Source organism: Scardinius erythrophthalmus, assembly GCF_964197995.2.
Source record: "Scardinius erythrophthalmus genome assembly, chromosome: 14".
Taxonomy (NCBI): Eukaryota; Metazoa; Chordata; class Actinopteri; order Cypriniformes; family Leuciscidae; genus Scardinius; species Scardinius erythrophthalmus.
In genome coordinates, this window is record NC_138234.1 from 33,018,062 (window position 1) to 33,080,478 (window position 62,417).

At 39.2% G+C, this 62,417-nt stretch overlaps 2 protein-coding genes across 2 annotated transcripts; both read left to right on the forward strand.

The window, feature by feature from the left end:
• The first annotated feature begins 2,823 nt into the window (after positions 1 to 2,823).
• LOC308702002 (uncharacterized protein) lies at positions 2,824 to 9,298 on the forward strand. Its single transcript, XM_081384552.1, has 4 exons — positions 2,824 to 3,389; positions 6,510 to 6,569; positions 7,946 to 8,194; positions 9,128 to 9,298. Exons 1-4 carry the CDS (start codon positions 3,338 to 3,340, stop codon positions 9,274 to 9,276), a joined length of 510 nt encoding a protein of 169 aa, XP_081240678.1. The 5' UTR covers positions 2,824 to 3,337; the 3' UTR covers positions 9,277 to 9,298.
• A 26,790-nt stretch (positions 9,299 to 36,088) lies between these two features.
• LOC308702001 (uncharacterized protein) lies at positions 36,089 to 54,670 on the forward strand. The gene is made up of 5 exons (XM_081384551.1): positions 36,089 to 36,365; positions 41,748 to 42,062; positions 45,096 to 45,377; positions 50,383 to 50,499; positions 53,571 to 54,670. Exons 2-5 carry the CDS (start codon positions 41,930 to 41,932, stop codon positions 53,639 to 53,641), a joined length of 603 nt encoding a protein of 200 aa, XP_081240677.1. The 5' UTR covers positions 36,089 to 36,365; positions 41,748 to 41,929; the 3' UTR covers positions 53,642 to 54,670.
• The last annotated feature ends 7,747 nt before the right edge of the window (positions 54,671 to 62,417 follow it).

A 62,417-nucleotide genomic window follows, 5' to 3' on the forward strand; every position in this document is an offset into this window, starting at 1 on the left:
TCTCAATCTGAACTGTCAGATCAGATTTAATTCCAAAAAAAATAAAAAATATAATCCTAACCACGAATGGCCCAGCCTTCCCGTGTATGCTTTTCCTTCAGTCTCACTCCTCATTCAGGTCATAAAGCGGATCAACGGGCCTATTAGTGGCCCTTCTCTGGCGGATCCAACCTTGGTTACCCAAGTTTATTCAGCTACTCTATGGCAAAATAGAGCATATTTTATAGGCAGATGCCCCGCCCATTCTGGCGGGCTCTGCGCTCAGCATGGTGGGCTTCGCACCAATTGGTTTGCACAGTTACGCCACTCTGCCATAAGTTTGTGCAGTTACCAGCCAATAGCGTGCGAGTAAGTCTCAGCACTATGCTGACTGTGCAGTAGCACTGCGTTATAAAAGTTTTCAGTATTCGGAAAAAAGGAGTTTCCCCATAGCGTATAGCTACGCAATACTTGTTCCCTTATCTCAGGTAAATTTTTGGTAAATCTTTCATTTACAGTGTTCTTGTTACATATTACATGTATTTACTACGGTAATAACAGCAAGCAACTAACCTTAAAGGAACCCTATTGTAAGTACATGTTGTTAATTAATATTACCCAATACTTATTTTTATTATTACACTGTAACAAAGACATCTTAAAGGGCATCTATTATGCCCCTTTTTACAAGATGTAAAATAAGTCTCTGATGTCCCCAGAGTGTGTATGGGAAGTTTTAACTGAAAATACCCCACAGATATTTTTGAGTCGGACGATGCCCACAGTGCCAGAGAATATATGCTGCATGGAGATTGTACAAGTATAGTTTAGTTTAATTATGGTTATAAATGATTTGTCGTCTGGCTTTTATCCACTTTTAGTACATGCCTGTTGTAGCTGTAGAATGAATGCCAAAAATGTACTGATGAGTTTTATGAAGATTATTGTACTTCACACAAAAGATGAAAATCACTGTAAGAGCTGAATAAAACACAGTACAAGTGCGCATTAAAGTCTTAAAAGTCTCTTAAGAGTCCATAAACTGAACTCTCTCTCTCTCCCTTGTATTATCATCAACGTACACAGCGAATTACACAAAAACACTTGTTACAACTAAAAGTAAACAAATATATAGACCTTTTCAGTGGGTGCTTAATAATTAACTGGTAAACTTTATATTCGTAAAACAACTCTGATGAACTGTAATAAAGTGCACGCTGTTCATTACTGCCGTGACCAGTATCGATCCGGAGACTGTAAGTTGAATCACGAACAAAACAGTTGATACAGATCCATCCTCGAGTAACAACTTTTTAGCAAGCCTGCATTGTACGCACTTTTGTTCACAAAGCAGTCTGTTGTAAAATGATTTGCGCAAACATAAAAGCATTTTGGTAGATTGGGGGAGTAGTAAGTGTTATTGTTTAATGTCATATAATAAGCGTATAATAATACGAAAAAATAATAATACTGAAGGTTTTTGAATTAATATAGATTTTCTGGTAACAGACTTCACAGGGATTCACATGACTAATAGATCCTGTATTTACATTTGGTCTCTTTATGCAATATTTCTGACTGGATTTTTGTATTAGAGATAGAAAGCAATGCAATAATTTAAAGGAAGTGTTTTGAGATGCATAAATATGCAACCAGAGCAGAAGCAAAACAGCGGGGGAGTAAATTGCTCACTGGCCCAAAATATGGACTATGCTCTGTTGCTGAGTAGTTCCTTATTTACTGTGGGAATTGTGGACGAGGCTATCCACAGTCCCACAGTATATCCCAAGCAGTGGCGAATTTAGCAAATCGGGGGCCCAAGGCGAGGTAGGGCTAGGGCCCCTCCCCATCCAAACTTTAAAAGAGAACGAAACAAAATGTAACGACTGAATGGTGGATAGGCAGGTAAAGCTAATCAACGGGGAAGTAAAGGTTAGAGAGGAGAAAAAACGTCCCCTTTAAACCCTGCATATACACTTCTTTACTCCTAAACAGAAACATGTTACAATGTTTACATGGTACAATTTCTGGTAAGCTATGTTGTTGTTGTTTTTTTTTGCTTAACAAATTTCACCATTTCGATTCAATTCTTGTGATTTGATTCAATATTGACTCATTTGGATAAATATTAGGTAACGTTACACAAGATAGGCGTTACTTTTTCTCAAGGAAAAAAGCCCTATTAGCTGGTATAATTTAAGGTTAAAAAAAGTAATAGTAGGCTACACATATTTAGCCAAATACAATTAAATGGCTTTCCTGATGTTATGTGACGATTGTTCTCCAGCTGTTTTACCTCTTTCCGCGGTTGAAAAACACTTATTGATCGATATTATGAATGAGGAATATACATTTCGGTAAGTTATACTGTATCTTTCAACATTGTTAATTTGTGTTTATTTACTATTTGCTAGAGATGATCAGTTCACGTGCCGCTAGGAATCTGTCACTTCACATTAAAACGGCAAAACGGTATTTATTGTTTGAATTTATTTCGTAATAGAATTAACAGAATCGGACAGCTGAGATTTTTTTAAATATCATGATTCATAAGTAAACTGCTCAGTTTTGTATGTCGATCTCCATGTCCTCTTTGCTTCACGATTTTTCTGTGCGTTGGACGTTGTTGTTCCTGATCTGTATCCACAACAGTAGCCGTAAAAAAAGTTTGTCATCTTTGGCAGCGATCACTAATTGCGATTGACTAATCACAATCACTGCTGTAAAAGCTGATCATTCAGCAGATGAACTGTGAGAGCCTGCTGAATCTCATTTTTACTTAAGTTATTTGAAAAGGGATGTGGTTTGTGGGCAGCTACACAACTGCTGGTGCGTGACAGAGCTGTGTGATGAAGGTAAAGGGTTCTTCATGCACATGAAACCACCAGACCTCACCGACATGTTTTAAAACTAGACAGACTATTTTAAGTACACTTAAGGAAAATGTTTGTCAGTAAACGGTTTGCTTCAATTCTGCTTATTTTGTGTGGTAAGTCAGACTTCTGTTGTTCAGTTTGAGTCTTTGCAGTTTCTTGTAAAAGGAACTTCATGCCACTCTTGTTCTCCAGGTGTGTTTATTGTTGCTGAGACAGATGAAGTCAAGACAATATCAGTGATGAAGGGAGATTCTGTAACTTTACATACTGGTGTTAGTGACGTTAACAGAGATATACAGATACTGTGGCTATTTGGACCTGAGAATCCAGACACTCTCATTGCTGAAATCTATAAACTGAAAATCTTTATACATGGCAGTTATGAGGGACTTAAAGACAGATTGCAGATGGACCCGTAGACTGGATCTCTCGTTATTGGGAACATCACAACCAGTCACTCAGGACTCTATACGGCACAGATTATGACAGATTATACAGTGACCATTTATAAAAGATTCAGTGTTATTGTTTATGGTGAGTTACCATCTTTTTTCTTATATACTGAAATTTATATATTAGACATGACCAATATGTATCAGGAAAATATATTGGTAATCTGTTAAAAAATATATTTATAGAAATGTATTTTTAATCTATTTTTCCTGATGTCATGTTTTGGGTTTTGTTTCTTGTTCCTGGTTCTTGTCTTGTCATGTGATTCCCTGTTTGTCATGTGATTGTCACAGTGTCTGGTTGGTGTTCCCTGGGTGTCCACTAGAGGTCTCTTCCCCATACCATCACCACCTCATCATGAACTGCATTTCCCATAATCCTTTGTCTGAACTCATCACTGATCATTGCACACAGCTGTTTCCACTCACATTGTTTGTACCTGTCTATTTATACCCTGTCTGTTTCTGTGATTGTTGTGGATTCCTTGTTTAATGTCTATTTGCACTTCTCTGTGCCACTCCTGGTTGTTTCTTGTTTATCCAACTGTCTTGTATGGATTTTGACCATTTGCCTGGCTGGATTGTGAGTACCCATTAAACTGCACTTGGACCTTACCTTTTTGTGTGTGCATCCCGTGACAGCAGTACAGGGTTTTGTTTCCTTCCCCCAAACACTGAGAAGGAGAGGAGGGGACGAGTCTGAAATTTAATGGCCCTACGTCAGCAGGGCCAGACGGTGGGTTGCCTGTCTCAGGCATTTTTTTACTCTCTAGGCAGACATGGGTTATAACGATGCTACACTCAAGGATCTTTTTAACTGTTGCCTTGATGACTCTTTGCCTCGATGGGAGATGAAGGGGCTGGAGATCCTGGACTTTTGGGGTTTCACCAGATACCTTCATCATCGGAGCCAGTGGGATACTCCAGTCACGCCTTCGTCTCCTGACGGGATGGCTGACCCTGCGCCTGTGTCTCGTAACAAGATGGCCGCCATGCCCTTGCCGGAGATTGTAGCGCCTCCAGAGGCGGTGGGCTCGATGCCACCATCTTGCCATCATAGGAGGAGGAGGAGGAAGCAGGCGTCCACCGTCCCTCAAGACATGAAGGTCGTCACGTCTACCGATCCAGAGACTGTTCACGTCACATCTGCCGAGCCAGTGTCTCCGGACAAGATGGCCGCCGCCGAGCCAGTGACTGTTCACGTCACCTCTGCCGATCCAGGGTCTCCGGACAAGATGGCCGCCACCGAGCCAGTGTCTCCGGACAAGATGGCCTCTGCCAATCCAGAGACTATTCACGTCACGTCTGCCGAGCCAGTGTCTCCGGACAAGATGGCCGCCGCTGAGCCAGTGACTGTTCACGTCAAATCTGCCGAGCCAGTGTCTCCAGACAAGATGGCCGCCGCCGAGCCAGTGACTGTTCACGTCACATCTGCCGAGCCAGTGTCTCCGGACAAGATGGCCGCCGCCGAGCCAGTGACTGTTCACGTCACCTCTGCCGATCCAGTGTCTCCGGACAAGATGGCCGCCACCGAGCCAGTGTCTCCGGACAAGATGGCCTCTGCCAATCCAGAGACTATTCACGTCACGTCTGCCGAGCCAGTGTCTCCGGACAAGATGGCCGCCGCTGAGCCAGTGACTGTTCACGTCAAATCTGCCGAGCCAGTGTCTCCGGACAAGATGGCCGCCGCCGAGCCAGTGACTGTTCACGTCACATCTGCCGAGCCAGTGTCTCCGGACAAGATGGCCGCCGCCGAGCCAGTGACTGTTCACGTCACATCTGCCGAGCCAGTGTCTCCGGACAAGATGACCGCCGCCTAGCCAGTGTCTCTGGACAAGATGGCCTCTGCCGATCCAGTGACTGTTCACGTCACATCTGCCGAGCCAGTGTCTCCGGACAAGATGGCCGCCGCCGAGCCAGTGACTGTTCACGTCACATCTGCCGAGCCAGTGTCTCCGGACAAGATGGCCGCCGCCGAGCCAGTGACTGTTCACGTCACATCTGCCGAGCCAGTGTCTCCGGACAAGATGGTCGCTGCCTAGCCAGTGTCTCCGGACAAGATGGCCTCTGCCGATCCAGAGACTGTTCACGTCAAGTCTGCCGAGCCAGTGTCTCCGGACAAGATGGCCGCCGCCGAGCCAGTGTCTCCAGACAAGATGGCCACTGCCGAGCCTCCTGAGCCGGTGAATGTTCCTGTTCCTGAGCCAGGGTCTGTTCCTGAGCCGGTGCCTGTTCGTGTTTCTGAGCCGGTGTCTGTTCCTGTGCCATGGCCGCCCGAGGGGTCGTCTCCGCCGTGGCCGCCCGAGGGGTCGTCTCCGTCGTGCCCGCCCGATGGACTGTCTGTCTCATCCTGGTCGCCCGATGGACTGTCTGCTGCGCCCTGGCCGCCCGATGGACTGTCCGCTCCGCCAGGGCCACCTGTTAAGCCATCCATTCCGGTTCTTGTTCCCCTCCATAGACCTGGCCCCCCATTCCTCCCCCTGATCGTCCACCGTTCCACTTCCCTCCTGGACTCGTGGGGTTTTTTTTTTTGTTTGTTTTTTTTGTTTCTGAGGTAGCTGCTCCTTAGAGGGGGGGGGGGTAATGTCACAGTGTCTGGTTGGTGTTCCCTGGGTGTCCACTAGAGGTCTCTTCCCCATACCGTCACCACCTCATGAACTGCATTTCCCATAATTCTTTGTCTGAACTCATCACTGATCATTGCACACAGCTGTTTCCACTCACACTGTTTGTACCTGTCTATTTATACCCTGTCTGTTTCTGTGATTGTTGTGGATTCCTTGTTTAATGTCTATTTGAACTTCTCTGTTCCACTCCTGGTTGTTTCTTGTTTATCGAACTGTCTTGTATGGATTTTGACCTTTTGCCTGGCTGGATTGTGAGTACCCATTAAACTGCACTTGGACCTTACCTTTTTGTGTGTGCATCCCGTGACAGTGATCCTGCCATGTGTCTTGTCATTGGTTAATTGTCTGATTATTGTTCACAGGTGTCCCTTGTCTTGTCGTTAGTCTTGTGTATTTAAGCCCTCATGTTTGCCCTGTGTCTTTGTCTAGAATTGCATGTTTTTCAAGGTTCTTGTCTTTGTTTCCAGTTTCCAGCCTTTGTTTAATGTTTGTTTTGTTAAAGTTGCATTTGGGTTCATGTCAACTTGCCTCCTGGATTACATCATTACACCTGATATAATTCTGTTATTTTGAAGCACCGGTCCCATTGCCTGTCATCGAAAGCAGCTCACTGGTCAGTGAGTGTCAGATATCTGGTGAGTAATACAATTAAAAAGTCTGGATAGTTTTGCAATGTTTGCCATACAGTTTACTTTCATACCATTCATATTTTTGCCATTTATATGGTATGTGTTCTGTGCACAATATGCAAATTGTGACAATGGTGTAGCATACCACTGCTGGAAACATTTGTCGGTAATTAATCACTACTGTTAACATATATATATTTTTTTTAAATTAGGCAGTATTTTTAGCTTTTAATGTTTAATTGCTAAATAATTATTTTGTTATTTAGAGCTCTTTGTAATTTGCTGTTTGGACAGTACAGAGTCACAAACTCCTATAGGATTGTGTTAAAGTTAACGGGGTCATGAACTGCATTGTTTTTTAATGTTTCCTGGGGTGCACTTACGTATAATGTTAGTATGATTTTTACATCAAAAACTGTCACAATTTAGAAATAAAAGGCATTTTTCCAAGGTTGTCTTTATCCTCTGATTTGAACGCTCTGTTTGAAGGGGCGTGTCTGCTGTGAGACTTCAGTGTAAACGCCTATTGCTGTGATTGGCTGACATCTTTGCAAATAAAATAGCTAGTATTACATGTGGAACTCTCTCGAAAACTTTTAGCACGTTTTTACTATTACAGTTCTCAAGGTTAACTAATGTGAAAAGTATTATATTTAGATCGTGGCACAAAAGGTTGCAGTGATGAGCATTGTAGCAGATCACAGAAATGTTGAGCGCATGAATGCAGTGATCTCGTCATTGCAACTCGATTTCTGCACAATAACGAATGCTTTCATCATAACCAAACTAACCTACATCCTTCATAGATGGATGCTGCAGTGATTTAGGTTAAAAATGCATAAATACCCTGGTGAAAAAAAGTATACTTTATTGTATTTGAAATATATTCCCTTTTTCAATAGTACATTGCAAATATACTAACAAAAATGGTACTATCTTTAAATATATTAAAAGTATTGTAGAATCATGTATATTTTTCTATTAATGTGCATTTGTGCATTAATGTGCACCACAACTTCCAATAGTAAAATTCAACTGCAGTAGCCACCGTTCAACCTGAAGAGGGCAGCACTCAGACGTTTTTACACCATATATTGTAGAATTAAAACACTTTATACCCAAATGTCAAAACATTTACTCGAATCAAAGAACAGCACTAATAAAACTAAAAAAAGTTGTTTTAGGGTTTCGTTACCCTTTAATAATTAGGCCGTATCATGTAAAATGTGTCCAAACACCAAATAAATAGGCTATCTGGCCAATTCCTGTTTGAGCGGTCGGGTGTGTCAGCAGCATGTTGACAAAGTTATTTTGAGACTCAAAAGCAAGCTCACTTCTTCCACTAGTGTTGCAGTAATGTGCTACTGCTTGTTTTGGTCCAGACAGAGGCTTCTCCTGTGAGGACTGTGCAGTGAAGTGTTCAGCTGAAAATGGACCAGGAGTCTCTCTGTCGTGGTATAAAGGGAGAGAAAGACTGAATCAGACCAGCACCCCTGAGCTCAACATTAATATCTCTCTCCCACTGGAGATAAAAGAGAGAAACAGTGATGTGTATCATTGTGTGGTGGCTAACCCAATCAGCAACAAGACAATGCAATTCAGCTTCCAGCAACACTGTCCACAATATACAGGTCAAGTTCAATTCCAGCACATTTCTAATATTATGTGTTTGCCAACAAACTAATGAATTACCCTTAATTGCTCTGATATAAATACAATTAAATCAACACTAAATGTACTTCATTGTGGTTTCATTGTGTGCAGTATTTATCCAATAAACATCACAAAATAATGATGATTGTAGTTTCGAAAATAACATTAAAAAAAAAATCTATCTTAAGAGTTTTTAACTAGGTATTTGCAACCTGCTAGAGAACATTTGACTCGAAACCTTACAGAGATTGAGACAGGAAACTTACCCTTTCACAACTAGCTGCTCTCTTGATAATTATAACTCAAATACACTGATCAGCCACAACATTAAAACCACTGACAGGTGAAGTGAATAACATTAATTATATGGCACACTGGCACCTGTGAATGGGTGGGATATATTAGGCAGCAAGTGACCAGTCAGTTGTCGAATTTAATGTGTTGGAAGCAGGAAAAATGGTAAAAGATCTGAGTGACTTTGACAAGTGTTAAATAGTGATGGCTTGACGACTTGATCTCGGCAAGTCTTGTGGGCTGTTTCCGCTATGCAGTGGTTAGTTACCAAAAGTGGTGGAGGGAAGAACAACCAGTGAAGTGGCATCTAGGTCATGGGTGCCTAAAACTCACCTAACTAACAGGACTAAAGGATCTGCTGCGAATGTCTTTGTGCCAGAAACCACAGGACAGCTTCAGAGGTCTCGTGAATACATGCCTTGATGCATCAGAGCTGTTTTGGCAGCAAGACCTACACGATGTTAGACAGGTGGTTTTAATGATGTGGCTGATCAGTGTAAATTTTAGTGAGTTGCTTTTCTTTGAGGTCAGAATCCTTTCATGTCTCAAATAGAAAACTATTTGTACTATTTAGGTTTTTCAATCCTTTAATTCGGGTAACCTTTTTGTTTCCACAGATTCAAGTCCCTTTTGTGGTTGTACTGAAGCTGTGATCCGATTGGTCATCTCTGCTCTGGTGGGCGTGGCTGCTGTTGCTGTGCTGGTTTATGACATCAGATCCGAAAGAGCCGATGCCAGTCCCCAGATGAATGTCCGAGTGAAATGAAAATCTAAAATAAATAGCTCACAATAATAGTGTGATGTAGCATTTCTGTGTTTGTCTGCTATGTGGATGTAATTAAATTGTGAATGAGTTGTACATTTTGCAAGGATTTTGATCTAAGGATCAAAAGAGAATATGTGTGTGTGTGTTTGTGTGTGTTACTGGAGAGTATAAACAAGATCAAACCTAATACGGTGGCCTAAACTAATCACAATGAATCATGTGTGCAGTGATCATGGATACGTTTTGCCTTGCAAATTTGGATTTTTCCTAAAGTAGGCCTACACATCCTCTTTCAACTCAACAAAAATGAAACCATGGCAAGGGATGAAACAACAGTGTCTCATGAGCTGCAGTGTAGACACATTCAACATCTACATTGACTTTAAAGTCATTATGGAAAATCTATATTTTAACATGAACATAACAAAATATTCCAAGGCACTCACATGGTTAAGCATAAAAGACCTTCAATGAAATGGCGTGTTTCGGCTTGACACAGCATTCCCCAGCTTTTCTATATTTTAACATATGTACAGAGCAAAAAAACAAAACAAAAAAACACTGCTACAATGAAAATTTGAGAAGCTGAAAAAAATGTTTTAGACTGATTAATGCAAGTGAATCAACTGACTTTATTTAGTCAATATTTTATTACCACAAACTTTATATCCATCCATCCCTCAATTCTTCAAACCTATAGAGTCACAGGAGGCTGGAGTCCCACAGTCTCAGGACAAAGCTGTTATTTATATGTATACATTTATATTATTTTACATTAAATGCATGTCAATGTATATTGCTCACATGTAATTCTTTAAGGAATAAGGATATAATATAAATATACTGTCTCTAAAATTCTTTCACCCTAAAAATCAGTCCACCTTCTCGATTTGCTCAAACTAAACTCAAACTGACCCGGGTAGTCACTGAAACACCTGAACTGTCATGCGACGTGATATGCAAAGTTTTTGCCCTGAAAAGCAGGATTATGATACACACCCTCTTTTATGACTTGGTAAGGGAGGAAAATACACACTACTATGAGCTACTGTCTGTGCAGAACAATTTAATATATTCATGTTTTTAAAAGCTCAGTAATTAACACACACATGACCAGTACACACAGGTAATAAATACAGCATTTCACAGAAGCAATAATAGGCCAATAGTCCACTCCTCAGGATGTTTTTTGCTACCTTTTTTTCACTATTATTTTCTATTATCTTATACCTTGGTCCATCATAAGTTGATAACGACCACCCCCAACTCGGCCCTGTTTGGTCTCAGAGGCCAAAAAACTCCCTTTTTGGGAAAAGCTTTTGGCGGAATGATGTAATTGTGAATATTAAGGTACTGCAGCTACATAAATGGTCATATAACCCTAAAACTTTGCATGGTGTCTCCTGACACATAGGGGAAACTATCAGAAAAAGATTCTGGGGATTGCTGCCTTTTTGCTGTCAAATATCACTCTCAACATACCCAAAAAAAATGTCTGTCCGCCTGACAAATTGTCATCAAAAGTGATAATTTTCTATCATTTTATTATATATATCACTACCTCAAAAATGTACATGAAAAACTTCCCAACTTTATAAGCTTCAATTTAAGTCCAAGATGACCTTTCTATCTAGAGGATTACAGCAGGTAGGCTACAACAAAGGTTCTCCACTGTACCTCAAATTGGAGAAAACATAAATTCAAGCATTACCATTCCATATGGGTTCCATAAGTCCACAAGGAATAAAGATGACTCTAGTGTGCAGTCTGTTATTAAAAAGCCAACCTTCAATAGAGTAAACGTTAGTAACCTTCTGTACAGGTAAACATTCTTTACAGTCAAATGGCGAAACTAAAATACAGCTCAAACATAAAATAGAAAACATTTCTTTGGTTCTTAGATCTTTTTGCTGCTTATCCTTCGATGACTGGTCATGTTAGTGTATTGTATTAGTGTAGAATATAAACTCTCAATCATCATTTTCGTCATCTACATCTGTATTCGTATGGATTTCATCAGTCAAATCATCTTCATCCGCTTCATTCTCTCCCAAGACATCAACAAGGGCTTTGGGGATGACGTCGCCCTCAAACCATAGTGGTTCTACACTGTAAAAAATTTCAAACTTAATCAAAGTCAAGGGTCAAGAGGCCAACTAAAGCAAACACTGATCTCCGTGATGGTGACCTCAAACGAAAACATTTTCAATAAGACATCAACATCTAAACCTCTGTTAATTCTCAATAAAAACAATTCTGTAGACTTGTGACAGAAAATAAAGTCAGTTTGGTTAATAATATAGAAATATTTATATTCTACACTAACACAATACACTAACATGACCAGTTGTCAAAGAACAGCATGGGTAAGCAGCAAAAAGATCTAAGAACCAAGAATCTAAGTTTTCTATTTTACGTTTGAGCTGTATTTTAGTTTCATTATCTGTCAGTCACTCTCTACGCAAGTCGTGACCGACAGATAGGAAAATCTAGGCCAATCTACTTCAAGTGAAACTAAAACAAGCCAATACACATTGGCATGCAATCATTTGCATCAGCTGTTCAGCCTCGCAGAGCAAGTATATAATGAGTAGAAGGTGCGATTGCATTTCAGTTTTTTGCTTCGGAGCCAAGAACTTCGATATGTTCTACATATCTTCAAGGAGATTGTGAAACTGAGCGAGCTTCTTCTTCTTCGGACTTCTCCACACTGGTGTGGGTGACATAGCACAGCAGCGTGAGCGGTCGTTTTTCTCTCTCTTTCTTTTCTTTTTGTTTTTGTTTTGACTTGAGCAAACAAAGCTGTTCTCACAGCTGGTAAGGTGCACTTGAGAGTGCTCAAAGGCCGTTTTCACGGCTGGTAAGACCAGCGAGGAGAGAGAGCGCACAGACAGGTGCACATTCCTGTCTGTGTTTGCAGTGACCGCTCCCCTGCGTGCTTCAGGACTAACGAGATTAGTCCCTAAAAGAGCTTACACGGATAGAACGCGTCTTTATAAAGATGACATTCTATCTGTGTGTTTCTGTGAATGAGGTCATTACCTGGGATCGTGGGATGGCACCTTTTACTGCCAGAGCGGTCTACTCTTCGGGAGATGGTGACCGCACAGCTCCCTCCCTTAAAAGAGGGCCGGGTGGACAATCCTTTGTTCCCTTTTGTTTTTATTCAAAAACAAACACGGCGGGTATACAGCAGGATACGCGGTACCCAAATTTTCAATAAAGGAGCAGTTTCTTTCATCTCTGGGTCTGAAGAGGGCCCAGAGAGCAGTGGGGGGAGAGAATCCTCACCACTCTCATTCACCTCTTTTATCGCCAGCAGGCAGCAGGCAGCAGTGAGCAGTTTGAGAATGCAACCAAGCCGCCTCCTGCACCTCCTGCCTCGTGGAACCAGGTAAGTGTAGCACAGCACACTCAGACTCCGCTACGGGCTGCCTCCCAGAGAGAGCCTCCCGAGCCGAGTCCCTGTGTTCCACCTCGCTGCCCCACTCCGGGTATGCCTACGGTCCGGTCCTGCTTGTACGGTCTCGGCGAACGTGGTTAGCACTCCCCAGTCCGTCTCGCTGGCTCATTCGGACCATCAGGCTTGGCTATGCGATTCAGTACAGTGAGAGCAGCCGATGCCCATGTCTTGCGAGCAGAGATCGCAGTCCTACTGGAGAAGGACGCGATAGAGTCGGTCCCTCCAGCCGATATGAGGTCAGGGCACTATAGTCCCTACTTAATTGTACCCAAGAAAGGTGGTGGGTTCAAAATGCTCATGCAGAAATGCATTTTCGAATGCATCCGTCCCCAAGATTGGTTTGCAGCGATCGGCCTGAAGGACGCACACTTTCATGTCTTGATTCTTCCTCAACAGGGTCGAGCATATCAGTACAAAGTCCTGCCCGTGTCTTCACGAAAGTCACGGAGGGCCCCCTGTTCCCATGAGAGAATAGGGCGTGCTCATCCTCAACTATCTGGACGACTGACTTATATTAGCACACTCTCGAGATCAGTTCTGTGAACACAGGGACCTTGTGCTCAGGCACCTCAGCCAGTTGGGTGTTCAGGTCAACTGGGAGAAGAGCAAACTCGCCCCCGTGCAGAGGATCTATTTTCTCGGTATGGATTTGGATTCGGTCGCACAGACAGCACGCCTCACAGAGTAACGTGCTTAGTCTGTACTGAACACCTACAAAGGCGGTCCCACTGAAATTCTTACAGAGGCTCCTGGGGCATATGGCAGCAGCATCAGCGGTAACTCCGCTCAGGCAGCTCCATATGAGACCGCTTCAGCACTGGTTTCATGGCCGAGACCCGAGATGGGCGTGGCATCACGGCACTCACCGGGTGACAATCACACCGGTGTGCCGCCAGACCTTCAGCCCGTGGTCAGACCCCTTGTTCCTGCGGGAAAGAGTCCCCTTAAAACAGGTGTCCAGGCATGCTGTGGTGTTAAGAGATGGTGCCACGTACCACGGAAATGTAGTGTCATGGATGTGGATGGGCGCTCAACTGCATTGGCACATCAACTGCCTCGAGTTGCTAGCAGTACGTCTCGCTCTGAGCCGCTTAAAGAGGCCGCTACAGGGCGTAAAGAGACGTACTGGTCCGTGCAAAGGCTGTCTCCCTCCACGCTCAAATTACATGCTACTGCTATTTCAGCTTATCATGACCACATACATGGCAAATCAGTTGGAAAGTACGACTTGCTCGTCCCCCTCCATACCTTCTTGGGACCTTTCCCTGGTGCTTTGAGCTCTTCAGGATGCTCCCTTTGAGCCTTTGCAGTCAGCAGACTTAGAGCTTCTCTCTTTGAAGACTTTGCTGCTGATTGCACTGGTCTCTATCAAGAGGGTAAGGGGCCTGCAAGCATTTTCGGTCAACGAATTGTGCCTAGAGTTAGGGCCGGGTGACAACCATGTTGTACTGAGACCCCGGCCTGGCTATGTGCCCAAGGTTCCTACCACTCCCTTCAGAGATCAGGTGTTAGGCTGGGTTCCATATGTGTGACCCTACGGGGATCCCATATGTGTATACTTCCACGGCTGCTCCTAATCGAAGCCCCGTGTCTTTCCCTTGGGCTAAGTTACACAATATTCATATGCAGTACAACCTTTGGGCTTGTCCATATGTATTTTTTTACATAACTCCCTCGAAGAATGTGGATTCCGCAGCATTCCCCTTCCATAGAAAGGGCACGTTTTCGCAGTGTTATCCAATAATCTCACTGTATGGGTTATCATGGAACAACAGTGACAGATACGCTCTGTGTAAGCTCTTTCCTATCATCCTTCCAGGCAAGAAGGGGTATATGCTTACACCGGGCGCTGGCTGCACTGGGGTACAGCAGCTGTGGCGCTTTGGTAGGGATTCCTATCAGTCGGTCACAACGTACTTCGAGAGTGACCGACCGATAAGGGAACGTCTTGGTTACATATGGTAACCCTCGTACATCCCATCGTCACATCTGCTGCTCCCTGCCGGGGTGGCCAGCTTACCAGGCTTGGCTCCTCAGCAAAAAAGGAGCTCACCTCGCACCTGCTGCTCATTATATACCCTGCACTGCGAGGCTTAACAGCTGATGCAAATGATTGCATGCCAGCGTGTCTAGCGAGATTCCTATTTAGACGTTTCGCCATTTGGCAGTAAAGAATTTTTACCTGTACAGGAGGTTACTAACGTTTACTCTATTGAAGATTGGCTTTTTAATAACAGACTGCACACTAGAGTCATCTTTATTCCTTGTGTTGTGAGGACTTTGTGGACTTTAATAAATCTCACATTTGGTTAACCCTCTGGGGACCAAAAACGCGCCGGCGCGTTTTGCTCGTTTTTTTTTTTAGCAATGAAAAATAAACACAAAATGCTCTGTTAACAGGGCCGGCGCTCCGCACACGCACATCTGGGTCAAATCTGGGTCGTGAAAAATCATCACAATAGGGTACTAGTATAAATAACAAATAAAATATGTCTAAAACATGTTAATATTGGGTTTAAGTGGTCGTTCAATGAGGCCTATTATATGTTGATCCGACGAAATTATGTGTGTATTTAAGTGGTCCAGGGGTAGAATGTTTGCCAAGCGACTCAGAGGTTTTGAGTTCTAATCCACAATCATATAGTTTTTTTTTTTCTCTCATCAAATCCGATTTTGTTTTTCAGTGGTTGTATATCAGACAGGGACACTTTTTGTGCTTTTTGTTTTCTAATTGTACCGGAGCGAATAGAGAGTCTCTCCACAACGGATTGAAACGCGCGTCTGAGTGAGGCTGTGCGCGAGCCAGAAACAAACAGATCCGCGCCACTGATCGCTCGGCAACGAGCACTTTGATAATTTGATTTAAAAAAACAACACATTTCAGCGCTAGATCGACTCTTATTTTAAAAACGAATGAAATGAATGCTCTGCTGGTTAACTGGAGACGTTTTGTTTGTTTGTATTGGTACATTCGTGCCGCGAGATGTTTCAAAAGTGGTGGGGACATGTCCTACCCGCAAATTACGCCTATGCGTGTATGCATGTCCAGGGGCGTCGCTAGTAGTGCAAAAGATCCGGGGCTTTAGCCCTGCATGTTGAGTCTTTTTTTTTTTTAAAACTTTGAAACTGCAATTAGGAGAAAAAAAACCCCACAATCTCAGTGTTTGTATATTTTCATATTCACAGAGTTGTCAAATTAATTATGTACAGAATTATTATATTGTGCCTGACCTTTGCACTTTTAACTTTGTGTTTACATTGTTCAGTTCCAAATCTGTGTTTTTAGTAATTGTGGTGGTATTTGGTATTTATAATTTTAACCTTTATATTATTTATTTCTTTTCATGTTTGGTGCCATTGTTAATGTAAAATTATTTATTTGCAGCAGTTATTTTGGAAGTAAAGAGAACCTAACTAAGAAATTCTGAATGGTTGTTATTCCTTTGGTGGGGTGGGGGGGGGGGGGGCACCACCAAGCGTTTGTGCTTAGGGCACCCAAATGGCTAGCGCCGGCCCTGTCTGTTAATTTTGATCTTTAATTTTCGTGTTATACATCAATCGATCCTGTTCAGTTTCTATTTTTTTTTCAGGATACTCACAATAGAAAAAAAGTGTTTTGCTTTTTGACAAATAAAGAAACTTTAACATGATGCGATGTCTGCCTTCTGTCTGTCAGAAAACTCCCATTTGAAACGCGTTCGAAAATGATCTATAACTCCGCGAAAATTCAGTCAAACAGGCAAACAGACCCACGGGCATAAAGCTTGAGATCGCAGCTGTTAAATGAAGTCACTTATATAAAAAACAAATATTATCAGCTTCTGTAATCTGTATAAAAAGAGAGCGACTCCAGTCGACCTCATTACGAGATGATTCACACTAATGTGACCACTCCCCCGAGAGCGCGTGCTATTCAAACGCAAATTCTGAGAACTATTTCAGAGCTGTGAAACGCCCACATCAGCTGTAAACAAAGCGCGTCGCGATGGTCGCGACTCCTCGCGAGTGAGACATTATAGCCTACCTTTATGGAGAAAAGTTTCCTCAGAACAGTGCTGATATGAGGAGCAATATATCCTGATATGAGGAGCAGATCCCGCTGAGAAGTGAGGTAGGCTGTTTTCTTTTCTCACGTGTGGAATAACGTTATGGAATAACGTTAGTGTAGGCCTATGCAAACCGCAAAAAGATGAATCGCATTTCTATAATATGACTCGCCTTTCTGTGTGATGAATGAAGGGTACATATTTGTAAAGACTGTTTAGCCTAAATATGAATCGCGCGTCTGTTTGTGAAAGAATAAACTGCTTTGCTATAGCCTACTGAGATGAGTAAAAATCGACTGGAATATGTTGAAATAAAATGTATTTGTATAAGCAACATATTAACCTGCAAAAAAATACTATTTTTGTCAAAAATAAATTCATAGACTAAGATGTTAGATGTTCCAATGTTGGCTATATTCAAACTAATGAATACATATGCTAAAATGTAGGCCTATAATCTTTTTTTTTTTTTTTTCAAAGAAATTGTACACTTGAAATATTGTTGAAATTGTAATTATTGTTGTAATTGTAACATTTTTAATAAAATAGCAAAACATATTTACAAGAGAGGTGTAAGCGAAATCTTAAATGGTCAATATAAGTCTTCTAAATACATCTTTTGTCTTTGCATTGTGGCTCAGTCAGTGTCACACCTGAATGAATGGCTAATTATGCAGAGTGGGTGTGGGACACTGTAATCTAAGGTGTAAACTACTCCTCCCCCTCGCATATTGGCTTTCCAAGCAAAACCTGTTTTACACCATTTAAATCAATGTATTTTTTTTTGTGAACGATAAAGCAAGACTATTTTCACATAATTTTGAAGCTAGAACTCAAAGGAACAACATCAATTACTCAAAAGTCTTGTGGACACATATTTAATATGTGTTTTGTGTTCTTAAATCAGCAACTTTCATTTTATTTTTTTCCAATATTAAACCACGCATAAACATTATTCTCTTAAAAATACAAACATCTACATACACGTTGCTCGCATATTATGGTAGCCCTGTTTGTGCTATATAGAGTGAATTTACACCTTAGCCATTAACATGTTTACAAATAACTGAAAAAAGCACAAATATCAAGGCATGTCAGAACATCTCAAGGACCCCAAAAACAGCTTGGTCCCCAGAGGGTTAATTGATTTTGTGTGAATGTACCCTCTGTTGCACCCTGACCCCAGTCCACCTAGGGGCATAACATTACTCACTTTTCATGCAATTCACTTCATATAGTATAGCAGTACGTAAGTCAAGTCTCAACTCTTGTTTAAGACATTGTTCATATGCAAAAAATATGCTTAATGGTAATGGTAATGCTAGAAAGTTCTGTTTTCTCCGATTTGAGGTACAGTGGAGATCTTTGGATATACCAGCTGTAATCCTCTAGATAGAAAGGTCATCTTGGACTTAAATTGAAGCTTATAAACTTGGGAAGTTTTTCATGTACATTTGAGGCAGTGGTATATATAATAAAATGCTTGAAAATGATTTCTTTTGGGGTATGTTGAGGGTGATATTTGACAGCAAAAAGGCAGCCATCCCCAGAATCTTTTTGTGCTAGTTTCCCCTATGTGTCAGGATACACCATGCAAAATGTTGGGGTTATGTGGCCATTTATGTAGCTGCAGTACCTTAATATTCACAATTACATCATTCCGCCAAAGGTTTTTGGCCCCTGAGACCAAACGGGGCCGAGTTGGGGGTGGTCGTAATCAACTTATGATGGACCAAAGTATAAGATAATAGAAAATAATAGTGAAAAAAGGTAGCAAAAAACCTTCCTGAGGAGTGGACCTGGCTCCAGGCCTATAAATATAAGCTATGTTTCCATCACCACGTTTTTATCCGAATTATGTGATATCGAATGAAAAATGCCTTATGGAAACAGCAAAATTCGATTGAATTTCTTGAATATCGACTAAAATGAAATACGGTCGGTCTGATCGGATTTCATCTTGATCGATATACGGTTTATGCGATAAACGCTGATGGAAACGTTATTTGCCGAATAAATAATGGATTGCGATTAAGTTTTAGGTCATTTTATGGGTACAACCCACCACAAAAGAAAAAGTTTTAGTTAATTTCCGCCCAGTTTGCACCCATTATATACTGTCTGGTTTGCACACATGGCCGGTGTGGCGGTGTCAACAACGTGGACAAACGAGGAGACGAGATAGGCTACTTTTTGAATTGAATTTAACAGAAAAATAAAACGGCTATTATAGCAAAAATCTAAGAAATGCCATAACAGTCAAATAATGTCGCAATCAGCTGTCACATAAGCACATAGAGTCCTGCAATGGGTTGGGTTCCCGCATAAAAGTGGCTAAAACGGATGGATTGTGATATTCCTAAAATTCACAGGCGGGGATGCGGGTGGATAATGAACTCCTTGCGGGCGGGTAGCGGATGAAAAATATGTGCAATATTTATTTGTCTAAATTGCCATTACACACTCGCAAATATTGTGTTTTGGGCATCCTTAAAAATATTCTTTGCCGTTACCCGACCGATCCTGTCAATTTAGGACCGACCCAATAAATTTTTTTCCCCCTTTTAGTCCGACCGAATGGCCGGTTGTAAACTTGCGTTAAGATCGACCGATTTTTTTTTTTTTACTCTTCAAACAACTAATACAAATGCAATAAAATAATATTAATTATATTTTAGTAGGCCTATTGTATATAAAAATTGCGCATAGCCTATTATAGGCCTACAAACGTAGGCTACGCTCTTTCCTTTAAATAAAAACCCGTCAATCTAGCAAAATAATATTCAATGATTGTAGGGCAGGCTAATAAACCCATGTGTTGTAGCCCTGTCATTAAAAAACGATTTTTTTTTTTTTTGATTTTTTTTTTTATGTTGATTAGCCTATATGAAAAGTGAAAAAAAAGCATGAATAAGATAAGATGATCCCGAATATCGGGAGACAAATGGAGTGGGCAGACATGATTTTGACCACTTTATTAAGTTTGTTTTTGTAGAAAGACTTTCTTTAAAGTGAATTTCGTTTCGTATTAATTGTATCTTAATTTTAATCAATGTTTAATCAACCATTTTTCCTGGATTTAATAAATAAGAGCTAAATCTCAGGCAAAATAATCAGGACACGGAGAGGCGCCCGCGCGTGAACTGGAGGTCTACTTGAATGGCCCAAAACAAAGCGCACTTTAGCGCTCATTAGCCCATTCATGAGGCTATGGTGATGTTGAGAGAGGTGCGAGATAAAAATAAAGCACTTTAAATTGAATGATTTTAGCTTGTGTGCGATTTATTGCGGGCACGGGTCAGATCTGCTGAACTTTGCGCGTACGGGCGGGGCGGTCTCAAAAAATGGACCCGTGCAGGACTCTGCACCATTACAACTTGTGCAATAGGCCTATTGATTTTGTCTAGCAAAACTTTGTTCGCAAATGTTTGCTTGAATGTTGTGCGATTCAGTGCGAAAATGAATGGAAACACCTTAAAATGTCTCAAATCAATTCGATATACCAATTTGATCGCAAAACAGCATGTGACGTCATTACGCACAGGTTTTTATTCGCTTTAAAGCCGTTTTATGGAAACACACTTTCAGCAGCTTAATTCGCATAATTTTTTTTACCGAACTTCAGATAATTCGATTGACAAGTTGATGGAAACATAGCTATAGCTTTGTAGATACAGAGAAATGGTTTTAAATATCTGCATGTTGGGAGTTAGTTTGCATTTTATTTACACATATTTAAATTTTATTCACACACAAACACACATACTGTAGCCTACACAAATCTAGTGCATTTGCAATATTTACTTTGCATTGTAATGAATATAGTAGATGGTATTGGTGCCACTGTCAAGCGGGCATTATTTTATAAAGCACAAGTTGGTTGATTTTAGAGGAAAACACTGCTCCAGTTTACATGGATTATCTTGTTTTTTTATGGAGAATCCCTGTGTAGGAGAATTAGGATTGAGCAGGAGATGAACCAGGATAAATTGGATACTACGTAATGCCTCAGCTGACTCGTGTTTGTTAATGATAGGGTAAGTGTAACCATTAAGCTCATGTACCCTTTAAGCCAACTTTCAACTCTGAAGTTAAATTTAAAAAAGAGAAAATAATATTTTATGTTGCTCATTATTTTGAACAATCCAGTGATTCGTAAATTCCCTGGCATTTTTTATTGCATACAAATCACATTTGGCAATGTTGAGTTAGCCCCAGATATGTGCTTGCTGTCTAAGGGCACCTCACACAAAGTCACCCCAAAATTTTGGTGTTTCAGGACCCTTTTTGAATTTTCAGCCATTTCTTTAGTAACTACATTGATATTATGTCAAATAAGAGATACATGTATTGTTTTTTTGAGTATGAACAAATAGTACTTTATCATTTTATATAATTTTCCTTTAAATGGAAAGATGAGTTTTATTAGTTTGCGTTCAAAGCTAATCTCTAGGTCAAACCATTAGCCTTACAGAAAGATAGACTGTTAAAGAATTAAGCATGTGAACTGCAAACAATGAATGTTTTGTGATTCATTTTACATTAATTTACAAATAAATACATCATAAATTGTTTTGTAGTTTCATAAATGAACTTTTTTTAAGATGGGCTTAAATAGTACAGTGCAACAAAACGCATGCAAACTATAGCCAACACAAGCTAACCTTGAATGAAAAAAACTTAACATTTCTCAATGTGGGCACAATGAAAATTACTATGATACTTAGTCCACAGTATATTTAAGCTCCATGCATGTATTTGTAAACATATCTTACATTTTTAAAGGAAAACATTGTCTTTTTCCACCAGTACTCACTGTGGAACCATTTAAGCCCACCTTATGCGTTTCAATGAGGATTCCCTCTAATTGCAAACTTTGATACATTTTCTGAAAGTGTTCAATGATAACATGTCTTTGGGTGCTTTTACCTTACTAACCTTTTACCCTTACCTTACTTACTACCTTAATTTACAACTATATTTAGATAGGCCTACAAATTACACACATTCATTCAAATGAGATAGAGCCCGTTTTGTCCTAAAGTCCTGTATGTATAACCAGGCATAATTCGGGAGCCAAGATGAGTTAAGACTTGAGATTCCGGGCATGGCGAGGTCCCAGAAAGACCCTACATTCCCCACAGTCATGAGCCCCTGGGACCATCCGGCTCAAAATACCACCACTTCCTGTCCAGCTTTGACCGGGAAAAACTCGGGACTCAAGCCGAGTTGGGTCTTCGGACTCCAGGCATGGAGGGGTCACTCAGTAGACCCCTTATGCCAGGAGTATAGAGCCCTAACTCTGCTTTCTTCCCGAGATATGGTCACTTGTTCGGGCATAACACTGACCTAAGGCTGCATACTCCCGGTGAGGGGGGCCCACTAGAAAAAAAAACAAAACCCCAGAGTCTGGAGCCCCAACTCAGCTTCCTTCCCGAGAAACACCCGGTTTAACTTCCACCTTTGACCAGGCATAACTCAGGAGCCAAGCCGACTTAAGGCTCCAGACTCCCGGTTGGGGGGCCCACTAGGAGGCCCCCCAAGCCCAGAGTATGGACCCCCAACTCGGCTTGGCTCCCGAAATACACCCGGTCAAACTTCCAGCTTATTATATTATTGTTGCTACATTGGTAACAATCAAATCCCTCTCAACTAAAAATTTAAAATATATTCAAAGTTTAACCATTTACATTTAATAGGGTTATATAACTATATAACTGCTTACCCAATGCACCTCTTTAATGCAGTATAAAGGCCTATATATTTTTTAGTTTCATCAACCAGAGTTTAGTGAGTAGCCTAATTCTTTGTCCGGTTCTGCTCTTCGATGTGTTGTATAGGCTATATTATATTCGGTTTAACTTACAACAACATTCGGACAGCATTCTAGATGCTAACCCAGTGCTGCCCAAAGACTGTAAAAATAAAAATAAAAATATTTGTAGCGAACGAACAACCCTCCAAACATACTTTTATAATAACTTCTTCTTCTTCTTTGATGTTTGACGGCGGTTGGCTTCCATCTTTAATGGTGCATTACCAACACCCACTGCACTGGAGTCTGACTAGACTGCACTGGAGCTAAACAGAGATAAATGATATCTATAAAAGAAAAAAAAAAAAAAAAAAAAAACGGGCTGTAAACTATATCCTATCTGCTAGACCTGTGTCCTTTATGAAACTAAATAAATGTGTACTAATGTCATTTCATATTTTCCCAGTAGTTCCTAAAGTGAGTTCCCTTTAACCCCCTATCTTCTTATGTCCCCTGGTGACAAAAACAAGTATTGCAGCCAGACTAATTATCAGTATACTTCAAGTGTGTTAATGATTAGTGTATTTCAGTTATGCTTAAGATCAATTTTAAGCTATTTGCACTATATTTTAATATATTAAATTGTGCTAAAATGGAACTACTTCAAGTACATTTAGTGCAATTAAGTGTATTTCTTTACAGTTCATAAAAAATATACTTTCATGTCTTAAACTACAGTTATAATATATTTGAAGCTTAATTTTAATGTATTTCACAAAACATTTAAATAGCATTTCAGCTCATTAAAATGTATTAGCATTACACTAATAGTTTATTATAAAGCTGTTTTATTCAGTATTCAAAATGGTATATTAAAAGTGCAAAAATAATTAAATATAAATAAGACATACACAGACTTTAATATAGTATCTTGTTGTGTCAATTGCAAAATAAATACATAGAGTAAAAGTACAGCAACATATATAATCTCTTGAACAAAATACATTATAACAAAGATCAGTGAAATGCTATGGCAGAGCTATATTTATTAAAAAAATTGTAGAACATTTCAGTTAATTGTTTTTAATTATTAATAAAGTGCAAATAAATACACTTTTAAAAAATAAACTGAATTTTCACTTCAAGTATATTTTTCCTAAATATATTTTTAGAAAATATACTAATGTACAATACAACAAAGTGTGTTAAAAGTTGTATTGTGAAAATAAGTAGGATGCTAATATACTTTTAATATATTCAAAGATAGTACATTTTTTGTTAGTATATTTGCAATGTACTATTGAAAAAGAGAATACATTTCAAATACAATAAAGTATCATTTTTTTCCACTAAGGCCTTCTTTTATCTTTATCCTTTCCCTTTCATATTTCTGACATTCAAACACCATGTTCAACTGATTCAATAAGCCTTTCTATTGCAAAATCCATACATTCCTGATATATTCTTACCTATAATGTATTTAACCCATCCTTTTATAACGCTAAGGCTGATGGGATGTGTAATGCACCCACTGCGTCCCGTTACACTCATTTGACTTTCTTTCCTGAAAAACTGGTTAGGCTGCATTTCTCCATACATAGAAAGTCAATGGGGTACAAATGTTTCAGTTTCCAAAAAGGACATAAAAGGTGACAAAAAGAGTGGTTTAAACCTGATGATGAACAGGCTGACATTAAGGCTACTTCATTTTTCACTCAAAAAAAAAAGACAAGAAATCAAGAAGCCCAAATATTTCGACATATCAAGATCATAAATCCTCCGGCGGCACTGCGGTGATGGACCGGGAACTAGAAGTGAAGAGATGGGGTGGTGGAGGGATGCTGATAAACTATCAAATAGGGGCAAGTCTAACTGAATGCGCTCCTCTCGTGTTAATTAGGTTAATTATCTGAACGTGTTCCCCCCGAACTTTGTTAATAAAACATAATTTAAAATTGCGAGATGCAGTGGCATGAATAATCCATTTTAAGATGAACTTCTTTTACCTTGATAACGTAGCCTACATGGTTAGCATACATAAAAATAAAAATAAATAAAAAACTCCAAGAGAGCTTCATCTGGTGGCGCTTCCACGTCGGGATTTGGCTGATTAAGCTGATAAGGAAAAATGCAACTGCGTTTGCAAAATGTTCTGAAAACCAGCATGAGTCAAACTTAAAAACACGGACACACAATAACAAATGAAAGAAATTGAGGTTTTTAACATCTATTAGGCCTACTAGTTACTTTGACACGTGAACAATATGTTCAAACTTCAGTAAAAACCAAGCAACCTTTTTGTTAAAATTAGAATTTAGCTGGATCAATGTGCACTGACCGCCACAGTATTCTTGTCAGAGAACTCAGAGTCATGAATAGATGATAGCCTTTTAATGATTGCTTTGGCATCAACATAGATGGACATGTGCAAGGTTTTTCTAAAACAATGAAAGAAAATAATAATCAACATAAATCACGTAAAGGTTACATTGTAGATATAAATGAAAAACTCAACATGAAGTATTTGCTTCCTTATACAAGTTATAATGATCACTATTCAAACTTCAAAGGATTGACGGCATATAATACAACGTGCAATTCACGTGCGGTAAATCGGCCGCTTTAATATAGATGAATAAACTTAGAAACACTATCTACAACAAATACTCTTACAATATAACATTAATATTCAAATAACACTGGACTTACTTGTCCGTTACTCGTACAATGTCCTTATAATGCAAGCAATCCTGCGAACTTTCCAGTCAGAACGGCTGATGCAACTCTATGGCGCTACGCTTATTCTCAGTCTACTAAATCAGCGTAGGCTCCGCAACTGCGCTTGTTGTGCACTATTCAATGATGTACAGCGCTGATTCTGTGCGCATCTCCGTTATAATGCTAAACATGGAGAATTCAGAACAGCCGTCCCCACATTTGAGAAGCAAACGTGATGATTAGAAGAATTCTTTATGTTTGCAGATTTTCTGTATTATCTGGCAGTCCGGGAAGTGGGATAAGACGAGCTACAGGTCGTGTGTAGATTTTATCCCGAACTTGAATTTCCACAGTTCGTACACAATCATCTCTGCTTGGAAGGAGTTTCACCACACGACCTATAGGCCACTGGGCTCGTGGCAGGTTGGGGTCAATTATCATTACCACGGTATCCAGTGCAAGGGGCTCTGTTGGATGCTGCCATTTGTAGCGGGGATGAAGGGTTGGCAGGTAATCTCGTAGGTAACGGATCCAAAACTGATCTATTAAGTTCTGACAATGCCGCCATCTACGTCTTCCTATGGTCTCAGGAGCATAAACAGCTTGTGGCAAAGAAGCGTCCCGCCGCCCCATGAGAAGCATATTGGGTGTTATAGGGTCGGGATTAGCCACGTCAGCTGAAACATACCCTAGAGGCTTGGAATTGAGGATACCTTCCACTTCAACTAGGATGGTGTGAAGTACATCTTCTGACAATGATTGAGCTCCCACAGCGACCTGGAGTGCACTCTTGATGGAGCGAATCTCCCGCTCCCACACTCCTCCAAAGTGCGGTGCATTAGGGGGATTGAATTTGAAATCAACCTGGTAATTTGCCAGTTGTTGTTGAAGCTGCGGTTCCAATTCCTTGAAAGCTGTTTGGAGTTCCCTGTCAGCTCCTTTGAAATTGGTGCCTCGATCCAAAATGATTTCTGCTGGCTTGCCTCGCCGGGCAATGAACCTGCGGAGGGCTAATAGGAAGGCATCTGTATCCAGTGAATTAAGGAGATCCAAATGAATGGCACGTGTCGTCAGGCACTTAAAAATCACTCCCCACCGTTTCTCATTTCGTCTGCCTATTTTGGCAATGAATGGCCCAAAACAATCAACACCTGTTGAGAAGAAAGGTGGGCGGAAGATGCGTAGGCGAGCCTTTGGCAGATCTGCCATTTGAGGAACTTTAGGCTGTGCTCTCCATCTCCGACATTCTGGGCAGTGGAGTTGGTACCTTTTAATGACTTGTCGACCTCTCAAAATCCAATACTGTCTTCTGATTTCTGCAAATAATCTCTCAGATCCAGCATGTAGCAGCTGTTTATCATAGTCTTTAATTATAAGCATGGTAGCAGAATGACGAGGGTCGAGGACAATGGGATGAATATCAAGGTCACTGACTTGCTGTAACTGCCGTAGCCTCCCACCTACTCTTATGAGACCTGTTGTTTGGTCCAACTCTGGTGATAGATTTCTAAGCCTGCTGCTGCTATGAACTGGCTGGCCTGCTCTTAGAGAAACAAGCTCTTCAGGAAAACTTTGTTCTTGGCAGGCTCGCAGTAGAATAGCTTCTGCTTCACGGTAACTGTTTATCAATCGAGTCTGGTTTGGCTCTGCCGCCCCGTGGCATTGCTGACGTACAGCCTCGACAAGGTCCTTCCATGAATCAAACTGGTTTGCGTCTGGAATATTCTGTGGTACCGATGCTAAACTACAGAAAGTCAGACTTTTTAGTTCGTTGGACTTATGTGGCTGAGTGATGTGTGGTCTCTTAGGCCATTCATCTGAAGCTTGCAAGAGGAAAGATGGCCCATTACTCCATCTGCTCGGTCTAGTAAGCTCTAGAAGTGTTTTGCCCCTTGTCAAGTCATCAGCTGGGTTATTAAGTGAGTCGACATAACGCCATGATCGCTGATCTGTCAGTTCTTGTATTTCGGATACACGTGTGCCGACAAATACCTTGAACCGGCATGACTCTGACTGTAGCCATTCTAGAACAGTTGTAGAGTCTGTCCATAGTGTGGTCTGTTTCAAGCAGAATGACAATTCTGTATGGATGAATTTTTTCAGCTGTGCTCCAACAAGCGCTGCGCATAACTCTAACCGTGGCATGGTCTGTTGACGTTTTGGGGCCACTTTTGACCTGGCCATTATGAAGGAGACATTGGTAGTGCCCTCATAAGTTGTAGAGAGGTATGCTACCGCTCCATACGCCCTTTCTGACGCATCACAGAAGACATGATGGTGGTGCTCGATTTCAGGATTATCCATTGCTTCAGGAACATAGCAACGCTGGATTGAAACTGAGCTGAGGTGTGGCAATTCACTCTCCCAGACATTCCAAGATTCACGCAGATCTGCAGGGAGGTCCGGGTCATCCCAGTCTCTTTTCTTTGACCATAGCTGCTGTATGAGAATCTTGGCTCTGGTGGTATAAGGCGTGATGAAACCCAAAGGGTCATACTGACTCGCTAGTATCTTGTAAACTGTGCGCATTGTTAGTGCTGAATGTTTGATAGGTCGGTATTTGTAACCCAGTGTGTCTGTTCTACAATTCCAACAGAGTCCTAATGCGGGTTCTTGAGGGTCACACCGATTGTGTTCAAGCCACAGTTCCATGTCCTGGGATCTAGCATCAGATGGTAAGTGAGCCACTACTGATGATCGGTTGCTTGTCCACTGCCTAATTTCAAATCCGCCATCCGCCAGTATTGCACGCAAGTCATCCACTCTAGTCTTGGCTGCTTCAGCAGTAGGTAGACTCTCCAGACAATTATCAATGTAGAAACCGGATTCAACAGACTGGATGAGGTCAGTAGTGCTGCGTGGGTGTTCTTTGACGTGCTTTTGTAGTGCATAGATAGCACAGCAAGGACTACTGGTTGTCCCGAACGGTAGCACCTGCCATTCATATACTTGCGGCGGGACCTCCCGTAGTAAATCCCGCCAAAGGAATCTCAGTAAGGGTCTGTCCTCAGGTATCAGTCGAACCTGGTGAAACATACCCTTGATGTCTCCACTGATCGCAACACAGTGCTGTCGAAATCGCAGTAAGACCCCGAGCAGGGATGGTCCCAGGTTTGGTCCTGGCAGGAGCTGCTCATTGAGTGAAGTACCTTTGTAGACAAATGAACAATTGAACACCAGACGTGCCTTACTATTATGGTAGACGAGATGATGTGGCAGGTACCAGGATTCCTCCGATTCATTAGCTTCTTTAGCTGTGATCTCCTTTACATAACCTGCTTGAATTAGTCTATTCATCTCACCTTGATAATCGGCTGCCTTCTCTGGTTGATCCCGGAGTCTCCTTTCGGTACTGCGGAGATTGGCAAGCACAGATTCCTGAGGAGCACGGAGCTTAGGGGAATCATCTCTTCTTAACAAGGGAGTGGCATAACGCTGAATTCCATCGATTAACACCCTGTAGGTCTTGCCATCTAGGATCTCAATAGATTCTTGGTCATGTTTAGATCGAGTTAACAGCTTTTCACTGCGGTAAGGTAGAGAATCTAACTTCCACAATCGCTCCACGTCTCTATAGAGGGTATCATGGGATGATGCAGTGGTAATAAAATAACTCTGATGAGTGGAAGTTGACCGATTTGAAAGACCTTCAGGACCTTGAAGAGCCCACCCAAGTTTTGTACGGACTGCAACTGGTCCAATCTGAGTGTCTACATGAATTGTTTCCACTGCAGTAATCAGAGAGCTATTATCTGAGCCAATCAGCAACAAGGGCTGAACATTCTTGAATGACTGCAAAGGAATATCTCTCAAGTGGACATATCGACGTTGAAGAGCTTTCACTGGGTAGCTCTGTTCCACAAGATCTAATCCATCTGCAGTGAAGGCATTCTGGATTCTGTACTTGACTACTGGATTGCTTCTGGAGGACACATCAAAGGTAACAACTAAGCCAGTCAGGAATGTGACATCAGGACGGATAGTACGTAAGGCTAAAGTTTCCTCCTTCCCTTCCAGCTGAAGCTGTTGAGCAGCGGCAGGTAGCAGCATGGTACGTTCAGCTCCGTCGTCTAATATCGCAAAGGTCTCAATTGTTCTGTCCTTATTATGAAGAAGCACAGGCACAACTTTCAGTAGTACTCGACCTGAGGGACTGGAAGGTGTGAGATAGATCCTACTGTTTAATGCACTGGTGTGCTTAATCTTGGATCGCTGTTCAGCGATTCCATGAAGGACTTGGAGATGTATCTCCCCACAGATTCCACATGGTTTCTTTAAATTACAGTCCTCTGGATGATGGGAGCGACCACATTTCCAGCACCGTTTCCCCTCTGCTATCCATTGCATGAGGTTTTCTGTAGATTGCTCCTTTATTTCTGAGCACTGGGTTATGTAATGCTCTTTGCTGTGGCAGAATAGGCAATGAACTTTGGATTTCTTCCATTGAGAGGGCTGAGATACCGGCTTATGTGATTTGACACTTTGGGGTTCTGTACCATGGTAGACTGAAGCACTCTGTCTTTTCGATCGGGTTGAATCCTTTCCCTGAAGTGAGTAGGAGGATTTCTCTTTCTGATAACGTTCAACTAGTCTACTGGATAGACGCTGTTGTTGAGCTTTACTCTGCAGCCAACCGGAAAAGTCCTGAAGATTATATGGATTGAGGCTGGCGACATTCAACTTGCCTTGCATCTGTAAGAACTCAATGAAGTTGTCTCTGAGATACTTGGGCAGTTTGCTGAGGAGCCGGTCTACATGGGAACAACAGCTGAGTTCAATGCCTCTCTGACCCTCCAAGGATAGTAACATACTCACAAGAAGATGAACTCTTAAGGCAAATGACTGGAAACTACTAGCTTCACCGACTTTCACATCTGGAGCGTTGAGTATGGCTGCTATTTCGCTCTGTGCTAATTGATGTGGCTGTCCATAATGCAACTGTAGAGCCTGCATTGCTGCTGTATATGGCCGAGCTTCATGTCGACAAGACTGTCCAATCATTTGAGCCTCTGGAAGTTTAAGATGTTCAAGTAGCACATGATATTTATATTTCTCTGACAGCTCAGGATGTGGGTCTAGTAGATTATCCAAAGCTAGTTTCAGATTAGCGAAATCCCTTTCACTGTCTACAGCAAAGTCTGGTATGGAAGGTTTTGGCGCCCCATATAAATTAATGGGAGGTGGAGGAGCTGTCTGACAATTATCATATTGTGGCCAAGTTACTTGTTGTGCTGGGTAGTGAACACCATGTGCACCAGCATAACTAGGCTGTGCTGGGTAGGCACCAGGATAATTAGGACGACAGCCAGCATAAACGGAAGGTACAGAGTGTTGCATCGTATGTATTGCAGTCTGAGGATTAGTGGCCCATTGCTGCTGGGACAAAAAGGGGCTGCTTTCAACTCCTAAGGACCTTCTAAGTTCAGGAGGTGACTTATCTTCATACTGCCTTTGTAGGAGTAACTGTCCTTGTAAAGCAGCATCAGAAGCTGTAGGGAGTTGTGGAGACACAAAGCATGATGATGGAATTGAGTGAACTGAACTCATACTATTCGGTGCAAGTGTTTGCTGGGCAGACTGAGCTCTTATGGTACCCTGTGCCACGTTTCGCATAACTGGAACTTGTGAGATTGGAGGTAATTCAGCTCCTTTTTGTTTAGGGCTCATTGCATCAGGCGGAGATTCTGGAAAGTCAACTGGTGTCTCTGTGAAGTGTGGAGCAGTCGAGGTAATGTTATGAACAGACTCAGGGGAAAGTGCGCCCTTCTGAGATGCTATATCTGCTTCTTGGAGTGAGAGGTTATCTGCCTCCTCCTCCAATAGGAAAGCATTAATGCGTTTTAACATATCCTGTCGACGCTGCTGCCTTTTCTCATAAAGAGACAGTCTGCTTGTAAGCTGTGCAATCTCAGCTGACTCCTCCTTCTCAGCTGCAGAGATGTTTTCCATCAATTCTCTCAGGAACATTTTATCAGTTGATCCACAGCTCGGTTTACTGCTGAAGGCACTGTATGGGTTTCTAGTGAGCTTGGTGGGGGACTAGTTGACCTTGTAAAGTTATAGTCCATAACATAGTCCTCCAGGTGCCTAGGAAGTTTACTCTGTCTCACTGGTCTCCCAGCTGACTGGTCTGAACTGGATGGGTTATCATCAGGCAATGACATATCTGTAGTAGTCAGTATCCGGCTCGAAGGACCATGTTACAATTTGAATTTAGCTGGATCAATGTGCACTGACCGCCACAGTATTCTTGTCAGAGAACTCAGAGTCATGAATAGATGATAGCCTTTTAATGATTGCTTTGGCATCAACATAGATGGACATGTGCAAGGTTTTTCTAAAACAATGAAAGAAAATAATAATCAACATAAATCACGTAAAGGTTACATTGTAGATATAAATGAAAAACTGATCTGCGAGATTCTGAGCTGGAAATGCTCCGGGGCCGAAGATATCCCAAAAGGAAGACGCCGAAAGCAGTATCTCCCAAAGGGTGTAATGAATGTTGTTAGAGGCTCGGAGTCTTCATGCAAGGGTATTTGCCAGAACCCAGATGTGGCATCTAATTTGGAGAACACAGCTGCTCCCTCTAGCTGTGCTAAAGTCTCATCCACAGCAGTATGTGTCTTTCTCTGCACACATTCTCGTTCAACCTTGTGAGATCGACGCAAATCCTGATATTGCCATTCGGTTTTGGCACGACAACCATTCCCGCACACCAGGGAGTAGGCTCTTCGATTCGTCGAATGACTCCCATTTCTTCCATTCTGTGGAGTTCCAGTTTTACTTTCTCCAGGAGTGGCAGCGGTACTCGTCGTGGGGCTCCTTCCGACAGTTTGATTTTGTAGCTGCCCTCTAATTTTCCGAGTCCCGAGAAAACTTTGGGGAACATTGCCTTGTACTGTTCTCCAGATTCATGTAGGTGGGCTACCTGTTGCAGTAACTGTAAGCTTTGGATTGCAGGCAGTCCCAGCAGCGGCATCACTAAATCCGTTACAACATATATATCTTGCCGGATTCTCTTTTTGTCCTTCTGCAGGCATGCGCTGAACATACCCATCACTTTCAAAGGAGTACTGTTAGGTCCCAAGATCATCTTTTTGGAATCTTTGAGTTTCCCTTGCTTTTCAGCTGAATACATAGATGCTGGAATCGCTGTGACTGCTGCACCTGTATCTATTTTAAAGGTGATTGGTTCTTTATTCACCAGGATTTTCTGTTGCCACATATTCTCTTGTTTTTGGGTCTGGATTGTTCCCAAGAAAGCAGACTCATATGAACTGTCGACTATCGCTTCAAGTCTTTGAACTGACCGGCATACTGCAGCAAAATGTCCTTTCTTTCTACATTTTCTGCATTCCGATTCTCTGGCTGGACAGGTTTTCCACGGGTGCTGTGGACTTTTCCCGCATCTCTTGCAGGAATCCATCTGTTTTATTTTATGAGCTGCATTATAAAAACTTTGCGTTCTCTGAGCAGTCCCCTCTGCTTTCTGCGATGTCATTCTTGCTTTAGATGTTCTCTTTGTCACGACTGCATCAACGTTCACTTCTTTCACTTCAGACTTTTCTCGTCTTATTATTGGCTGCTGACGTTTTATTTCCTCATTTTGTCTGACCTGAGTTATTGTTTTATCCAATGTCAAATTTGGATCTAGTTGCAGTCTCTCTGAGAGCTTTGCATCTCTTATGCCCACTACAATACGGTCTCTGATCATTTCCTCATGAAGGTCGCCATATTTGCAGTGTTCCGCAAGCTTATACACGTCCGTGATAAAACTCTCTGCTGATTCGCCAGGCTGTTGAAATCTGCTGTTGAATTTTGCTCTCTCATAAATAACATTGTGTCTGCCAATAAAGTGCTCACTTAAAGCTTTCTTGACTTCTTCATAACTCTTCTTCTCTTCCTCGTTTAGGGGTAATGTATTTAATATATCGTCACTTTTCTCCCCCATAATATAAAGAAGAGAGTTTACCTGGTAGGCGGAGTTTTTTTTCTGCAAGCCCCGACGCTACTCTGAATCGTTCAAAGCGGCGCATCCACTGTGGCCATGAACTGGGCTCGTCGAAGTTGAAACTTCCCGGAGGTGTCAGTGAAAATATCTGATCCATATTTTGACTGTTCACTTACTCTTAATCTCGAGCGCACTGCTCCGATGTTCGTTTTCTTTTCTTTTCACTGGCCCGTTCTCAATTGCACTAGAGCACTGTTTCGATTTTCTTTATTTCTAGCAGTTTGTGTGCAACATCGCTCTATTTTCTCACTTACTTCTTTGTTTCTTTCTTTTCAGGTTGTGAAAAACCACTTCTGACACCATGTAACAGATGGTTATATCTTAAACTCGGAGGTGAAACATCAGGACACGCCAACAGCTCTGTTATTGAACATCCATTTATTCTTATTCTACTCAATACAACCATATAACCTTTTCTGCACTGGAGTGCCCTCTAGTGTCCCGTTGGTTACACTACAGGAAGCTTCAGACATGGCCGTCCCAGTCCCTGACCTGAACTCTATAGAAGATGAGTGGGCTGAACTGATGATAAGAAGCACCAATAGGGAATCTGAAGGATCTGGAGAGATTCTGTGAGGAAGAATGGTATCTTCTGACCACAACTATAAGCACTTGAAATTTTAATTTCACCACTAGGTGACGCCGGTTCAAAACTTCTCAGGCTTCTTCTGAGCATCAAACTGATGACCCATACCAAGTTTCATAACAATACGTTCATGTGTTCATAAAGTACACCATTTTGGTACAAAATTCAAAATGGCAGATGCCTAAAATGGTCGATATGGAAAATCTGTATATCAGTCGACTGGTATTCGAGAAAGATGGAAAAACCATGTCAGTTTGTGTTCAGGTTTAAGTAGCATCACCACACACTACCACTGTGGTGATTTTCATGTTGTTCTACTGTTTTATTATTTAATAATTAACTGCCAAAGTCCTATACTGTATACCTGGCTATATAGCAATATTTCATAAAATCATAATTTTTTTAAATCAAATTGTTTTCTAAAAACTCCACCAGATTCTTGTTCTACATCTCACACACTACCACTGTGGTGATTTTCATGTTGTTTTACTGTTTTATTATTTAATAATTAATCTGGTGGAGTTTGTAGAAAACAATTTGATTTAAAAATGTATGAATTTATGAAATATTGCTGTATAACAAGGTATATACAGTATATGACTTTGGCAATTAATTATTAAATAATAAAACAGTAGAACAACATGAGAATCACCACAGTGTGTGAGATGTAGAACAAGAATCTGGTGGAGTTTGCAGAAAACAATTTGATTTATGAATATTTTTTTTTAAAGTCTGCCGACACCATGCGCATACACATTGAGCTTACCACGCAACCTCGTGTAGACGCGCAATATGTTTTTAAGCGCAGATGGCGTGACCGCAGGATGAGTAAGTACTGCACTCAAGTCCTTTCCCGTTAAAGCAACGCGAGCGCGCCTCATCCGCTAGGCTAGATCAGTGAAGATCGCCCCTGTTAGAAACACCATCATGGGAAGCAAATGTATCTTTTGGATAGGCCTAGTCCTCACTTACTGTAAGTGTTTGCATCAGTTCTTTTGAGCGTTAACATCGACAATATCACTTTACGTTCAGACTGCTTTAAATCTGACTCAAGTTTCTGAACTAAACTTTTCAGATCGAACAGACTTAGCCTACACTGAAAAGAGTAGCCAAGAGTTTTTGTCGCTTTGAGCTCATTGTGATCTAATAATGACACGAGCTAAACACTGTTGCCGAGTGTAAGTAGAGCAATATCACACAAAAACTAATTTAAAAATGTGCAATAGTGATCTGTGACATTGTTGAATATAGAAATTGTTTGAGTCTATTTGTTAACGAGGAATTTGTGGACACATTAAAGTTTTAGATACGGGGCTGAATGAAACCATGCTGCATAAAAATAGACTAATGTTTGCGGATTCAGCTGATGTGGTGAACTGCGTGATATCCCGACAGTGTCCGCTAGTTTGAGAAGATGAGCCTCTCCCGAGTTCGGCTATATCGGGCTGCAGTGCCAGTGAGGGTTGGGGAGGAGGAATGAAAAAAGTGCAGCCAAGACGGGCAGTTCAGATCGCAGATTCTCAGATCGCTTTGAGAGACCAATACTTCGAGTGTAACAATATGAGCCAATGTCAATATGCATCAGCTGCTCTGCCTCGCGAGCATAGATGAGCAGGTGCGTCGCATCTTTGCTCTTCGCTTCGGGTTCGGACTTAGGAGCTGAGCTGTGGTACTGTTCCTGCTCTGCAATCTTATCTGTGTTTAAACTTCTATAAAGAAGAAAACGAGTCTGATTCTTCAAGAGAACTGGTGCTGGTGTTGGTGTTACAGCGCTGGCCGCGATCTCACAGAGAGCTGACAAAAATGCACAGCAGGTTTTTCAGGTTAAAAAACGCGAGCGGGGCACAAAGTAACGCTTTTTGACTTTCTCAGTTTGTGTAAATCTACTTAGGGTTCAGAGTATTTATTTTTCCCCACATTGATTTCACACATGTCTTGTACAATTATGTGTTTTTTGTTTTATTAAAGCTCCACTATGTAACAATTTTGTAATAAAATTTCCGAAAATAACTTGCACAGTGTGATATATTTCCTCCAGTTGTGTACTTACAATATCTCAAAAGTCTCCAAAGATTTTTTATTTCAGAGAAATTCCGATTTTAAATAACTGGCCGTCCCGGAAAAGAAATGTCGCCTCTAAGTGACGCAATGTCCGCTCTGTCCTTTATTTCCGGTGTGGACCATGTGATCAGAGCCCGTCTACATTCATTCTCTGATGTGATGTTCCACCACACCGGAACATCACATGGTCAAATGCGGAAGTGGTGGTTAAAGCGTTATCCATACTGTATGGTTATAGCTGTTATGGATCACGATTACTCTTTGGCGAGTATTGAAGTGCCAACAAAGCGAAAGCGTCCATATTCGGATACACGCAGACTGTGTGACAAACGGAGGAATAAAACCGGATAAATATCGGCCAGGCGTTTTCGAGATGGAGAGAGCTGCGCGACAATCTTGGACTTGACAGACAGAGACTCTGCTCTCGCGAGTGTATTGATAGACAGGTAAGCAAATCAATTATTTTTTATTGTACCAGTAACATAATAGTTACAGTAAACATGATTTAGGCAAACGCGCGGGCGCGTTTTGATGGATTTTCTCCACATTGTAGAACTATAAACTTAAATTACTCCGTCATTTATGGTCATACAGAAAAAAAGAAATATAAAAAAAGATTCTGTGATATTTCTACTTTTGTATGTGTCCACTTACAATCAAATCAAAACATTGTGCTTCCTCTCCGCCTCTCCGTCGCGGTGAACTTTTTTTTCTTGAGCACGTCTAGGCTATAAACTGAAACAAAACTCAGCGAATACATTTATGAGCCATACACCTTTATAAACATTTAAGTGTGTACTTTTAATAGATATGAATTACACCACATGCCTGTAATAATATAGCATAACATTTCACGTTCCTTGCAGTTCATTAATTATGATGACATAAAATAATACGATCAGACATACAGGTAATACAAAAACGAATAAAGGACCTCATCCGTGATCATGATTCATTAATTCCATTTAGATACATCGCTAGATGGTGAAAACGCATTAAAAACCATGTCTATGTTAAAAACGACATCTCCCATCGTCACCTCCTTCATAGCGTCATCAAGCTTCGCCTTTGTTATTGTTGGAAACTGCGCCCTCTTGTGGTCAAATACCAAAGTCACATACTGGAGCTTTAATACAGTATATACTTTTTTCTTGATATACTGCGAAAGAATGGAAGTGAAATGTGACAACCCAGATAGCACACGACTATTTGATGTGAAACCTACATCTGGAAGACGTATTTTAAAGAGTGTTTGCTCATCTGCAATACGTCTATAGGACGTTTCTGTCAGATGTCAAATAGACGTTTAGAAGATGTCAGTTTAACATACATTCTAAATCATTCTAAATCATTACATCTTAAAGACATCTTCTAAACGTCTATTTGACATCTGACAGAAACGTCCTATAGACGTATTGCAGATGAGCAAACACTCTTTAAAATACGTCTTCCAGATGTAGGTTTCACATCAAATAGTCGTGTGCTATCTGGGAACATGCCCCATAGGTGGGGTTACATTGTAACATGTGTGGGGCACATTGTAACATAACATATGGCAGCTTAAAATGCTATCTGATCTTATCAAACAAACATACAAGACAAACTAAAATATTTTCTCAATAAAATACAATTATTAACTTTTTCATATAAAATAATGGCATTTTTAATAATTAAATATAAACTCATTTTTGAGTTTAGACTACGAACACAGGAAAGCACAGCTATACAACATAGTTTAAAACAAATAAATAATTAGTAATTTCTGAACATTGACTCTGTCTTTATTCACCTTTTTCTCATGTTTTCTCAATAGAATTAATAAAAGTATAGAATAAAATAGCATATTTCTAATTGGGGCACATTGGTAATGTGTGACAACATGCCCCCGCCTGCACAACTGGGATTTAAACCAGTGTCTTCTGCTAGTTAGCGAAGCATTAAAGAACTATATCAACCGTTAAATAACATATTGGAGATTAAAATAATATCAGATTTGTCTAATTTTAAATAAACACAAAAAATAGAGATGAAAAATTAACTAAAGAAATTTACTTTTGCTATAATAAATGTCTATGGATATCTTCCAAAAAATTTTTAAATAATTTTGGCGCAATTTTTTCTCTATATAGTGTTGATTTGGCAACTAGTAAATACACCAAGTTTCGTCATTCTAGCATCAGCATGTGTGGATTTAAAACAAGTGTGTTACAACTAGCCCTGCGTTACGTTGTGCCCGGCTCTCCCCACACAGAACGAAAAAGCCGCCTCTCACTGCAAAAAACGTGTCAGGTCAGGTGTGATCGGGGCCTAAAATAGTTGTGATGGTGAAATGAAGCTTTGTGAAGCACAGGGCTTTTCCCCTCAACTGTATGTAAAATGGTTCCTTACTCGAAACTTTTTAACACGATGCACACTAACAACATTTTGTGGTCAAAAGCTGCCTTTCTGTCCCAGAGGACCCATCCATATTTTGATTGTTTCATGTAAAAATCAAGTTGTGCTCTGTAAACCACAAAGCAGTTGAATGAATCCTCATAATTCATGTGTTAGTGTTGATGTAGTTCTTACACAATGTATGAACAAACGAGTGTATGAATGAATTTATGAAAAGAAAAAAGAAAAATACATGGGATTTTTATGAATCTGCTTTGATCTACAAATGCAGCCTTATTCACATAAACTTTAGCCTCAGTCTTAAACCTATGAGTTCATTCATAGGCAAGGCTCATGTAGGCATATATAATGATTTTTAAAAAAGAAAAGAAAATTATTATGGAATGGTGAAGTGTTTGTGAACTGGGGTGCTGACATTTTAATATGTGGGTAATTTAAGAAATTAAAGATTTTTATTAAGGAACAGGGCTTGTTCAACAGTGTGAGGGCTAAGTCTATTTCTTTTTTTATTTACTACTTCCCCTGCCTTTGAGAATATTCTCTCACATGGGAGTGAGGAGGCAGCAGAGGTGGACGAAGTACACAACTTCCTTACTTGAGTGAAAGTATAGATACTACTGGTCAAATATTACTCTGTTACAAGTAAAAGTTGTTTTTACTTAAGTAAAAGTACAGAAGTACTCGTTTTTAAAAGTACTTAAGTATAAAAAAAGTAAATGTCAATGCATTGTTTTATTATTGTTGCATTGTTGTGTGTAATACTTACAGTACCTTATGCCTCTGAACCTATGCCTGCCTACCTACCCTCATATCAATATCAAATTTATCTCTAGAACACAGTTCCAGTAGTGGGATTGAATGTGAGATTTAATAAGTGCACTCAATAACACCCACAATGGTTTCGGACACCCAAATGGCTGTTCCCTCAAATATTGCCCTATTTAAATTTTTTTGGCTTTTAGTATGAATATGTTAGCCTTGTCTTTCAAATGTAGTGAAGTTAAAGTAAAAAGTTTCCAGAAAACATAATACTCAAGTAAAGTACAGATACTAAAAAAGTGTAATTAAGTACAGTACTCAAGTAAATGTACTTTGTTACTGTCCACCTCTAGGAGGCAGGAGTGGATAAAAATTATTTCAGGGCAAGACAATTAAGATTGAGGATAGACACCCTTTTGAGTAGCCCAGAAATGCAGGGGATCTTCTGTGCATGGAATATCTGGATCATTGAGGTAGCGTTGAACTTCAACTGTGGCATTTATTTTTATTTTTCTGGTTTCCATAACATGACCATCCAGTAAATCCCACAAACCTTTGCCTGCAAAAGGATAGATTAATACAATAAACGTTTATGGAATTCAATGTATTTCTATACAATAGCTACATTCGTGATCCATGCCAAAAGTAATCAAACATATAGACGCACACTCAACAGAACAAACAGTATCTGAGTGGGTTGCATCTGAGGCTCCTGTTGGCTTTTTGGTATTTGAGAGGGTGCTGATGGGGTGTTTTGGGCTGCTTGTATGATTGCAACACATTCATCCAGTCTGTGCATTTGACTGGCTGCAGCAGCCTTTAGTTTTAAAGGTGACATATTATGCCCATTTTCATAAGATGTAAAATACTGATAAAAACCCCCAGATCATTTTAATTTATAAAATGGCATGTCACAGCCAGATATGCATCCATATGTCCACATAATGAATGTGAGGCTTACAGCTCTGGCCTTTTTCACCTCTTCTCTTTGCCCTCCTTGTATTTTTCCTCAGCCATTTTCTTTAATGACAGGTGGGATGGAATAATGTAGGTTGGATCCAACATTCCTACAATCAATCCCATCAATCATTTGTTTTCTGATTCCTGCCATACAGTGAACTATTTAAAATATAAGTGAAGTATTACATAACTATGCACTATTTAAGATAGCCTACCTCATCATAAAGACAGCAATTGACAAACAAATAAATGACTGATCAGAAGACTTATACCTTGGTTGCTAGTAGCTGTTGGTCTACTTCCAGAAGATGTGTTTTCATGTTTATATCTAAAATGTCTCAACATTGAGGATGTGTTGTTATTATAAGAAAGCTGTTGAGAACAAATTAGGCACTCAACCTACAGAAGGAGGCCACATGAATTAATTTAAGTCTTCATATTATGTAGGATTATTATTTAAGATAATATATTTGAAAATGCATTAAACTACACATGTACATATTTATTTATATTACAAGTAATACATTTATTTATATATTATTTTAAAATCATATTCGTATTATAAATAATAATAATTAGCTTACTTTATTTGTTAATATGACCTGAAAATGCTGCCAGACTTCTGAATGGCCTCTTTTCTTGGCTGATTCCATTGCTGAAAATTCAAAAGAGCTCACTCTGTTTCAGTCTCAGTTAGTCTCATAGACATAGATTTCAATGGAGAAAAGTGAAGTCAATTAAGCTAGTGTTATACTTTCTGTATAACTAGCAGTGGGTGCGTCAGACAGAGTTACGGCACGCACGGAGATGAGAAGGGCATGCATGGACTTATCTAACTCTGGGGGATACGGTGAATAAGCTAAAGTCCCAAAAAGTCGGTTAAAAACGGTTAAAGTTCCTTTAAAAACACATTAAAAAAAAGTGTTTTTAAGTGTTTATTTTCTTGAGAGATAAAGTTTTTCTCTAAATTGTGTGAAGCCATGTCTTGTTTAAATTAGGTGTTTAATTCGTCCCACTTTATATTAAGTATATTTAACTAAACTATGCAATAACATTTAAATTAATTTGATAATGCACTTATTGTGTATATTCATGTTTTTACATTGTAGTACTTATATTTAAAAATACCTGCCTGTAATTACAGCTGTAATGAATTTCTGTAATTACAACTGTAATTATCTGACCCTTCACTTACCCGTTAACACCTCATTAAACCTACCAACCCTAACTTTACCCATATCCACCTCAACAGCAGCACAAGTGTTTTACAATACATCAACACATTAAGTACATTGTACCTAACGATTACTATTTTGAAGTACATAGTAGCTAAAGACCTTATAAAAAGTGTGAACATTTGAATAATTATTAAAACATAAGTGCATCATCACACATGAAAGATTCAATTAAATTGTTCCCATTAATGCGTAAAAATGTCAAATTCCTTAGTAGAAATTTTGTGTATTTAATGTATTTATTTTACTTATGTATTTAGTATGTATTTGTCTATCACTGTACGGTTTGAACCATAATCATAATTCACTCTTCTGCACTAAATTACACTGTTTCAGACTTTGAAGATACCAAAAGTGCGTACATTTTAAATGTCAAACAGTTTTACATTTAAAGATTCATATAGTTTAAAACATCTAACCCTTGAGAACATGTTTTTGTACTGATATTTAATCTCAGCTTTTATTGATTGTGTTTTGCAGGTGTGTTTGTTGGGGCAGAAGAAGTGACGGCAGTGGAGGGACAGCCTGTAACTCTACCCACTGATGTACAAGAATATCATCAGATCATTTGGACGTTTGGACCTCAGGGCCTTGTAATAGCCAAATGTAGGCAAGACCCCAATGAGACTCCATCATGTGAGATTTATTCATTCAGAGATACAATGCAGATAGACAGTCAGACTGGATCTCTGAACTTCAGTAACATCAGCACTGAACATGCTGGACTTTACAATCTACAGATCTTCAACAAGTCTAAAAAGTCGGTTCAGAAGGAATTCAGTGTTAGCGCTTTTGGTGAGTAAATTCTACAATATGCTCATTTGTTTATCTTTTTTCTAAATTGTTGTTATAGTTATTCAGTTATTAGTTTATCATGCATTCACTTTAAAAGATGCTGTAGTTATGGATGGCAGCGCTGTCCAAAAAATGAATTCATTTAATATCTTGGAAAAAAAAGTATTGTTGGAGAAATAAAAATTAACCATAGCTGGTTATGTCTGTTTCTCAAAACTGCATTAACTTTGTCACACGTGTTCAAACCAAATTAGTTCAATAATATAGATAGAACTGATGTTCATGACGTCTCAAAAGTATAGCTTATGATAATGAATCGGTTTGAGATTGAATTCATGTCAGATTGTTGCTGTAAATAACAAGCATGGTATCTGAGGTCTACTTTGCTATTTTTGTTCACTGTTGTTTTGCTTTATTTCTAAATGTATGATTACGTTGCGGATTCTCTTATGTCGTACTCCCTAGACTTCATCCACACACACTCTCTTCAAAAACAGCTCTTGATTCTCGTGACAAACTATAAGATGTGCAATGACATTTGTATATAAATGGCATGAAGGATAGAGCTCAAGGATGGGCAACTTCAGTCCTTCAGTCCTGCGGAGTTCAGCTCCAACCCTGATAGAAACTCGCCTGCTTGTATAGTCCAGGCAAAGTAGCGTTTTACGACAGACTAATTGTCAAAGAATTTTTTGCAGCTTAGATCATTTCTATGAGGTGTCCAGAACAACAAAGTCCTAAGAAATCCTAGTTGAGGAAATATGTTAAATTCTCATCAATCCGAGATGTGTGCCAATAAGGCCAGGCAACAATACACCCCAATGGGTTTTTTTTTTTTTACTTTACTCCTATCAAAATGAAACTTTACACAATGAAAGTACCTATGAAAAGTAAAAAAAAAATTGTATTACAAGTTTCTTTGAAAATGAATTTTAATATGCAAATGAGCTATACACTAATCGAATATGCCCAAAATACACCCAAATAGGCTTAATTTTTTCCTTTACTACTAACACAATAAAACTTTTCATAGTAAAAGTATACATGAAAAGTTACTTTTTTTTGTATGACAAGTTTCTTTTGAAATTAATTTGAATATGCACATGAGCACCACACTTATTGAATATGTTCTAATTTGCATAGGCAGAAACACCATTCATATGTATGACAAATACATCGGCCCAATCTTCATCCAATCATCCTACTGCCAATGGGTGATGGCAATGCTGCTTTTAGACTGGCCTCTAACCTGAACACTGCCTGGCTTGGTAGTACCTGCCATGGGTATACTATAACCCCCGCCAGTATAGTCTTCAGGGTCACGGAGGCACACAAGCCTCCCCACCACAACAAGGTAGCAACAACAGGGGAGGTTTCTTTTTGGTGTTTTTTTTTTATTTTTATTTTTATTTTTTTAGTTATGGTTAGCTTTAACTAACCTATATATTGCTGTTGCTAGCTTCTCATAACACTGCAAATACTTGAAATGCTGCAAGGTCCTGAAATACTTGCTAACTACAAAAACTGCCTGTAATCTCGTAATCTTACCAACAATACCAATCATTTGTAAATCTACTAGCCCAAAATGTAATCTCACCACGTTACTAATGACTAAGATGGCTATTCTGACTTTCTTCTAATGTTATCTGTGGGGGAATGTCATTAGGTAAAGCTTGTTCGCAAAAAAAAAAAAAAAAAAAAAAAAGAATTTAGAAAGCAACTGGAGCCAATCAATTCTTAGGGTCATTATAAGTCTTATTTTGGCAAGTGACCCAGGTAAGTGTGGCAAGTGACTTCAAATTTATCGTGTTTATGCATAGGTTAACTTACTGAATGGACATGAATGTGTTAGTTATTTGGCCCCTGTTATTTCTACTTGTGACCTTATGGTTTCTTGGCCATAAGTCAATTAGGCCTAGTGTTGAGCTCATTTGCAAATTTAAAATTGATTTTTCAAAGAAACTTGTAAAACAAAAATGTTACATTTGAATGAACATACAAATGTTCATGTATACTTTCGCTGTGTGAGGTTTGATTGTGATAGGAGTAAAGGAAAAAAAATAAGTCCATTAGGGTGTATTTTGGGCATATTCGATTAGTATATTGCTTATTTGCAATATTCAAATTCATTTTCAAAGAAACTTCTAATACAAAATGTTTTACTTTTCTTGTAGACTTTCATTGTGTAAAGTTTTATTTTGATAGGAGTAAAGGAAGAAATTAAGCCTATTTGGGGTGTATTGTTGCCTGGCCTTATTGGCACACATCTTGGATTGATGAGAATTATACATATTTCCTCAACTAGGATTTCTTAGGACTTTTAGTATGTTGGTCTGGACACCTCATAGAAATGATCTAAGCTGAAAAAATTATTTTACAATTAGTTCTATTTTTGGCTTCAAAATGAGTTACTTTGCCTGGACTATGTAGCTTTCTAGTAATCCTGAAGCCATTGATTAGCAGGTTCAGGAGTGTTTGATCAGGGTTGTAGCTGAACTCCAGGACAGTGGATCTCCAGGACCGAAGTTGATATAGATCATACCGAGATAGATCACACTGGATGTTAGTTTGCATATTTCGTTCAAAAGCTACATGTCATAAGAAAATGTGCTTATAACCACAGCTTTTGGTAAAAACAGTCCTGGTCAATTAATTGTCTGATAATTGCCAATTTTGAGAAAATCAACTGATTACTGATGCCCGCTTGACTGATGAAGTGAAGTGTTAGATGTCCCATGTGTCAGTTTCAGAATCTAAAGACAATGGATAATCTAACCTTTTTTATCTCAAAAATTTTAGTGAGTAAATATTGAGTATAAGTTAATATTGCATGTTGTATTAACCAGCCTATGTCTTTTTACTGATATCAGAATTGCTTATTGAAAAATATTGCATTGTTCAACTGCTATTTTCCTACTACAGTTCATTATTAAACACTTTATCCAAATTTATTGCTATATAGACATATCTGTCTGCTTTATTTCACGTTGAAGCCTTCTCTCAATAATGCCGGTATATCTTTTTATTCTCCAGCTCCTCTTCCCATTCCCAAGATCGCCAAAGACTCGGAAAGATCATCGTGCTCAAAATGTGTCCTGCAGTGTTCAGTGATGAATGTGACACAGGCGACTCTGTCCTGGTATGAAGGAAACCTTTTAATCTCCTCCAAACCTGTCTCTGGTCTGAACAGCAGCAGTTTTCTGCCTCTGGAGCTGAATGATCAGGATATCAGCAACTACAGCTGTGTGGTGAACAGTTCAATCAGCAACCAGACTGAACAACTCAACATCAAGGAACTCTGTCCACCATGTTCAGGTATGCAGCAACCACAGCAGCGGAAATGACCTGTTCAAATATAAGGATCAGAGAAACATTGGAAAATGTCAAACTAGTTGTAAAATATTTAAAATATGACTATTGTTAGACTGCTTGTATTTTTCATGTGCTGATAAGGCTAACACTGTATCCACTCCAATCAGTATTTTATGTTTTCCGTAGCACACTAATCTTGGTTCTAACTATTAGTTATAATGTCTCTGGTTACTCAACGTAACCTCTGTTCAATGAGATGAGGGAACGAGACACTGCATCGGTAACTGATGAAATGGGGAAACATCTTTCTCAGAGAATAATGAAGTCTTATTGAATCAGAGTTTAGGTACACTGGCCAATGGCGTTCAATGAATGAAATGGCGTCTGACTCTGTGGCTATGTAAGACAGTGCTGAATGTCACTGCCTCAGAATATTTAGACTGAAGCAAACTGAAGCTCACAAAAGGCTCTAAGCTGAGTAGCATGGCATCATGACGATCCCTTTCAAGTTTGCTCCACTCGACATTACATCAGTAGCTGATGATTTGGGGACTGTATAAATCATATCTTGTTACAGTGAAGCTGCTGGCCATGCCATGAGTGCTTCACACAACGGGAAGATGCTGGTGCTATTGTAAGAAATTACAATAACGTGAGCAGCGGAAACACCAGTACTGATATATCAATGATGGAAATGTGGGTGGGTTAGGGACATCAAGGCAGTGATGGCGGGATTCATAAATAACATGAACACTGCTACATTATGCAACAGTTATGAAGAAGGCTGAACATCCAAATTATAGAATCTTGTCAGCAGCCATATCACCCTGTAGCCCAAGACTGGTTTGCCCACTGAAGCTAAGCAGGGTTGAGCCTGGTTAGTACATGGATGGGAGACTCCTGGGAAAACCAGGTTACTGCTGGAAGAGGTGTTAGTGAGGCCAGCAGGGGACGCTCACCCTGTGGTCTGTGTGGGTCCTAACGCCCCAGTAAAGTGACAGGGACACTATACTGTCAAAGAACACCGTCCTTCAGATGAGACGTTAAACCGAGGTCCTGCCTCTCTGTGGTCATTAAAAATCCCATGGCACTTCTCGTAAAGAGTAGGGGTGTAACCCCGGTGTCCTGGCCACATTCCACCCATTGGCCTTTGCCAATCATGGCCTCCTAATAACCCCCATCCTCTGAATTGGCTCTATCACTCTCTCTCCTCTCCACCTATAGCTGGTGTGTGGTGAGCGCACTGGTGCCGTTGTTTTGTGACTGCCATCGCATCATCCAAGTGGATGCTACACACTGGTGGTGGTTGAGGAGAGATCCTGGCATGATTGTAAAGTGCTTTGGGTGTACAGTAGTACATATGAAAGCGCTATATAAATGCCTCATTCATTCATTCTATTTAAAGGTGAACCAAGTAACTATTTTACCTTAAAGGGTAAGTTCGGTATTTTACACTTAAAGCCCTGTTTACAGATCGTTTCTGATGAAATAGAACGGTTAAGATTAAAATTTGGACACATGCTGCTGTCCCGAGAATTTGAGGTTTCTTTCGCTTTCCCCAAAACCTCTAGAATGGGTGTATTGGTGCACTGGGACAATCCTTCATAAAACGCATTAAACTTTCGTTTACAAAGACGTGAAACTCACCGAGTCGTCAGGGGTGTTCACTGATATGCTCACTCAAAAATCGCTGCAAAAGATGCTTTCCAACAGGTTTTATCGTAGTTTTTGTCCAACTCCATTGACTTGTATTGAAAGAGCTGTGTGAGGTATTACTCCGCCGCTTCTTCTTCTGCTTCTTCTGTGTATTCAATGAAATGCCAGTGGTTTGCTTGCAATTGGCAAAGGTGCATTATCGCCACCAACTGGGCTGGAGTGTCTATCATTCAAGCTCTCAACGGAAGAATCTACGGATGTGAGACGTTTGGAAAAATAGATCCACAGTTTTACAACGAATGGTAAAACACCTGTTGGAAAGCATCTTTTGCAGCGATTTTTGTGTGAGCATATCAGTGAACACCCCTGACCACTCGTGAGTTTCACGTCTTTGTAAACGAAAGTTTAAAGCGTTTTATGAAGGATATGTTCGAGTGCACCTATACACCCATTCTAGAGGTTTTGGGGAAAGCAAAAGAAACCTAAAATTCTCGGGACAGCAGTATTTGTCCACATTTTAATCTTAACCGTTCTATTTCATCAGAAACGATCTGTAAACAGGGCTTTAAGTGTAAAATACCGAACTTACCCTTTAACTGAACAGCTTCGGAGTCATTGGAATAGTTATATGACATTTTTCGAGTTGAATGGTGGTTGTCTCGCACCCCCCAAGCGCCTGTGAGGCGAAAAACCACCCTTGCAACTTTGGGCCGGCGGGCCGGGCGCCTCAGCGTCAGGAAGTATCATGTGATATCAGGTCTCGCGATGTAACAAATTGCTTTACGGCATTGCACACATACACTATCTAAACATGTATATGCTAGCCTTCTGTGTATCATACAGTACATACCTCAGTGGGGATGGCTCCGTGCGTTCGCCGGGTTCTTTGAAAACAAATGCACATGACCAGCGAGAGAAGATGGGAGAGGGGAGAGTCGCCAATGAGTTTTGACGACAGTGTTGTCAAATATCTATTCCGAAGCTGTAGGGGGAGCTCTAGAGAGAAACCCGCGAGCAAACAGCGAAGAAATCGGCAAAGCTGCATAGTTCTGCTTTAAAACAAATGAAGAGCTGCTCAGAGAGCCTTAAGTGTCTAGAGTGCTCAATGTAAATATGCAGTGCACACACGGGTCAGAGCACCTGGAGAGCATTTCCCCAACAGCCGAATCTCCAGGATGAATGACTGGCAAAGTTATGATCTCAGACCTCTCTCCATGTTGAGAGCACCTTTGGTTAATCCTTCCTGGGTGTAGATTAACTGATTGCGGCTCTACACAGTGTATGTGCCACACTTTCTCCACACATGACCAGGTGCAGAAGCCACTCTGCCAAATGCTTGATACGTCCATTGTGACTGCTGTGCATCGGGCAACTTGTCCCATTGCTAAGTCCTGATAATACTGTGTTTGATCACACTTTCTATTAGGTGTCTTTAACTACTATGCACTTACATTAAAAAAAAAAGTTGAACACAGGACCTCTCGTACCCGAACTAAGAATCATACCCCTATAATGTACTTATTGTGTTTATCCTGGCCCTAGTAATACAATGGCTTTGTCAATACTGACACCTATTGGTCACTTTAAGTAATTAATCCGCCATTTGGATGTCAGACCTCATTGTGCAGAGTGAATCCAAGCCCATCCTTCTTTTTTTCCTTTGAAAAAGCACAATCTGTGAGAGATATCAACATCTTTGTTAATTTGTGCTGCATTTTAACCTATTGGTCTTTAGTAAAGAGAGTTTGATCCTGACTTCTGTCTACGACCTTTACTGGGGATTAATTTTGCTTCCTGCCAAAGAAAAATAAGAAAATACAAGCTAAGGGAAGAAGAGTATTCATCTTGTATTGCAAAAATACTTTTGCTGCTATTATTGCTATTGGTTTGCATGCCAAGTATGATGTGGGACACGGGTCCCAGCCAAAGACCTTTCCGTTTTGAGAGCGAGTGGCATTTTGGCCACTGAGTCTTTGGTCTCACAGCTGGCTCAAGAGCTCTGCAAGGGGTTGAGGTGAAACTAGATGACTGTCTATCACACTTCAAGCGTGAACAGAAGAAGATCAAGAACGTACCGGTGGAGCCTCGATGAGCCCCTGAAAGTCTCGATGGAGTCGCCAAAGTGGCCATTCGGACTTGAAACTCTTTTCTAAAATATTTTTTTGTCTGATTTATTCAGACATTAATGTATTGCAAAGAGAAAAACAACCAAAATAAACGAGTGTTTTCTCTGTGGAGGCATGGGTAGCAGAAAATATAGAAAATAATAAACTGCAAAAAAGAAAGAAATTTTTACAAAACTAGAGATAAAATATGTCTGCACAGACCCTATGGCCAGCTTCGACTCATCCCACCATATGGCGGCGTGATGTATCCTGATTTCTGATCTTCATGCAGAAGGAAATGGATGAAATATTTTAAAATATTTATATCTGACTTGATGCAGCCATTCGTTCTAATCACACCATGTTGGTTCGTCGGCCAGAGGAAAAACCCCCGACTGAGGGGGACTCTTGAAATCGTACACTTACTACTCATCCTATAAGTTTACTACTATATTGATGTTAGAATACTACATAATATATTTAAAGTAAATATATTTAAACATTACTTGAGTATACTTAATAAAATTAACTTGAATACTTCTTTTTCGGAAGGATAGCTAGCCACCGAAACCAGCTTCATGCTACAGGCCGATGGTGGAAATGAACAAATTAATCACAAACTAAACAGCTCAAAATTGACAGTCAAAATTAAATTGTTTTGGAACACAAAATGATCTAAGAGTGAAGCAATCATTCTTTTTAAAGCTGAACCTCCATGTCTGAGGATCATTATTAGAGGATTTAATAACTGCTGGTCTGAAAAGAAGGTGATTATTAATAATAAAGATGAACAACAGTTAATTGTAACAAATAACAAAAAATATATGTTTTTACTGGGAGGGACGAAGCGCTTTCCCTTAAAGAGTATATGTTAAAGTGAGTTGCTGTAGACATGTAACAAAATGTGTGTTTGTTCATAAAATTTAGTTAAGTTCGTTTCTTGGAAGAAAATAATTATAACTACCTTTATTAATGTTTCTTTGAAATGCGCAGTAATTTTAGGTGTACTGTAAATTAACAGTATCGTGTTTAAAATATGACACTGTTCATGGACCTTCTCTGAACTGAAGATGTGAGAGATCTTGTATGGAAATACGCATCACTGGATAATCCCCAACAGGTTCATAATGACCCATGCAGAATTACACAGAGATCGTGTATTATTATTATTATTTTTCTGTTGTCTTGTTTTAGACCTCAGGTTTTTCAGGGACTATCTAACCTGCATCTCTCTTTGTTCATTACAGAAACAGGTCTGGGCTCAGGCTATAAAGTACTGATATGTGTGGTGCTGGCGCTGGCGCTGGCGCTGGTGGGTGTTGCAGTTGTGATTTACAGGAAATGTAGAAAAGAACGACCAAAAGGCAAGTATTACCTACAGCTGATACAGATTGTGTGAAAGTAGTCTTTAAACATTTGTCTTTACTCATACATTTAGTCATACTTTATTTATTTATTTATTCCCAGAATTGTAATAGATGAAAAGGTTTTATCTATTTTTTTATTTTTATTTTTTTATTTATCCTTTATTTAACCAGGAGAAGCCCATTGAGATTAAAAATCTCTTTTGCAAGGGAGACCTGGCCAAGATAGGCAGCAGAATTACATCACAACATTACATATGTACAAGACACACAAAGAACATGAAAATAAAAACAAATAAATTAATAGAAACAGTTAACAGATTCCATTGTGGAAAGGTGAAAAGTTAAAATTTAGCTTCTCCTCCCATCTGTTGTGAAATGTTAACATTGATGCAGATTGTGTCCAAAATCTCACTTGTTTACTCCTTTACTATTTACAATTTAGTGAATGTCACTACGTGAAGAAGTGTAAAATTAGTGTATCTGAAACAGCTCAGACAATATTGTGCTCTTTGTGTTGTGTCCTGCATGATGGGACACTTCTCAATCTGAACAGTTTGTATAATTCAGTATAATTCTAGGATTACATAGTCAATGAAGTAAAACACTTAGGGACGGTTTCCCGGACAGGGTTTAAATTAAGACTGGAGTAGGCCTTAATCTAGAATAGTTAATCGTGTCTTAAAAAATGGCTTTCTGTAACACAGATTAAGTACGGATTAGTTACACCTGGACTATGGAGTCCTGAACTAAAATAAACCAGATTAATTTAAAACCAACTGTGCTAATCTGAATTAGCATGATAGAGGTTGCCTATAAAACATGGAATGAACCAAGAAAAGCTTAAAATTGCATGGAACTGAGAAGCAAATCCAAGGAAACAATGGAATCGGAAAAAGACTGCAATAAAAATAAAAATTACTAAACAAGAGAAAATTATTAAGCAAGCTAAATAAAAATAAATAAATACATAAAAAATAAATAAATAATAATAATAATAATAATAATATATATATATATATATATATATATATATATATATATATATACACACACACACACACACACACACACACACACACACACACACACACACACACACACACACACACACACACACACACTGCCGTTCAAAAGTTTGGGGTCAGTAAGATTTTTAATGTTTTAAAAAGAAGTATCTTCTGCTCACCAAGGCTGCATTTATTTGATAAAAAAACAGTAATATTGTGAAATATTATGAAAATTTAAAATGACTGTTTTCTATTTTAATATATTTTAAACTGTAATTTATTCCTGTGATTCCTGTACAAATTTTCAAAATTATTAAAAAAAAGAATAGAAAATTCAAAAGAACAGCATTTATTTAAGATAGATTATTTTCTAACATTATAAATGTCTTTACTGTAACTTTTGATCAGTTTAACTCATTTTTGATGAATAAAAGTATTGATTTATTTGATTTATTTCCCCCAAAAATAAAATTTAAATTCTTACTGACCCTAAATTTTTGAAGGGTAGTGTTTAATGTTACAGAAGCTTTAGATTTCAGATAAAATTTTCTTTCTATCCATCAAAGAATTTTGAAAAAAATGTGTACACAACTGTTTTCAACACTGATAATAATCCGAAATGTTTCTTGAGCATCAACTCATCATATTAGAGTGATTTCTGAAGGATCATGTGACACTGAAGACTGGAGTATTGATACTGAAAATTCTGCTTTGATCACAGGAATAAATTACACTTCACTATAAAGTTCTGTCAACTTTATATTCACATAGAAAACAGATGATTTACATTGGAATAATATTTCACAATATTACTGTTTTTGTTTGTCTCACTGACACCAAACTTATATATACACACACACACACACACACACACACACACACACACACACTACCGTTCAAAAGTTTGGGGTCAGTAAGATTTTTAATGTTTTTAAAAGAAGTATCTTCAGCTTAATTTTTTTTTTCTTTTTTTTGTGTGTGTGTGTGTGTGTGTGTGTGTCCAAGTAATACACGTGTCCACTTTGAAACACAATGTTAATCTGAAGTTAAACCTGCCTCCTGGTAGGTTTAATTTAAGCCTCGATTTAGTCCTGGAGTAACTCTAGTCTTCCTCCAGGAAATCAGTTTATTAAACTCTGGACTAAACTAAATCTAGGACTATTTAAAGCCTTGACCGAGAAAGCAGATTTCTGTTAATCTGGTTTAAAGGGCAATTTTAGTCTATGATTAGGCTTAATCTCTGTTCGGGAAACAGCCCCTTAAAGGCATAGTTTACTCAAATTAAAATACTTTCTCATCCTCATGTCAGCAGACATGCTTGTTTTGCTTCAGACCTAAAGGCTGCAACACACCACAAATATATATTATTATAAATGCTAATAGTTCAGTAACAACCCCGAATGAACAGATGAAAACAAAAACCAAATGAAAGCCAAAGTTGTAAAATTAATTATAATCCTCTTATTGTGCAACTATTATTATACAATTCATTCTCAGCATGGAAACAAAGAATACAAAAGAATATAAAGACAATAAAATAAACCTCAATTATTTCAGCTGAATTCTTCTGTTTTGAAGGTGATTAGCAAACTGTAAAATCATCTAATTTAAGAGACTGGCTCTGAAATGTCACTTGCGTCTGGAATACTTCATTCTGATTGGTCTATTGCAGCATTTAGATAGCATATTGCAGATATTTCCTAATATTCACCATCATCAATGGCAACACTGTAAATCAGAGCGCTCATCTGAACTGAAACCGGCTCTTATTTCATCTCTCATATCACACTGCTTTTCATACAAACACAACTGCCGCCATCTTGCATCTATAATTTCCTCAGAATATGAATATAATGTAATATTATTGCAGTGTTAATCTATTTGCTAATCTGATTGTAATGAACTGTTTTAATGAAGCACTTCAGGTTTCATCGTCCAACAGCTGGTTTGAAAAAATTGGCGCTTTGCTTTTTCGACCTAATTTGATAAACCTCAAACGCTTCAGAAAGCCTTGGTTTCCCATCACTAATTTGTTCTAATGTTCTTATATTTTTATTGCAGAGGTTGCCTGTCATTATGAGAAGAACAGAGGAATTGTCTCCAGTTTAATCAACATTAATGAAGAACCATGACCTACCTATGACACTTGTGTCAGTGAACACTGTGTCAGAGTCAATGATAAACAGTCAAATACATACATCCATTTATGTGTTGCGAATGCACAAGGAAGAGGTGTACTCCAAGACGCAGAGACCTACCCTCGCCTCCACCAGCGAGACACCCACCATCTTCTTCGGTGTCCTCTTACACCTCAGCCCATTCAACAATCCCTCCAATAGAGAAATGATCAGTGTTAGGTTTGAGGCAGGCGCTAATCACTGCAGACGTCCATTTTTTAGGAGAATGAACAAAGCCTGGTTGTATGACTTCTTAAAATCAATAAATCTTCTCCAAAATCCACTCCACCCTCCAAGGCCGCTAACAAAGCTAGCAAGAGCCGTAGGGGCCCGAATTCACATTCTAAAAAAAAGGTCTCCCTCCCTCGCAAGACCGGGCCTTCTTTGAGCATCGGGCTGCGGCAGTAGGCCTTCAGCAAGTCTGGGCCGCACCCCAGATTGCACTGCTGCAAGGCCCCACTCTCCTCTTCCCTCTGCCCAGCGACACACTGCAGCTTTCCCCAGGCCTGCCGCCTCCCTTGATGAATTTTAAATTAAAGTTAAAATTGCATGAATTGTTTTTAAAGTCTTAAGTGGGTTGTCGCCTTCATATTTGACGGAACTTCTACATGTCCACACACCTGTCAAAGTACTGAGGTCTTCCGACCAGATGCTCCTCGATGTGCCCAGATCTAGGCTAAAAAACAAAGGTGACAGAGCGTTTGCAGTGGCTGCTCCTAATATCTGGAATAGTCTTCCAATTCATGTAAGAAAAGCTCAGACTATTGAAACATTCAAGTCCTTGCTTAAGACGCATTACTATGCTTTGGCTTTCAATTCTAGTTGAGCTTTGATATCTTGACCTGTTGGTTATTTTGTTTGTACTTTGTGTGATATTTTCTGTATAATGTTTTTTTTTTTTTTTTTTTGTGGGATCTTGTGAAGCACTTTGGTCAATTATGATTGTTTTTAAATGTGCTATATAAATAAAATTTAACTGAACTGAACTGAATGCCTTCCTCTATGAAATAATGTGCATTTGTTATTGAAGACAATGTGTGGAATTTGTAGTATTTGGAATAAGCCACAGGTATTACCGAGCATATACTTTTTACTCAAATATAATACACTTATGGTATATTGCTTGTAAGTTTTGAAGACACTCGCAATGAATTTGTAATGTACTTGTAACACAAATTTAAAGTATGCTTTATATCACTAATCAAGCATGTAATTAGTCCCTACACAGGCATATAGGCCAGTTTAGCACACAAAAGTTTACTAAATACACTTAAAGTTTTGCTTTACTACAATTTAATTACAACTAAAATATACTTTGTACAAAATTAGTTGTTTCAAAATAGCACACATCAAGTTAACTAATCACTAACACACTTGAAGTATACTGATAATTAGTCTGGCTGCAAGTATAGTTAGCATATACAGTATTTTTTTCACCAGGGTGTATAAACCTTAAACAATTTAATAATCAATTTAAAATGAATTTATACCTATGATAGCCACATTGGACCAGCGGTTTGGAAAATAGATGAATGGATGATTCAGCTGTGGACGCCATCTTCTGATCAGACACAGGAATTATTTGGCGTGTGACACTCACAGTGCATTATGGGTATTATCTGCTTTGTCCTAATTCAAAGACTGCATTCTGTAGCAAATTTTCTCAAAAGGGAAATATGAATAATTAATCAAAACTCTTTATAATTATAAATATTTGGATCATTTAAGAATTAACTTGATGAAGCTGAATTCATATTACAATCAATTAATCTTTTCATCCAGCGATCACTCAGTATTGATCGTCTATCAACTCTCACAAAGGATATTTTTCCTGGTCACAGCAAAATAACTCTTAGCATGTAAGTTTGTTAAAGGGACATTGATTTAAAAACAGGGACCAGAAACGTGAAATATGCACAAAAGTTTTATTTAACTACAGTGAGGAAAATAAGTATTTGAACACCCTGCTATTTTGCAAGTTCTCCCACTTAGAAATCATGGAGGGGTCTGAAATTGTCATCGTAGGTGCATGTCCACTGTGAGAGACATAATCAAGAAATCACAATGTATGATTTTTTAACTATTTATTTGTATGATACAGCTGCAAATAAGTACTTGAACACCTGAGAAAATCAATGTTAATATTTGGTACAGTAGCCTTTGTTTGCAATTACAGAGGTCAAACGTTTCCTGTAGTTTTTCACCAGGTTTGCACTGCAGGAGGGATTTTGGCCCACTCCTCCACACAGATCTTCTCTAGATCAGTCAGGTTTCTGGGCTGTCGCTGAGAAACACGGAGTTTGAGCTCCCTCCAAAGATTCTCTATTGGGTTTAGGTCTGGAGACTGGCTAGGCCACGCCAGAACCTTGATATGCTTCTTACAGAGCCACTCCTTGGTTATCCTGGCTGTGTGCTTCGGGTCATTGTCATGTGGGAAGACCCAGCCTCGACCCATCTTCAATGCTCTAACTGAGGGAAGGAGGTTGTTCCCCAAAATCTCGCAATACATGACCCCGGTCATCCTCTCCTTAATACAGTGCAGTCGCCCTGTCCCATGTGCAGAAAAACACCCCCAAAGCATGATGCTACCACCCCCATGCTTCACAGTAGGGATGATGTTCTTGGGATGGTACTCCCAGGTGAAAAAAAAGTGCACTAAAATACATTTTATTTAAGTGCACTTAGTACACTTCCATAATACACTTTCATAATGTACTTAAAGTGCTCTATTTTCGACACACTTATTTTGCACTTAATATACTAAAAGCTTATCTTTAGTACTGCTTAATATAAACTTAAAATCATCTTAGTGTACTCAATTGTGCTTTTTTGAGACACACTGAAGATGAATTTCAGTGTATTTTTAATATACTATTTCATATTTTTAAAAAATGTATTTTGTTACCACTTTAAGTATAATTGAAATCATCTTTAAATACAATAATAAACTATTTAAATTATAATAATAATAATATTAAATTATATACAAATTATACTTAGAATGTATTCCTAGATTAAAAAAGTGCACTAAAATACTTTATTACACTTCCATAATACACTTCCATAATGTACTTAAAGTGCTCTATTTTCGACACACTTATTTTGCACTTAATATACTAAAAGCTTACCTTTAGTACTGCTTAATATAAACTTAAGATCATCTTAGTGTACTCAATTGTGCTTTTTTGAGACACACTGAAGATAAACTGAAGTGTATTTTTAATATACTATTTCATATTTTCAACAAATGTATTTCGTTACCAGTTTTAGTATAATTGAAACCATCTTTAAATACAATAATAAACTATTTAAATTATAATAGTAATATTAAATTATTTACAAATTATACTTAGAATGTATTCCGAGATTAAAAAAAGTGCACTAAAATACATTTTATTATACTTCCATAATGTACTTAAAGGAGTCATAATGTAGAAATTTCACTTTTCCACGAGAATCAATGTATGTTATGATTGCATAATGATTGTACACTGGCCGGGAAGCCGATATTTAAAAGTGAAGCGTTTGTTTACCTCAGGGTTTGTAAAATAGGCCACGTGCACGCGCACGAAAAAACGAGATTTTGATTTCTTCCCCTTCTTGACGTCAAGACGGGGGAGGATATCCCAAATATGGACACCGCAAACCTATGCCGCGGGAAGCCCGCCCCTCTCCCCCTCATATTCAGTTTAGTCGACTCGAGAAAGATGGAGAAACCGAGTGTAGCCTACACCTGAGATGCTCTGGGTGACTGCCACAAACAACATGCAAATGTGTTTTATCTACCAAAAACGGACGAAACTATCAGGGAACAGTGGAGGAAATTCATTTTTAATGACGCTGTCCCAACAACTCTTTCAAGTGGCGTATCGTTAGGTGTGTGTGCTAAACATTTTACACCGGATCATTTACAAATTTGGGGCAAAATCAGGCGAACTTGGCCTCGAAGCTCCGTTTGGGAAAAGGTGCCATCCCAACCATCAGGGACTTGCCAGAAATTGAAAAGGTAAGTCTGTGTTTGTATTGCTCTACTGTGGTTAACAAATAGCAGCTAACTGCTAATGCGGCTATTGTATGTAACATTACCTGCGAGATAAACACGGGGAATGGACTATACGAATGCTAGCCACATCTTTCCACTTTGTTTTACACTAGCAGCTACAGTAGTGACGGTACAGGAGTCCATGCTCAGTGGCTAAAACTGTTTAAATGCAAGTATAACATCACGTTGCATGTCTAAAGAAGATAAATATTGAATGTCTAAATAACCATAACGTGAAACAAGGCAAAAACACCACATGATAGTAAAAATCTCAAAACCACTGTAAGCTAAAAAAAAACAAAAAAAAACTACATCTCCGTTAATGTAATCTACATTAAATAAAAGGTAAATTTATGTGGGAGAAAATAGCAACACACGTTTTTGCTCATTACTGATGTTAATGTATGTCTCAGTCAAAATGATTGTCTTTACCATTCAGAGACATCTTGATGTAGACGTCCTTCCATCGACTCTACATCTTCACTTTCCAGCTCTGGTTCAGAGTCCGGCTCAAACATGTACGGTTGAATCCCATATGTCGCGGCCGGGTTCATTGACACTTTGCGCCATGATGTCATTGTCAGTTTGTAATGATATGCTAAAGAGTTACCTGCGGTGTCAACCCCCTTCCTTCCTGCAACCAATCAACGCGCCCCTCATTTGCATTATTATAATGACCGTCCACGACAGCCAAAACATCGCATCAGATCTCGCGAGACAATAATGCCTTAAGAAATAAGGGTCTGAGGGGCTCTGTGTTGATTTTTTTTCCACTTTTCTTTTTTAGAAGTGCCTGAAAGACTATAATAGAGCATTGGGTACCAAAGTTAAAACAACATTATGACTCCTTTAAAGTGCTCTATTTTCGACATACTTATTTTGCACTTAATATACTAAAAGCTTACCTTTAGTACTGCTTAATATAAACTTAAGATCATCTTAGTGTACTCAACTGTGCTATTTTGAGACACACTGAAGATGAACTAAAATACGCTTTTAACATACTATTTCAGCTTTAATTTATTTTATTTTGTTACCCCTTTTAGTACAATTGAACCCATCTTTATTGCATTTTAAATACACTTAAATTATTTAAAATTTAAGAATATATAATATATACAAATCATATTTATGTATTGCTCACATTTTTTTTATATAGTAAATCATTTCAAATATGTTTTAATACTGTGAACAGTACCTTTATAAAACAATTAAATATGTTAATGGTGTATTAAAACACATTAAAAAAATGTATAAAACACACACTTTGAAAGCTAGTAAGCTTTAATGTATTACCCAGTGTACATCAGTACAGCAGCATATGTAAACTGTAAAAAAAAATACATTAACATAAAATACAGTGATCTGCAGAGGTATTATAAACAACAACAAAAAAACTAACTTCAATAAACCCAACTAGTCAATAAAGTGCAATCATTAATAGCTGCAAACAGTTACAGTACTGTTACTGATTGGTCTTTGAGGCTACGTTTACACGGAAACAATCTGAAGAGAAAACGCAAAAGTGATCACATTTTATTCTGCGTTTAGACGAGCGTTATGGGGGGGGAAATCTGCGTGCATACGGTGACGCAAAAGTGTGTGAAATTCAATGTAGTATGCACTCCAGGCGGCTAGGTGGCAATGTGAAGCACTGATCTGTGCCTTCACTGTCTATCAGTGATGCGCGGGTTGATCCGAAATGAGCGGGTGCCTGCGGTCACCCGCGGTTACGAGTCATCCAAAAATATTTTTAATGATATTCGGGTCGCGGTCGGTCGGGTCGTTTGAAATAAAGATGCCAATTAAACCTTTGTAATTTATATAGTACGAGAGAGCATATGAGCGGAGTGGAGCGGTGAGAATCTCCGCTCATCGCTCACGGAACTGTTCACCCCTCCGCTTCTCCACTCAAAGCTACATCAGGCCGCTCCGCTCATCATCGCTCAGCGCTCAACGCAGTTTGCTCCGCGCTCCACTCAAATCGACCCCACTCGCTCCAAAAAAGGAAAATAATCTACATGTATATCACTTTTAGCTTAGACCACAGCCTTACCTCCTAAAGAACTAATGAGCAACAACAACATTTTTCAAATAAACATTTTTCCTAATACAAATTAGGCCTATGTAAGAAGGAATATATAGCCTACACAAAGTCCTGTAAAATTAAACGAATAAATGGGCCTAATAATATAAATAACAATTATATAAACAAAAATATAGCCTACATAATTTTTTTTAAAGTAAATTTATTAGGCCAGAATTTTGATCAGTGAACTTTTGCGCAACACGCACGATTAAAATTTAAATGGGCTTTTATCCATTGTGTACACAAACTGCTGTAAAATAAAACGAATAAATGGGCCTAATAATATAAATACAATTTATATAAACAAAAATATTTAAAAAATACATAAATGTTTTAAAAGTAGGCTAGGCTAAATTAACTATTAGGCCACCATTCTTATAACTGAACTTTTGCGCAGCGCGCAGGATTAAAATTTAAATGGGCTTGTATCAATTGTTTGAATATTATGCTATATTTAATTTACACTTTGTTACAAGTTACCGTATTCAATTTGCTAACCTTTTGCTTTCTTCCCATCGTGTTCACATAGCACACTGCATGTTTACGAGAGATGTGTCTTTTTAGATTCCACATTCGATGTCTCCACATTCGTTTTCTTCTACCACATTATAGTTAGTTTTATAGTAGGCTACACCTGTATGACTTCTTATTTTCCTTTTTGAAGTAGCCTACTTTTTTAACTCCATTATTGAGCCGAATTTTGACTGAAAATAGAATCCATCTTGCTGTCATCAACAGTAGACTGAGTCAGGCTTGAATGAGCATGCTTCAGAATCGTGGTGTGCGCGGAGCGAAATTGGAGCGGGAAACAGGGCGACGCTCCGCAAGTCCTTTTAAAAATGCTGCTGTGTCCAAGATCCGCTCGCTCCCGCTCCACTCCGCTCACATGCTCTAGGCCTACACTTTATTGGCTGGCACGAAGATGACACACGAGCTCAGTCTGCAGAGATGGAGGCGGCAAGAGAAAAGTTGAAGACTGGGGAGTGGAAGCTACTTTTAAAAAATGCGGGTCAGGAAGCGGGTCGGGTACAATATTTTCTTCTCTTTTTTTTGCGGTCCGAGTTGCGGGCGGGTTAGTTGAAAACGTCGGTCGGGTGCGGGTTGTTTATACATTGACCCGCGCATCACTGCTGTCTAGCAAACTTTTGCGTTTTTACCGTTTAGACGGGAACGCGACGGTGGAGCGTTTTTAAGATTTCCACTCTGGAGGGTGGTTTCACTTTTTTGCGTTTTTAAGCCCCGAAAACGCCGTCGCCGTCTAAACGAAAGGAACATCTGATAAAATATTTTTACGTTTTCACCCGGGAGCGTTCTCGTGTAAACAGGGCCTGAGTTTGCCTTATTGTTGCATTTCCTTCTGGAAATTGTTTGATCACAGTGTCTATGAAAGGGGGAAAAGATGAGTTTATTTTTATATTAAAGCAAAATTAACCTCTGTTAAAAAAGTAACTGTTCCCTATCAAAAGGGAACTTGCACTGCTTCGATGATGCTATTGGGGAACGATGTTCTCTAGGCGCCTCTTTCATTCTTCTGAGTCGCACTAGTCGTGTCATAGGCTGTCGCCAGTCAAATTCTATTGCCGAGATTGTACAGCTTTTCAAACACTGGTTTACATGGAGGGTGTTCCCCATATCGTCATCAATGCAGTGTCTCATTCCCTGTTCTTAGACGTTTTTTATTACAACACAGTACACTGTAAAAAAATTCTAACCTCTCCAAGTCAAAATTTTCTAGTGACGGGTCACATCTAAATTTTTTAATTGGCCCAAGTGCAATTCTTGTTGCAATAGTCTGTTAACATTGGCTCAATGAGAAATAATACGTCAGACTAATTGAAAAATTTAGATGTGATCAGTCAATAGAAATTTTTGACTTGGGGATGTAATTTTTTTTTTACAGTGTATAATGTTTTGACATTTCCCTCTGTTGTACATACAAGGTGAAAAAGACATACTGTTAAATGTATTATAAATGCATTAAAGTATATTTGTTTTGTACTAAAAACATACTTAAGTACATATTTATTACATTTAATAGTAAGTCTTTTTCACCTAGTAAAAATGGAATTCTTTAACATAGCATGTAATGCTTAGTTCATATATTTTACCAGTAGACATTTAATACAACATGTTAATTAAGAAAAGGAGTTAATAAAATAGCTCTTGAACAACTGTGAAGTCTACATATGTCACTGTATCACAGCAAAAAAGGGCAATTTAGGCTAACCGTTTAACTGAAAAAGTATACGCAGCCAACAAGAATAATAATTAAAATGTACAACAAATGCTAATCTTGTTTTAGTCAGCCCCCTTTGACTTTGAGAGCAAAAAAAAAAGTTATGCAGAAACACAAACTCTCAAACTCTTCAAAGAGTTAAGGAAATTAGAAGTAGTGCAAAATATTGTAAGCCATGACAAGTGACTTGCAGCTGTCCCAAAAAAAAAACAATTAAATAGATTTTTACATGAATGAACACAAATTAGACTAGACTAAGAAACTAGGAAAAAATGTTGGAAAAAAACTAGGACAAAAACTAAACAGTGAGCTATTTATTTATGCAAAACAGCAACTAAAACTTACCAGTAACGTCTGATAGCAG

What these genes read in the sequence shown, in the direction of transcription:
- LOC308702002 (XM_081384552.1), top strand. Translation starts at nt 3,338, where the DNA reads ATGACAGATTATACAGTGACCATTTATAAAAGATTCAGTGTTATTGTT. An exon ending in ATTCAGTGTTATTGTTTATG is followed by an intron (nt 3,390 to 6,509) that starts GTGAGTTACCAT and finishes GTTATTTTGAAG; the next exon opens with CACCGGTCCCATTGCCTGTC. An exon ending in ACACTGTCCACAATATACAG is followed by an intron (nt 8,195 to 9,127) that starts GTCAAGTTCAAT and finishes TTGTTTCCACAG; the next exon opens with ATTCAAGTCCCTTTTGTGGT.
- LOC308702001 (XM_081384551.1), top strand. Translation starts at nt 41,930, where the DNA reads ATGCAGATAGACAGTCAGACTGGATCTCTGAACTTCAGTAACATCAGC. An exon ending in ACTCTGTCCACCATGTTCAG is followed by an intron (nt 45,378 to 50,382) that starts GTATGCAGCAAC and finishes TGTTCATTACAG; the next exon opens with AAACAGGTCTGGGCTCAGGC. An exon ending in TAGAAAAGAACGACCAAAAG is followed by an intron (nt 50,500 to 53,570) that starts GCAAGTATTACC and finishes TTTTTATTGCAG; the next exon opens with AGGTTGCCTGTCATTATGAG.